The 72,089-nt window shown below is 40.6% G+C and overlaps 1 pseudogene; it reads right to left on the reverse strand.

The window, feature by feature from the left end:
• Positions 1–16,543: 16,543 nt before the first annotated feature.
• Positions 16,544–44,571, reverse strand: LOC110007783 ((E,E)-geranyllinalool synthase-like; annotated as a pseudogene).
• Between the last annotated feature and the right edge of the window lie 27,518 nt (positions 44,572–72,089).

A 72,089-nucleotide genomic window follows, 5' to 3' on the forward strand; every position in this document is an offset into this window, starting at 1 on the left:
AAACACAAGCTCAAAGAGGGAAATGCTTGACTTTTAATCTCAACTTAGCCAACCTTATACTGTCTCTTTCTACTCTAGGTTACAAATGAAGTAAAAATACTTGCATAGAGTCATCTAAAAATTTGGGTGGATATTCAAAAGTAACCTAATTGACTAAAAATACAATAAAAATGAATAAAACTTAATTTATTTTTTATGAAAAAATAACCATTTTGCCCCTCCATAGAAATGTACAAATGACAATCCCCTCAAAGGGGCCTCTGGCCTTTGCCATGGGTCGGGCCTATTTCCGATGTATTCCGACGAAATTTTGAGCGATCTATCACTGTAGAAGTGTAGGTCATCGCAAGGTGATCATTTTCATATAAGATTTGAGTCTTGAATCGAACTTTTGACTTTGGTTCTTCGAATTATGTACTTGTCCTCTTTTCATATTAAAAATCAAAGGGGAGTGTTTGAGGGAATTTTTCACACCTTGTATCCTCGATACGGAATAAAGAAAAGTCAGGATAATAAAGCCCTAATCCAAAAGTGAAATTTTCAATAGTCTCATAATAGCCCAAGAAGGATCAAGAATGTTGATACAGGTCTCATAAGAACATCTGCCAAGTTTTTCCATAATCCAACGAGTTTAAGGCAGTGCAGACACAGAAACAGTTTTGAGAAAATCAACCTCTATCGCCCAGAAACAGACCTTATAACTATAGACCTATCATCGGACCTTCAAATGATTGTGGGACCACGACCATTGGATCTGGAACATCTGAAAACCCCTAAGGATCAAGTTTTGGCTTGACCAGAAGTTCCTAGACCAAGTTATGACCAAATTACTCGAAATGGGTAGATCACACGCTATTACCATGCATCCTCAGTGAACCAGTTTCCATTAATCGAAAGTTCATGGGTTTTGGGCTCAAATTTATCTCTCTCATCCCAAGCCAGATCAAGCTCAAAATTTACGGGCATGTTCGTCTCGTTGACCCTAGCATTTTGATATGTGGCACAACTCATGTCGTGGCCCAAGCTGAGAGAAAAATACGAGAGAAGATCATGATTCAAAGCAAGGTCGCAGGTTTTCCAGCAGGAGCACACCTCGTTCAAGCAACCACATCATGACGCTCACACGTCGGATCGACCCGAAATCTGACCCATGAGTGCAAGGTTCGAGGATTCATCAAAGCTGAACCTCGCATGTGATGGACGGTCAGATTTGACATACGACGAGTACGGAGTAGTTGCACTTATCGGCCACCGAAAACCAAATTCTGGCCAAAAGATCAAAAATGGAAAATCTTCATTCGGGCACCAAGAAATCATCGAAAAAATCAGGAAATCATCGAAAAAACCAAGAAATGCACGTAGTCTTTAAACAAAGATCACACGTGGCTCGAAAGTGGTATCAAAACGACCATATTCCCGAGTCGATCAAGAAAAGAATCATCTTTCGACCGAACGGAGATCGGAAAGGCCCCAAACCAACCTTGGAAGATCACAAGAGCTCTTGGGCACAACAAGGACTCAATTGGAATTTTGTAGATTGTTGGTGCAGGGGTAAAATCATCATTTTGCTCCATTTTCTTAATTTCTTTTAATTAATTTAATACCTAAATTTTGACAATTAGGTCAACTTTTGATTGTACACCCACCTTTGGGCCCCACTTCTATATAAACAAGCACGCACCACATGTAAAGGACCCAAGTTTTCATCAATAAAATTTTACTGTTGCTTAAGTTTGATGGTCACGTCTTAGAGAGAGAGGAGAGAGAAGAATTTTGATGATAACCTCAGGTGTAAGGTAAATTTTCTCTCTTCCTTCTCTCTCTTCCTTCTCTCTTTCTTCTCTCTCTTCTTTCTCTCTCTCTTTCTTTCTCTTCTTCCTCTCTCTTTTTTCTCTCTCTTCTTTCTCTCTCTGCTCTCTATTCTCTCTTATTTCTCTCTCATTATTCTCTCATCGTCTTCTCTCTTCTTTTTCTCTCTTCTTTCTCTCTATGCTTTCTTCTCTCTTCTTTCTCTCTCTTTTTTCTCTCTCTTCTTTCTCCTTTCCTTTTGTTTCTTTCTTCGTTCATTTTTTCTCTCTCTTATTCCTTGTTCATCTCTCTTTTTCCTTTTCTCTTCTTCTCCTTTCCTTTCCTTCTCTTCTCTTTCTGTTTCTCTTTCTCTCTGTTTCTTTCTCATCTCGTGTTCTTCTCTTCCTTAGCTGTCGAGCATGACGATCTCTTCTTTCCCTGTCCATCGTGCACGACAGTGCAAATGATGAGCGTGATCTTCGTCTGGTCCTCATACAGTTGTGTTCGATAGTACCTACTGTCGTGCGTGGCGATCTCTTCTCTCTCTGTCCATCGCGCATGATAGTGCAAATGCCGGGAGTGATCTTCTTTTCCCCGGTTTATCACGCGTGGCAGTGCATATTGCTGAGCATGACAATCTCTTCTCTCCCTATCTGTTGCGCACGGTAGTGTAAATTCCGAACATGACAATAAATTCCGAACATGACAATCGTTTTCTCCTCTGTTTGTTGCGCATGACAGAGAAAATGGCGTGCATGATTCTCCCCTCTTTCTCTCTGACTGTTGTGCACAACAGCAAACACTGCCGAGTGTGATTCTTTTCATCTCCCACTTTCTGCCATGCATGATAGCACACACTGTTGGTCATGATTTCTTCTGTCCCTTTTCTCCTTTTGCTTGTATGACAAAAGGGCTGATTGAGCCTTGTGCTGCTGTGCTAGCCTGATGTCACACAGTTTAGCCATTGTGTCGGACTAGTTACTGTGCCTGTTTAGCTGCTGTTGCAGGTTAGTCACCACGCTAGGACAATCGTCGCTCCAGTCTTGTTGTCAAGTAGTTTAGCCATTGTGCCAGACTTGTATCGTGCCCATCTAGCTGCTACACAAGACCAGCCACTGTGCCGGATTAGTCACTGCATTCGTCCAGTCATTGAGTAGTTTAGCCGTTGTGTCAGTCTAGTCACCAAGCCCGTCTAGCTACCGCACTAGATCGATCGTCGTGCTAGTCTTGTCACTATGTACGCCTAGCCGTCGAGTCAAACGACTCCATTCTTCGAAGGTTCAGTAAGAGTCAAGCTAACCTTCACAACTTCTGTCATTCATTTTTCTTCTCCCTCTCCTCACAAAAATCTCTATTATGTGCCTTTGAGGAGTTGGGTGAAATCCAAACCATCCTCTGTCCTAGTTTTCTGTGAAGAACTAGTTAAAAGACATATTAGCCTTCAAAACCCTTCCTTCTTTTCTCCGTCATTTCCTCTATCTCACCCCTTTCTTTCTTTTCTTACTATAGGATCTTACTAAAAGTCCCTTGTCAAGGAGACGCCTTAAGGAGGTCGAATCGACATGGACCCTCCTATATTGGTCCTTTCATTTATATTTTAATACGCACGCACGTGTGTGTTCACCATGTGGCAAGGTGGGGTCCTTAGATCCACTTGTCTGTACTCTAATGTGTGTGTGTGTTTTGCAGGTAAGAAGAAAAAGATAGGTCAGGGGAGACGATTCCAACCCGACCACAGGCCAGAGGGCATTCTTCATGATCTAAGAGGGCACCCTCGCGAGTCAACCCGAGCGCATCACGGACCCACACGAGGTGAATTCCATCCTGCCAGTGTCTTCTTCACACGGTTCTCGAGAGAGCAATCTCAAGTCCCTGGTCCATCTCGAACTCAGAACCACACCACCAGGTCGACCCGACCTGGAGGCTAGATCGAGGCACCTAACCAGCTTGGTGACTCCACTGGGGACACGCTACCCCATTGTTGGATGGTTCTTGTTTGGCCTTACTTTTCTTCTGTTTTCTTACTTATTAACACACACATGTCTTTTTGGTTGTTTAACCTATTCATCCGAGTTGGGGATTTTATGATCCCCGCACTCGTGAATGTTTCTCGAGAACAAGTTCCTCGAACCTCGTTTTTGACCTTCCTTCTCAGCAAAGACCTGATGTCACGCTCTCAGATTCTTACCTGGATTGGTGTGAGGAGGAACTCAAAATTCCCTCACTCCCCATCTTCTAGCATTGGTGGACCCTCCACCAAAGCACCTTGCTTGGGTGGCAAGTTTGCCACCCCACATTGCATGCACCCTGCTACCGGCAAGTCACTTGCTGGTCCCACTGCTCAAGGCAGCCGAAAGACAGTACCTTCCCTTCTTGGGCATGGCAACCCAGCTATCAATGCTCCTGTGGGTCGTCGAAGGGCCACCCCCCATGTTCTATCACATTGGACCCCTGAGACAAGAGGCTCAACACACGAAAAAGGGGGTCCTAAGGCCACCACCTCCCACACGCACACTAAGGCTCATTGTCTAGCCTCTCTAGCCATGCTTCGGGGCAACACTCAGACTGCCTCGAACCACTGTCCAAGTTTGAATATTCTCGAACTAGGCCCTATATATTTGATGCATACATATCGCACTACTCGGGGCAGTCCTCTGATTGGGCTTAGCCGAGTACAGGAGAAACGACCCCCTCTTCGTCCCTCTTAGCACATGCTTACTCACTCTGTGAGGAGTGCCCACAAGGCTAATCCTTCACAAAGACACGCTTGTGGTACTCAGCCTCTAAGGCTAAACACATTGCTCGTGCCCAGATTGACCCTCAGATTGCCCGGAACCCTTCTTTAAAAGGCGTACACAGGCCATCACCACAAGCTGCATCGAGCTCCCTACCAAGAGGTCATTGGCAGTTGTCTTCTCCCCCATTTATCCCCTCTCCACCAGTCGAACCACTCAGGACTTGGTACTCGAAGACCTTTCTAAAGAGTACCCTCCTACAGTACCCTCTTCCAACCGGCCATACCTTTGGAGCTCATAAGAGAGCATGGGGCAAGGCTCCCTTGGGAGATGAGGTCTTCCATCCCCTGTCTCTCCCCAAGCCAAGATGGAAGCCAGAGCTAGCCCCTATCTCCAGCCCACATCCCTTACCACACCTGATGGAGACAGCCATGTCATGCTCCATGATGGAAGACCATTCTTGGTTTCAGTTCTGGAAGGTGGTACACCAGAGCCTGAGAGCCAAACATGATTGGGGCATACAAATAACGCTAAGGGGAGCACCCAAGAAGCTCGGGGCAAGCAGGCTTGCTGACCTCCTAGTAGAAAACCCCTTCCACCCCTTACAGCATGGTCATCAGTGTCACAAGAGACGACTCAACTCTGCAGCCCCCATGGTCCCAAGGCCATCGCGAACCGGTCCTGATCAGATCAGCGTACAAGACTGGAGCTCAGTTGGGGCATGTCAAGCCCCTGCTGACCGACCTACCACAGCCAGTCCGGAAAGCACACAAAATGCTAACCACACAAAAGACCAATCTTCCTGAGGAGAGGGTCAACGTAATGGTCATCGATGAGCCTACTAACGATAAGAAGGATCAAATGAACTGATTTGAGCAAACGAAGCGTATAATGATGGACAAGATCGAGCTCATGGAAGGTACTCAGCCCCTAGGGAACTTATCCAGTTAGGGTGCTAATTCTCCTCATCCAGCTGAGCCAGTTCTACCACAGCCACCTCCTTCACATGACCATTCTTCCCCTCGTCAAGTCTCTCAAGCTGGAATTGACGCTATGGTCACCCACAATTTGTGAGGAAGGAAAATTTCGGGCATAGAAGGCCCGACCCTTTATTAGAATCCCTATCCTTCCTATATTGATCCTCTCTCGTTTCCCCCTAATAATCAAACGAGGAAACTCACTTTTTAATGGCACGAGCTTCCCTCATCAGCACATCGCCCATTTATATTTGGCATATCAAGAAACGACAGCTGATGAGAGGCTTCTTCTCCGTCAGTTTGTCGAGACTCTAGATGGACCAGCATTCAAGCGGCATGCTCGTCTCCCACTAAACTCGATCCAGACCTGGGAAGAAATGGAGCACTTGTTTTACAAGCACTTCTATGAGGTCGAAAGAGAAGTTCAGGCTATCGAGCTTCTCACAATGACCTAGGAACTAGATGAACTTATCTATCAGTTCATTTCAAGATGGAGAAATCTTGTTACACACCAAGCTAATCTCATGTCTGAGATCGACGCAGTCCAAACCTACGTACGCAACATGCGGCTAGAGATTTCGTTGAATGTTGAGGGTTCAAAACCAATATCCATATCAGACCTGATATCTAAATTAGTTAGTATTGAGAGCCTCTTCAAGCACCAAGGTGGACCCCAGGTGCAGTCATCAAATAGGGGAAACAACCATAGCTCGAGCAATGCTAGATTTAATGCACGGGGTAATCAAGCAGAAGGGGGTGGTCAGTGCTGCCGTCACTGTATGAGACCCCAAGGAAGCCTCCCCTCAAACTTTGGACTTCTTCAAACGGGTGAACCCAACAAATGCTCAAGCCACACCTCAAATAGGGCAACAGCAACCCTAAGCTTACAATAGGGTTCCTCCACCTCCGAACCTCTATGGGAAGGATCGTTGGGCAGAGAAGAAAACAAAGGTTTATAGCTTCAATAAGGGGTGGGTCTCAGCCCTGCTCCGGATGTTGCTAGAACAATAGATGATTGTTCTACCTAAGTCAAAGAAGCCTGAAGAAGCTGGTCTCATCACCAACATTAACTACTGTGCTTACCACATGATATTGAGACACCCTGTCGAAGATTGCTTCACCCTCAAGGATCATATGGAGCCGTTGATCCGAAAGGGGCAAATACAACTTGAAAGTCCCAAGAAGGCTTTCAGGATAGCTGAAGCAGCTCATGTGGTGACAGTACAATAAGAAGACGAACAAGAATATCATCTGGAGAACCTGCACCGGGTCTTCTCTAGTCACTGTACTGCATGATGCTCCATGGCGGGGTCATCACACCAAAGCCATCCGTACAGCCCAGATACCTCCGTCGAGGGGCTAAAAAACTGTGGTGCTCTATCACCAGATACGAGGCCACGGTCTAGATGAGTGCTTCGCCTTTTAAGCCATAATGACAAGAGGGGCACTCCACCGCCTCTATCCCTGACAACCATGTCAGACTGCCATCACTAAAGGGCGTTCAAACACAGACCTCCTCTAAGATTACGCAACCTGAGCCTTCTGATCTAAACGAACCTTCAACTTCCCAACCATGGCAAGTCTATCGAGGACAGAACAAAGACCTTTCCATGAGAAGGGAAGCGGTTCACTAAGCGAGACTAGCTCCCAAGCCGCGTGAGCCCAATCAGCATATCCCTGTGAATGAAAAAGGTAAAAGGGGACAAGCACCAAGGGTCATTTATCAAAAGAAGGAAATCCCTCAGCCCCAGACCATGCCAGAGTTCCTTGAGCCCCTTCCTCCATTACCAATTCTGTGGGATTTCTTCCCCAAGTCAGGTGCTTTCACTGATCAAGACTCACAGTTCAGTCAACTACACATTCCTGAGCCTTCCTCTCCTCAGGCTCCCAAAATTTCCAATAAGGGTGATGACATTAAAAGCACCCCCGAACGGTCCAAGCAGTGTGAAGACCTAAAAGATCCCTTGCACATGTCCAATTTCGGTGATGACGTTAAAGGCTACCCGGATCAATCCAATCTGAGTGATGACCTTAAAATCTCTTCCCCTCCTCCTGTCTCCGACTCTTTTAGCCCCTCTTCCTGTTCTACTAACACGTCTTCTGCAGGTACAACATGTGAATGCCCAGATTTTGATGCTCTTGATGAAGAGTTGAAAAGCTGCAACACTAGCAGATGCCATCGCAGGTAGTTGAAAACGATGGTGGCCCAAGGAGCCGATTTCTTGTCAGTTGCTGATGCTCGAGCATCCAAAGCCAATGCAAAGCCTCCTCCCACCATCGAGAAGCTTCCCAAGCAACACAAGGATCCCAAGCCCAAGAGACCCCAATGGTCTCCTGAGTCTGAATTCAAGCAACGATTGAAAGAGTCGAGAGGACAGACCTCCCATCCTCATGAAGCTTGGCACACTGTGCAGATCGTTGGAGCAACAACCAATGCTGACTCAATCAGTTTAAGGTAAGGCAGGAAGTTGCAGCCTGTCCAGAAACCTCAGTAGCCTAGACTCCTGAATTATCCTGGTTCGCCACTCCTTCCATTCCCTAAAACCCAAACTAGTCTGCCACCACTCCTCAGATACCCAGGACCACCACTAGTTCTGTACACCAACTCACTTTCAAACCCTCAATATCCATCTAGCCAATCCATACTGGGCTCGACTCCATCATCTGGCCTGTCGGCACCAAGTCTGGTGGCAAAACCTTCACCATCCCAAACCTCACAACCTCTTCAAACCAATATGGTTGCACAACAAGGTCAACCGGTACCCCAAAACAATTCTTCACTACCTAAACCAACCTCTCAGCCTTCCATACCACTCAGACCTGTGGCGGGTCCAGAAGATTAAAAAGCTGACGATGACAAAGACAACTATGAAGTAGTGACCATCTATATGATCATTGAAACACAGAGCTTCCCTCTTATACTTTTTGAGCCCTACTCTTCCCAGTTGACCCGGATGTCTCATAATTCACCCTATACGCTCCTTCTCCTTGAAGTGGAGCCTTCTTTGGTCAAACAAGAAGCTGATGCGGCTATCATGTTTCAGATCAAGTCCTCATTTGAGGAGGAGATGTCAGGAGCATGGGTACCTGTATTCAAAGTTAAGGAAGAGCCCTCAGGATCACCAACTGATGAGGAGATAGAAATCCAAGAAGCCCTTGAAGAATGAGACGAAGGTGGGCAAGCCACGGCTGATGATCTCGAGGAGATAAACTTGGGAGATGAAGCTGATCGAAGGCCGACTTTCATTTCAGCCAACATGTCGTTAGAAGAGAAAGAAAGTTATACGGCTTTCCTATGTACAAATTGAGATGTCTTTGCCTGGCATTACCATGAGAAGCCCGACCTTGATCCTCAAATTGCGGTACATCGTCTTGGCATCGATCCATCTTTCAAGCCCATAAAACAGAAGTCAAGAAGATTTTGATCTGACCTCGAAATGCAAATCGATGACAAAGTAAATAACTCAGGGAGGCAGGCTTTATCCAGGAAGTCAAACACCTGAAATGGCTCGCAAATGTCGTTCCACTCAAAACGAAGAATGGCCAAATCAGGATCTGCATTGACTTTTGCAACTTGAATGCTTCTTGTCCGAAAGATGACTTCCCATTGCCATTCACAGAAATGCTTATTGACTCTACAACTCATTGTCAAATTTTCTCTTTCAAGGATAGATACTCAGGGTATAAGGACAAGGAGGCCACCGCATTCCTGACTCCTAAAGGGGTCTTTTGTTACACAATGATGCCATTTGGATTGAAGAATGCCGACGCCACGTATCAATGGGTAATGACCACCATTTTTAAAGATATGCTGCACAAGGAAGTGGAATGTTACATCGATGACTTGGTGGTAAAATCTACAAGCAAGGAAGTTCACATGCGTGACCTTGAACGAGTGTTCGAGCGGCTTCGCCAGTGCCAACTCAAGATGAACCCCTTGAAGTGTGCCTTCGATGTACGTTCAGGAAAATTCTTGGGGTTTGTTGTCAGATATCAAGGGTTGGAAATCGAACCAGTCAAGATCAAGGAAATCAGAGAAATGCCACCGCCAATGACGCTGCGAGAACTCCGGTCTCTACAGGGCCAGCTTGCCTATTTCACGAGATACATCTCCAATCTCTCGGGTCATTGTAAGCTGTTTACGCACCTATTGAAGAAAGATTTTCCTTTCATATGGGATGGAGGATGTCAGGCAGTCCTAGAGGATATCAAGGAATATTTGTTAAGCCCTCTGGTACTCTCTACACCAGTATTGAGAAGGCCTCTCATTTTGTATATGATTGCTCTCGATGAGTCACTTGGTGCACTCTTAGCACAAAACGATGAGGGAGGAAAAGAAACTGCTCTATTCTATCTCAATCATAACATGCAAGGAGCTGAGAAAAATTACCTGCTAATCGAGAAGATGTGCCTGGCTTTAATCTTCGTGGTTCAGAAGCTTCACCACTATTTGCTTGGTCATGATGTCCAGCTCATCTCAAGAGCTGATGACATCAAGTTCCTTATGACATGCTCCTGCCTGTCAGGGCGCCTAGCAAAATGGTCATTGTTACTGATGGAATTCAACATCATGTACGTACCACAAAAAGCCGTCAAAGGCTAAGCCTTGGCTGATTTCCTAGCCGCACACCACTTACAGGCAAAATCCCCCTTGTCAAATGATCTCCTTGATGAAGAGGTGTTTTGTGTTGATCAACCTTATGGTTGGAAGATGTATTTTGATGGGGCCTTTCAATCAGAATGAGGTAGCGTTAGTGTGGTGTTCTTGACTCCTCAAGATGGTGTTATCCCCTTATCTTTCTCTCTTACAGAGACAGACTCGCACAATGAGACCGAGTATCAAGCACTCATAATTGGGCTTGAGATTGCCCTAGATATGAACTTGGAGCGGCTAGCCATTTTCGGTGATTCCGAGCTCGTAATATGACAACTTAAAGGAATATACGATGTGAGAAAGGACAACTTCAGACCCTATCATGACACCGCTAAAACTTTGATGGCAAATCTCGATGACCTTTCCTTATAACATATCCCTCTAAGGCTGAACTCCCTAGCTGATGACCTTGCCAAGCTCGGAGCGACCATCCAAGTCTCACCAAAGGAACCCATGCCCATATGGGTAGCAGAATGGAGACATGTCCTGCTGCGACGAAATAATTCTCTTCCCAAAATGTCCTCCTTATCCATTTGGGGCACTCCTTGCTGCTAAGGATGCTCTCGAAGCCGGAAAAGCAGTGGATCAGGTTGAGAAGACCTTTGATCCTATATGCACCAAGATTGAGCAGGTTGAGGATTGGAGGAACCCATGATCAACTTCATTAAACATGGTCAGCTACTCGATGATCATATGGAACGCAACAACATATGAACAATGTCCACTAAATACACTCTTCATGAAAGCGACGTTCTCTTCCAACGTTCCTTCAATGGAATCCTTCAATGCACTAAAAGAAGTGCATGCTGGAATCTGTGGACTCCACTAGTCAGGACCTAAACTCTACGAGCGGATACGTAGGCTGGGGTACTACTGGCCATCAATGGTTGCAGACTCGATGGCATATGCCAAGAGATGTCAAGTGTTTCAAATGCACTCGAATCTCATTCACCAACCACCGGAGCCTCTGAATCCTACAGTGATGTCATGGCCCCTCTCACATTGGGGCATAGACATTATGGGACCCATTGACCCTCCATCAACATTAGGCCACACCTTCATCTTGGCTGCCACGTATTACTTCTCCAAATGGGCTGAGGCCATCCCCCTCAGGCGTGTCCCCAGGAGAGCAGTGGCCAACTTTATACGTCATCACATTATTACTGATTCGGTGTGCCCAACCGTATCACTTCAGATAATGGTCCTCATTTCAGAAGCTAACACATTGATCGCTTGGTTAACCAGTTTTGTTTCGAGTGGAAGTACTCCACTATGTACCACCCTCGGGAAAATGGTTTGGCCAAAGCTTTCAGTAGTACTCTTTGTAGTGTTCTGAGGAATTCAGAGTCTAGCACAAAGAAAAATTTGCACGAAAGGCTTCCAGAGGCCTTGTGGGCTTATCGCACCACCACCCGAAGTGCTACTGACTCTACTCCCTATTCATTGGTTTATGAGACTGAAGCGATACTACCCCTTTAGATTCAACTCCCCTCATTGTGCAACGCCGTATATCATAATATGACCAAAGATGAACAGGTTAAGCTTCGCTTTCAAGAGCTAAACACCCTTGATGGGAAGAGATTCGAGGCCCAGCAGAACCTTGAACTCCACCCGGGGAGGATGAAGAGGGGTTTTGACAAATCAGCCAAAGTTCGAACAATTGTTATGCATGGGTGACGCAAGGGGAAGTTTGAGCCAAAGTGGGTAGGCCATTTTGTAATTAAGAAGGCCTCGTTGAATGGAGGTTATATACTGACTAGTTATGATGGGAAGGAAGCAATGCCTTCTATCGACGGATGCTACCTAAAGAAGTATTACCCGTGACTTATGGTCTCGGAGGCAAGACCCTAAAATATGTCCTTAGGTCCTAGCGTGTGACCATAAAACACACCATCTCTATGGTCCAGAAGGCACGACCTTAAAAATGCCTCCTTGAAAAAGGGGTGTGGCAAAAACCCAAAAGGATGCCACAAGTAAAAATGCCTAAAAGAAACGACGGGGCATGATTGCACCATCTGCTCGCTATCATGAGTAAAAAAATGTCAAAATGAGGACATGGTGAAATCCTGAAAGGGCATCATGGGTAAAAAAGTTAGCATAAGCAAGAATGTGGAAGAGAAAAAGGGAAACAGTTGACGTGAATAAGCAGAAGTTTCCATTCGATTAAAAAGAAGTTACAAGTTACAACTTTGTAATCTCGAAAATCTTAAAAAGTAAAGCAAAAGGGGGGGTCAACATTGCTCTTACATCTGAGGAAAAGAGAACAATTGATCATCAGTGCTGCACTTGCATCTGAGGAAAAGAGAATAGTTGATCATTAGCATTGCTCTTGCATCTTAGGAAATGTGAACAATTGATCATCATATGAGGAAAAGAGAACAGTTGATCATCAGCATTACTCTTACATCAGAGGAAAAACACCAAAAAATGCGTTGCTCTTCCACAGAACAACATGGGGTTTACAATTGTGCTTGAGGACTTGGCTTCCAACAGATTTCGTGAGACAAATTGGCTTTCCTTTAACTGACCCAGCACCCATAAGAATGCCAGCCTTTGGCAGATTTCCCTTGAGATCTCGACATTTTGTAAGATCTTCAAGCCGTCGCACATGCTTCGTACAACACCCACCGCCATGCATGTAGCCCTCTAGCACATGCACCGCTGGGCACGTAACCCTCTGTGCGTACTCACCACCCTGTGCAAGTACTACCATGCACATTCTTGCTGTTGTGCGTGATCACTGCCGAGCGTATACTTCTCGCCATGCGTACTCATTGTCGTGCGCACCCACTGTCGTGCACATACTTCCCACCGTGCATACTCACTACCATGCACGTACTTTCTGTCGTGCACGTGCCTCCTACCGTGTGTATACCATTGAGTGCGCACGTACTACCCTTGAATTCCATGCTAACGCCTCCCTGATGGGTGACCCTTCGCTTTCCGTGCACTACACCTGCATGTGTGGTGACTCGCTGCATGGGCATGCATGACCTTTCGGTTGGGCCCCGACTCCTTGGCTACTCGGTGACCCTCCGGCTCCCCTGTGAGCCACCTTATTGGGAAACCACTGACTGTCTCCAAAAGAACCTCTGCAATGCACTTACCGTGACTCTCTGAATTCCCAAAACCCGACGCAAAACCTTCCCGCGGGGCTTCAACTCCCTCAGAGTTTCCCTACAACACTTCTCGGCATGTTCACTTCACCAGAAAAATGTCGGGACCTCCCTGTTTCTTCCTCTGCAACCGCTGTCGACAGACCCTAGCTCGAAAAATCCCATCGCACCTTCTTCTCCTCTTCCTGGTGAAGGTCCTTGCTCACGATCGAGCCCCTTTCTCCCTCTTTCCGTGTGTTCCTCTCATCGAAAAGCTCACTTCCGGAGTTCACCCTCTCATTAATCAAGCCCCTTCACCGTTGTCACTATGGTAAAATGGTAAAAAAGGGGAGTTTCAACTCCTTTTATAGCCAAGGGTTCCCAAAGATGCCCCTCACAAAGAAGAAAGGACGCCCAACTCCAAAAGGTCAAACGGTAATGGGCTCGACCGGGTTAGGCTTAGCCTTGAGCCTGAACCCGACATATTGCCTCTCATTGTCGAGCGCGCTTCTCACTGTCGTGCGCTTTTTCACCGCCAAGTGCGCCTCTAACTACTTTGCGCTTTTTCACGACCGAGCGCGCCTCTAACTACCATGCGCTTTCTCACTGTAGAGCGTGCCTCTCACTGTCGTGCACTTCTACACTACCGAGTGCGCCTCTCACTGTCGTGCATTCCATGTATCACATGCTTCTATCAACTTCAACAAGCTACTGTTATAACATGCCTCTCACCGCACGACCGCCACCATGCACACTCACAACACACATCGTCATGCGCTCACCACTAAGCATGTTCGCTACCGTGAGTGCTCCACTGCAGTATGCGCCTTGACGATCTCTTGATGATGAGGCCGAACGTGATACCTCTGTACTGCCATGTGCAACCTTTTGCAGCTGCACCCACGCCTTTTGCATGCACTTGCATGCACTCCTTCCCTAACCGGCCCGTCCGTGTGCGCACCAGTAAGTTCGGCCCCCATTACCTTTCCATCACCAATAAGGAACCACCCTTAGTTCCTAATTCCCTAATGTATCCATTTCCATCTACCATCCCTCATTGGGCCACCATCACCATTTGAAACGACTGCTTATAAATGGTCTCGGGCATTTCATCCCCAGTGAGTCAGACCACCATCCACAGGCCCATTCCACATGGAGCCTCATCCACTTGACGTCTCCCAATGAGTTTACCCCTCATTGGCGACCCACATACACGACAACTCAAACACGGTCCAGTTGTATCACCTTAAACTATAGTGCATGTCTTGGATGCATGATGCTAAATTGCTTAGTGCAATGGTCTAGCTATATGACCTTAAACTATAGTACACGTCATGGGCGCATGATGCTAAACTGCTTTGCGCAACTGTTCAGCTGTATGACCTTAAACTATAGTGCACGTCCGGGCCACAAGACGCTAAATTGCTATGCGCAATGGTCCAGCTGTATGACCTTAAACTATAGTACACGTCCTGACCAAATGACGTTAAACTGCTTTACGCAGCAGTCCAACTGTAAGACCTTAAACTATAGTGCATGTCCTGACCGCATGATGCTAAACTGCTTTGCGCAATGGTCTAACTATATGACCTTAAATTATAGTGCATGTCCTAGCCACATGATGCTAAACTGCTTTGTGCAATGGTCCAGTTGTATGACCTTAAACTATAGTGCATGTCCTGGCCACATGATGCTAAACTACTTTGCGCAACGGTCTAATTGCATGACCCTAAATTGTAGCACACGTCCTAGCCGCATGATGATAAACTGCTTTGCATAATGGTCCAGTTGCATGACCTTAAACTGTAGCGCATGTCCTGGCCGCATGACGTTTAAACTGCTTTGCTCTGGAACTGATGGCATGACCTTAAATATGCCTCAACACACGTGTGCCTCCCTACATCGCGCACACCCCTTTTTCATGCCAGCCTCTCCGTGCACTCATCCCCAGTGAGTCTTACCCATGCTCATTAAACGACGATCCATTCCATCATTCATACTCTACGTCAATTAGTGAGTCACCCATTATTCCATACAAACACCATCCACATCCATAGACAGTATCGTTCCATCCTCACCAAATGAGTCAATTCACCACCATACTCATTTCCATGGCCTCCACAGACTGTCATTCACCATCATCATGGTCTAGTTGCATGACCTTAAATTATAGCGTACGTCCTGACCACATGTTGTTAAACTGCTTTGCCGATGTCTCGAAGGAATTACCTTAAACATGCTCTCACAAAAAAAAAAAAAAAAAAGGACATGGTGTAAACCTGAAAAGGGATCGCCATGAGTTAAAATGCCGAACGAGCTTGATCATGAAACCATGAGTAAAAGTGTTCCGTAAATAAAAACCAGGCATAGTGGAAATCCGAAATATGCACCATGAGAAAAAATAGGCAAAGAGGCAAACATGGCCATCAGCCCACGGGTAAAAAATCTTACTGAAAAGGAAGTTGGTGAAAACCATCTTTATGGCACCGCTCCCCCAGTCTAAGTGAAAACCCACAAAGGGTACTCGGACCAATAAAGCAAGTTGATGCAGCATTCATCTTCACAAGCAGCTTTGGCCAGCATTTCAAGAAAAAAATCCTCGGTAGCAGAAAACGTTGTTATCAAGAACCAAAAATAAGGTCAGACATGAGGTAAGAAATTGTCAAACCAGGTCAATACCTGCCCATAGCAACCAGGGTAGAGGCCGCCTTGACAAAAATCCTCTCTGACAGGACCAGACATTGGGGCAGGCTAACAAAAGGCCCTCGATTGGACCTGGATGGATGGAACCTCAGAGGTACCTTGCTTGTCAAAGCAAACCTGACGTAGCAGCCAACAACGCCACCAAGACGTTCAACAGGGTGTAGACGTTAAAATCATCCCTCAACATCCACAACAGGAAAGAAACTATCAAATCAGGTCAACACCTACCGACAACAACCAGGGTAGATCCCTTTCAGGGCCGCCTCACTAAAACCCCTCCTTGACCAGACCAGACGTTCGAGACAGGCCAACAAAAAGCCCCCTACTGGACTCAACAGGATGGGACCTCAGAGGTGCTCTACTTGTCAAAGAAAACCTAATATGGCTACCAACAATGCCGTCAAAAATTTGAATAGGGTGTAGACTTTAAAATCATCCCTCACAGGTAAGAAACTGTCACGCCAAACACCCTGCAAATCTGATATGGCTGCCAACAACGTCGTCAAGACGTCCAACGGGGTGTAGACTTTAAAATCATCCATCACCGGTTCTACTACTACCAAAATGTCCAACAGGGTGTAGAAATTAAAATCACCCCTCACAAGTAAGAAACTGTTGTATCAAGCATCCTGTCAAACCTGGTGTGGCTGCCAACAACGCCGCCAAAACGTCCAACAGGGTGTAGACTTTAAAATCATCCCTCAATGTCCCTTCTCCCCCGAAGTCTCCATGAATGGATCTACGAAAAATGTATCCAGACATCTGAGCAGCCTTGTTATAGCGGTATGCGAATATTCCTTCGACGTTCGCATGGTTCTGTGTCCAGGAGAAAAAAATAATAATAAAGTCAAAGGGTAATTTTTGAATATTTTCCTCGCACTTCTTTTGAAGCACAACATTCAGTGGGGCAAACTGTTTGAGGAAAATTTTCATCACCTTGTATCCTCAATGTGGAATAAAGAGAAGCCAGGACAATAAAGCCCTAATCTAGAAGTGAAATTTCAAACAGTCTCAGAATGGCCCAAGAAAGATCAAGAATTTTGATAAAGATCTCTTAAGAATACCTGCCAAGTTTTGTCGCAATCTGACTTATTTAAGGTAGTACAGATAAGAAACAATTTTGGGAAAATCAATCTCTATCGCCTTGAAATTGACCTTATAACTACAGCCCTATCAACGGAGTGCCAAATGACCATGGGACCACTGCCATTGGATTCAGAACATCTAAAAATCCTTAGGGACCAAGTTTCGGCTTGATCAGACAATCCTAAACCAAGCTATGGTAAAATTACCTGAAATGGGTAGCTCACACGCTATTACCGTGCACCCTCAGTGAACTAGTTTTCATTAATAAAAACTGTGTTCATGAGTTTTGGGCTCAACTATAAAAGACCATATCTCTCTCATCCTAAGCCTACTCAAGCTCAAATTTTACGAGCGTATTCATCTCGTCGACCCGAGCATTTGATATGTGGGCACGACCCATGTCATGCCCAAGCTGAGAGAAAAACAGGAGAGAAGTTCGTGATTCAAAGTAAGGTTGCAGGTTTTTCAACAGGACCACACCTCGATCGATCAGCCACATCAAGATTTTCGAACGTCGGATCGACCAGAAATCAGACTCACTACGAGCGTAAGGTTCGAGGCTTCATCAGAGTCGAACCTCGAACGTAATGGGCAATCATATTTGACATACGACGAGTATGAAGTTGCAGCACTTTCTTGCCACTGGAAACCAAATTTCGACCAAAAGATCAAAAATGGAAAATCTTCGTTCGGGCATCAAATCAAGCCACGTTTGTCACCAAACGCTCACGACGACTTGCTAGTTGATATTCATCACATAAATCATCGAAAAACACCAAGAAATTCACGTAGTCTTTAAACAAAGATCGCACGTTTCTCTTGATTTCACACTTCGTGATCATGGCCCAAAGACCCGATCCGTGGCTCGAAAGTGGTATCGAAACCACCGTATTCCAGAGTCGATCAAGAAAAGAATCATCTTTCGGCTGAACGGAGATTGGAAAGACCCCAAACCAACCTGGGAAGATCGTAAGAGTTCTTGGGCACATTAGGGACTCAATTGGAATTTCATGAATTGTTGGTGCAGCTGCAAAATTGTCTTTTTGCTCCAATTTGTTAGATTTTCTTTAATTAATTTAATACTTAATTTTTGACAATCAGGTCGAATTTTGATTGTGCACCTGCCTTTGGGTCCCACTTATATATAAACAAGCACGCACCACATGTAAAGGACCTAATTTTTCATCAATAAAATTTTATTGTTGCTTGAGATTGAGGGTCACATCTTAGAGAGAGAGAGAGAGGAGAGAGAAGACTTTTGGTGTTACCCCCAGGTGTAAGGTAAATTTTCTCTCTTCCTTATGTCTTCCTTCTCTCTTCTTTCTCTCTCTTCTTTCTCTCTTATCTTTCTCTCTTCTTTCTCTCTCTTCTTTCTCTCTTATCTTTCTCTCTTCTTTCTCTCTCTTCTGTCTCTCTTTTCTTTATCTCTTCTTTCTCTCTCTTCTTTCTCTCTTTTCTTTCTCTCTACTCACTCCTCTCTTTTCTTTCTCTCTCTTCTTCCTCTCTTTTTTCTCTCTCTTCTTTCTCTCTTTGCTCTCTCTTCTCTCTTCTTTCTCTCTCTTCTCTCTTCTTTCTCTCTCTTCTCTCTTCTCTCTTCTTTCCTTTTCTCTCTTTCTTCTTTCCATTTCTCTCTCTTCTTCCTTTTTCATCTCTCGTTCCTTTTCTCTCCTCCTTTCCTTTCCTTCTCTTCTCTTTCTCTTTCTCTCTGTTTCTTTCTCATCCCGTGTTCTTCTCTTCCTTAGTCTGTTGCGCGTAACAGTGCATACTACCGAGCGTGATGATCTCTTCTTTCCCTGTCCATCACGTATGGCAGTGCAAATGGCAGGCCTGATCTTCCTTTTTTACTCAAACAGTTGCTAGCAACAGTACATACTACCGAGCGTGGCGATCTCTTCTCTCTCTCTCCATCACGCACGACAGTGTAAATGCCAGGCGTGATCTTCTTTTCCCCAGTTAGTCGCGTGTGGCAGTGCATAATGTAGAGCGTGACAATCTCTTCTCTCCCTGTCTGTTGTGCACGGTAGTGCAAATGCCAAGCGTGACATTCTTTTTCTCCTCTATCTGTTGCGCAGGGCAAAGCAAACGTCGTGCATGATTCTCCCCTCTTTCTCTCTGATTGTTGCGCACGGCAGAGAACACTGCCGAGTGTGATTCGTTTCCTTTCCCACTTTCTGCCATACACGGTAACACACACTATTGGCATGATTTCCTCTCTCCCTTTTCTCCTTTTACTTGTTCGACCAAAGGGCTGATTGAGCCTTGCACTACTGTGCTAGCCCTGACGTCAACCAGTTTAGCCGTTGTGCCAGACTAGTTACCATGCTCATCTCGCTGTCGTGTTAGGTTAATCATCGTGCTAAGATAGTCTTCGCACCAATCTTGTTATTGAGTAGTTTAGCCGTTGTACCGGACTTGTTACCGTGCCCATCGAACTGCCGCACAGGACCCGCTACTATGCTAGATTAGTCACCGCGTTCGTCCGGTCGTTGAGTAGCTTAGTTGTTGTATCAATCTAGTCACCATGCCCGACTAGCTACCGCACTAGACCGATCGTCATGCTAGTCTTGTCACTACGTAGGCCTAGTCGTTGGGTCAAATGACTCCATTCTTTTACGGTTGAGTGAGAGTCAAGCTGACCTTCACAACTTCTATCATTCGTCTTTCTTCTCCCTCTCCTCATGAAAGTCTCTATTCTCTGCCTCTGAGGAGTTGGGTGAATTCCAAACCAATTTTCGTCCTACTTTTCTTTAAAGAACTAGTTGAACGACATATTAGCCTTGAAACCCTTCCTCCTTTTCTCTGTCATTCCCTCTATCTCACCCCTTTCTTTCTTTTCTTACTATCGGATCTAACTAAAAGTCCCTTGTCAAGGAGACGCCTTAAGGCCGTCGAATTGATGTGGACCCTCATATACTGTTGCTTTCCTTTCCTTTTGAGTACACATGCACGTGTGTGTTCCCCCTGTGACAAGGTGGGGTCCTCAGACCCACTTGTCTGTACTCTAATGTGTGTGTGTGTTTTACAGGTAAGAAGAAAAAGACTAGTTAGGGGACATAATTCCAAACAGGCAACAGGCCAGGGGTACAAACAATTGCGAGTACAATTGATTTCTACTAGAATATTTCTTCTAGAAATTTTGTCAGCAAGTCCAGTAGATTGCAAGTACAATTTATTTCAAAGGAAAAATCTTTTAAACATGAAATTTGGCGACATGAGAGAGAAATCAGATGTGAACACAATGGTCCAATTATTGCCTCAAATGGATCATGTATAAGAGAGATATTATCCATCCAAATTAACATATTTCTGTTGAAAATTACATCATCAAGACCAGTGGATTGTGGATGCAACTGCTTCAAATGTACAAGTCAATCAATGCTGCACCATTTAAAGATGATAGAGCATTGAGTCTTGTATCCAATGGTCATGGTCCCATGAGAAAATTCCTCATATTGAGATAGATATCTTGATTTTGATGATCAGGTGTCATTCTGGTTGTAACGCACGGGGGATAGATCTTTTAAGGCTCCAACTGGCAAAATATGTGTATGATGAGTTTAGCCACCTCTGATTTAATGAAACTTTAGGGAAAGGGTTGTAATGCGACAAACATGGGTACCTAAAGAGTCTCAGCTTAATCCCAAAAACATCAAGGTTCAAGGTATTAGTTAAGGCATGTCTTAATTGATGGTGGATATGGATATCGGTTAAGCCATGCCCAAGTTATATCACTCCTAATCTTTAAGGCATATGAGGCCTTAACAAGCATATCTTTAGCGGACATGGGTGATGTCGGTGAGGTCCTGGTTTCCCTCCAGGTGGTGAGGTGGAAACTGTCTCTCGAACAACCGTGGAGGTCCAACGCGTGGTGCACGTGCGAGCCCTCCTGCTAGTGGATAGGAGGCCGATGGTGAGGGAGATTTTTGCGACTAGAGCACGAACTCTCTTATGCTGCTTTGGGAGTTTGGGGACACGCCTGGGCCGATGACCCTCTTAGAGCAATTACGAAGCCCTCAGCTGCTTGTTAGCATAGTTTGGACCCTCTTCAAGCTCACAACCTCTCTCCTCTCACTCTCTCTATGCTATTGGGGGGTGGTTAAATGCCTCAATCTTACCCTTGGGGTCGGGTTGACCAAGTAGCATGTATCTCAGGTTTTAAGGAGAACTCGGGACTTGAGACCGCTCACTTCGGAACCTTGTTAAGAAATAAGGGCAGGTACACCAACCGGTGAGAGAGGAATTTGGTGTGAGGCAGGGCACACCTCACCTGGGTCTGTGACTCACTCGGGCTGACTCTCATGGGCGCCCTCTTAGATAGTGACGGAAAGCCCCCCAATCCTTCAACTGGTTCGAAATCGCCTCCCATGACCTATACTCTCCTGTTTCTGTGATCACATACACATGGTTAATTTTCAAGATAAGTGGCCTAAGAGACCCCACTCTTTGGTCGAATGTACACATATGTGCACATTTAAAAGAAGAAAGGGAAGAATAAGTGGACAGAGATTGGGGTGATGAAAGGAGAAGAAAGGAGTAGAAGAGAGTAAAGAGAAGAGAAGTAAGGCAAATTTGACCAAATGGCTAGACCGACACAGTAGCCAGCTCAGTACAGTGACTGATTTTAGATAGTAGTAAGACGAGCACATAACTCAGACCAGCACGGTGGCAATATTACTCGACAATAGAACCAACACCAACCAACCTGACATAATAGTTAATCTAATATGACAGCAAGATGGGCATGGTAACTCAAACCAGCATGGTGATAATACTGCTCGACGACGAGACTACCATGATAGTGCCATACGTAGTTCGTCCCTTGGTCAAATGAGGGAGAAAGAAGAAAGAAGAGAGAGATAAGATAGGAGAGAAAATAAGAGATAAGAAATGAAAGTGGAGATAAGAGAGAAGATAGAAAAAGAAGAAGTAAACACAAGAGAGAAAAGAAGAAGGGAAGAGAGGAGAAGAATAGAGAAGAAAGAAGAATGAAATGAGAAGAGAAGAGAGAAGAGAAAAGGAGAAGAGAAGGGAGAAGAAGAAGAGAAGAGAGAAAAAGAATAAAGGAAGAAGAGAAGAGAGAGAAGAGAGAAGAAAGAAGAGAGAGAAAAGAGGAGAGAGAAGAGAGAAGAAAGAAGAGAGAGAAAATATGAGAGAGAGAGAAGAGAGAAAGAAGAAGAGAGAAAAGAGGAGAGAGAAGAGAGAAGAAAGAAGAGAGAAGAAAGAAGAGAGAGAAGGAAAAAGAAGGAAGGGAGAGAAGAGAGAAGAAAGAAGAGAGAAGAGAGAAGAAAGAAGAGAGAAGAGTAAGAAATATGGACGACGACGGGTTCCACCATCCATGACAGAGGAGAGAGGAAAGGGAAAGAAGCATGGACGATGATGAGGTTCTATCGTCCATGATAGAGGACAAAGAAAGGGTAAAGGAACATGGACGGTAATAGGGTTTTGTCATCCAAGATAGAGGAGAGAGAAAGGGAAAAGAAGCATGGATAGAGATGGGGTTCTATCGTCCATGACAGAGGAGAGAGAAAGGGAAAGAAGCATGGATGATGATAGGGTTCTGCCATCCATGACAGAGGAGAGAGAAAGAGGGTAGGAGTGAAGGAACATGAACGGTAATAGGTTCCACCATCCATGGGAGGAGAGAGAGTAAGAGAGAACTTAGACGATGATAGGTTCTGTCGTTCATGACAAGAGGGAGAAAGAAAGAAGGAACATGGACGACGATAGGCTCCACCGTCCATGAGGAGAGAGAGAGAAGAGAGAACATAGACGGTGATAGGCTCTGCCGTCCATGACGAGACAAAGAGAGAAGAAAAAGAAAACATGGATGACAATGGATTCCACCGTCCATGACAAGAGGGAGGAAGTCCGGAGATAGTGAAGAAAAGACATGCACGACAATAGGCATCGTCGTGCGTGTCAAAAGGAACTTAGACACGATTTAGCCCACCACTCAAGAAAGGGCCTGATTCAATGTCCTTGTTAGAGAATAGGGAAAGAAATGTTATGCGTGGTGATGAACATCGTCATGCACAACAAGAGAGAGGAGAAACTCAGAGAGGCCTGACCATCCACTCGAGTTAAAGCTCGACTCACAATGCATGTTTCAAGAGATAAGAAAAGGAGGATGTCATGCTTGGCGTTGGGCATCTATGCAAATGACTGTGGAGGAGAGAGAAAGGAACTAATAGAGAGAAAAGAAAAGGCAGAGAGGGATCAAGAAAGAGAGCAGTGAAAGAAAGTAAAGTACAGAGAGCAAGAAAGATAGGATTAGGAAAGAGAGAGAACGAATTACGAAAGAAAAGAGATGAGAGAGCAAAGAGAGCAAAGAGAAAGAGGAAAGCAAGGGAAGAGAGACATGTAAAGCGATACTTACTACTGTGCATGCTTGAGGTAGAGAAGAGAGAGACAGAGAGAAGAAGAAGATGAGACGTGCACGATAATGCTTACTGTTGTGCATGATGAGAGAGAAGAGAGAGAAAGGGAGAAGAAGAAGAAAAGTGAGAGAGAAAGAAGAAGAAGAAGAAAAGTGAGAGAGAAAGAAGAAGAAGAAGAGAGAGAAAAAAAGAAGAAGAAGAGAGAGAAAGGAAAAAGAGGAGAGAGATTAAAAGAAAGCAAGAAGAGAAGAGAGAGAAATAAATAAGAGGAGAGAGAAAAAAAGAAGAAGAAGAGAGAGAAAGAAGAGGAGAGAAGAGAGGAGGATAGAGAAAGAAAGAAGTGTAGAGAGAAGAGAGGAGAGAAAGTTACCTTCATCAAGGGGTAGCAGACTTTTCTTCTTTCTCCTCTCTCTCTCTCCTGTATGTGGCCCTCAATCTCAAAGCTTAACTCTCAATTTTTATTAATCGAATTGCAGATCCTTTACAACGAGGTACAACATGACATCTATAGACTTGGGCCTAAAACAAGGGTAGATGCCCAAAATCTGACCTAATTGATGACAATTATAATTTACTAAACTAAAATAAAATTTATAAATAAGTGTAAAATGACAGCTTTGCCCCTGCTCAACAATACACAAAATTTCAAAACAGTCCCTGTTGTAGCCCTTGAACATGTGCGATTTTCCTAGGTCGATTCGGGGTTGCTCCGGTGCTCGTTTGATAAAAAGATGATAACTTTCTCATTAGGCTCGGCATCGCAATCAATTTGGTATCAACTTCGAACCACGGATCGTGTTTTTAAGCCACGATTATGTGGCTCAAAATTTGTACGAATCTTGAAAACTTCTGATCGATGATGCTCACTTCTTGATGTATTTCCTGTGTTTCTTTGATGAATTTTACTAAGCATGTCGTCATGATCACGTTGCCATAAATGCAGCTCGATTTTGTGCCCGAACGAAGATTTTACAATTTTGAGTTTTTGACCAGAATTTGGATTCTAACAGCTGGAATTCTATAGCAAATTTAACACCTTTGTATGCCATATCTAACTATTCCCCATGTGCAGGGTTCGGACCAGACATAGCCCTGGATCTTATGCACATAATTCCAAAGGTTTTACGTCGATCGAGTACACAAGCGTCACGATATGGCTGCTTGAGTGGGTCGTGGTACTGCTAATTTTCCTGCAACCTTGATCACGAATCATGGTCTTCTCTCTAGATTTTCTCCTAACTTGGACAACGTCACTAGATGTACCACATATCAAAATGCTCGTCTTGACGAGATGAACACTTTCACAAAATTTGAGCATGATGTGACTCGTAATGAGTGAGATATGAGTCTTCAAAGTTACTACTTGTGACTGTGAAAACCAATCTCCTTTAATGGAGATTGGTGCAAGGAGGGGGCACGGGAATAGTGTTCGGCCCATCCTTTTTTAGTCTTTTACCCGTAACTTTGTCTTGAAACATCTGTTTAAGACAAAATTTTACCCTAAAGGGTTTTCGACCGTACAGGATCCAATGGCAATGGTCCCACATTTTTTTGAAATTGTTTCTTTGTATGCACTACCTTAGGCATGTCGGATTACAAGGAAACTGGGCAAGTGGCCTTTTGAAGTCCTTAGGAACATTGTCACTCATTCTGGGGAAATATTAGGACTATCAAAAATTCCAATGGGGATCAAGGTGCTGAAAAATGTGTTCAAACAGCTTGGCCCACCGAATGTTGTGATTCACGAGAAGAGAGAAGGACAACATTCGAAGCATTTTGTTTGGCTTTATTACTTTTTTCTTCCTAGCCACAAGACCACATGAATGTCTAGGAGATATCCACGTAATGCTGTAACTAGGTGGTTACGTGCCTCGATCTTGTCCTCCTAGTCGGGATGACCTAGTGACACGTGTCTCAGGTTTCAGTGGAACTCAGGACTTGAGATTGCTCTCTCTGGAACCTTGTTAGGAAACAAGGGCTGATATACCAACTAATGAGAGAGGAATTTTAATGTGAGGTGGGACACACCTCATCTAGGTCCGTGACTCACTCAGGCTGACTCGTGCGTGCGCCCTCTTATATCATGACAGAAAGCCCCTCATCCTACAACCGGTTCATAATCACCTCCCTCTGCTTGTACTCTCATGTTTTTGAAATCACACACACATGGTTAATTTACAAGACAAGTGGGCTAAGTTATCCCTCCTTGTCTTTGGGCGAATGCACATAGGCATGAACATTCGAAAGAAGAAAAAGGTAAGAGGATAGATGAAAGGAGAAGAAAGAGATATAAGAGAGGAATGGGGAAGATAGGAATTTGACTAAGTGGCTAGACTAACACAGTAGCTAGACCAGCAAGTAATTGATCTAGCATGGCAGCAAGATGGGCACGGTAACTAGACTGGCACAATGACAATACTACTAGACGAAAGAACGATCATGGACCAGCCTGGCATGATGGTTAGCCTATCGTGGCAGTAAGATGGATACGGTAACTAAGAATGGCACAGCGGTAATACTGTTAGACGACGAGACTATCATGGCAGTGTTTGACTTAGCCCTTCTTGGTTAAACAAGAGGGAAAGAAGAAAGAAGAGAGAGAAGAAAGAGAGAGGGAAGAGAAAAATTAGAAAGGAATAGAGGAGATAAGAAGGGAGAAGAAAAAGAGGAGGAAGAAGAAAGAGAGAGGAGAAAAGGGGGGAGGAAGAGAGAGAATAAAGAAGTAAGAAGAGAGAGAAGAAAGAGAGAACAGAAAAGAGAAACATGGACTGTGATGAGATTCTGCCGTCCATGATAGGAGGGGGAGAAAGGGAAAAGAACATGGATGGCGATGAGCTTCTACCGTCCATGATAGAAGAGAGAGGAAGTAGAAGAATATGGACGACGATGAACTTCCACTGTCCATGACAAAAGAGAGAGAATAGAAGAAAACATGGACGGCAATGAGCTTTTATCATCCATGATAGAGGAGAGAGAAAATAAAAGAAAACATGGATGGCGATGAGCTTCTACCGTCCACGACAGTGGAGAGAGAAGATAGAAGAAAACATGGACGACAATGAGCTTCCGTCGTCCACGACAAAGGAGAGAGAAGATAAAAGATAACATGGACGGTGATGAGCTTCCACCATCCATGACAGAGTGGAAAAAAGATAGAAGAAAACATGAACAGCGATGAACTTCTGCCATCGATGACATAGGAGAGAGAATAGAAGAAAACATGGGTGGCAATGAGCTTCCACTGTCTATGACATAGAAGTAAAAAGAGAGAGAAAACATGGATGGTGATGAGCTTCCGTCGTCCATGATAGAGGAATAAGAAGAGAGATAAAACATGAACAGTAATGAGCTTCCACCATTCATGACATAAGAGTTAAGAAAATAGAGAAAACATAGACGACAATGAGCTTTCGCCGTCCATGACAGAGGAGTGAGAAGAGAGAAAAAACATGTATAGTGATGAGCTTCTGTCGTCCATGATAGAGGAGTGAGAAGAGAGATAAAATATGGATGAAGATGAGCTTCCACCATCCATGACATAGGAGTTAAGAAGAGAGAGAAAATATAGACAACGAAGAGCTTCTGCCGTCCATGACAGAGGAGTGAAAAGAAAGAGAAAACACAAACAGTGAAGAGCTTTCGCCATCCATGATAGAGGAGTTAAGAAGAGAGAGAAAACATGGATGGTGATAAGCTTCCACCATCCATGATAGAAGAGTGAGGAGAGAAAGAAAACATGGATGTCGATGAGCTTCTGCCGTCCATTATAGATGTGGAAGACAAGGGAACTTTGACAGATGCCCGGCTCGCCACTTGGGTTAAGACCCGCCTCACTGTTTATGCCCCAGGAGTAGGAAGACATCACACCCGGTGACAGACTCCGCCATGCATGAACAGAGAAGACAAAGAAATAACATGGAGAAACGAGAAAGAGAGGAAAAAAAAAAGGAAAGATAAAAGAGAGATAAGGAAAGTGAATAAAGACGATCAGGGAATAGAGAGATAGATGAGAGGAGAGAGAAAGAGCGATGAGAAGAGGGAGAAAGAGAGAGATGAGAGAAAGAGAGATGAGAGGAGGAGAGAGAAAGAAAGAGAGAGATGAGTGGAGGAGAGAGAAAGTCACCTTTATCAAAGGGTACCAAAACTTCTCTTCTCTCTCCTCTCTCTCTCTCTCTAAGACATGCCCACAATTTAAATGCAAAAACTCCCAAATTTTATACATGAAATTGAAAAATCAGGGTTCTTTGACATTTAAGTTTAGCATGTACTTATAGAATTGGGCCCAAACATGAGTGTACGCCCAAAATCTAACATAATTGATGATAATTACAATTTAATTGAATTAAAATAAAATATAAAAATTGGTGTAAAAGGACTGTTTTTCCCCTGCCCAACAATACATGAAATTTCAAAAGTCCCTTCTATAGCTCTAAAACTTGCGTGATCTTTCATAGATGAATCAAAGTTGCGTCGACATCCATTTGGTTGAAAGATGATTGCTTTCTTGTCGGGATAGGCATGACGATCAATTTGATACCAACTTCGACCCATGAATCACGTTTTTTTAGACCACGATCATGCGACTCAAAATTTGTATAGATCTTGAAAATTTCTGATCAATAGTGTGCTTATTTCTTGATGTTTTTCTTTGATTTCTTCCCTGAATTACACTGAGCATGATGTTACCATCACATTGCAACAAACGTAGCTCTATTTCGTATCCGGACGAAGATTTCATCGTCTTGGGTTTTTTATCAAAATCTGAAAATTTGGCGACAAGAATCTATATCAACTTCGCCGCCTTCGCGTGTCGAATTCAACCATTCATCGTACGTGGGGTTCAAAACAAACATAGCCTCAGACCTTACGTACATAATGCAATTGGTTTCTTATCGATTGGGTATGCGAGCGCCATGATATGGCCGCTCGAGCAAGGTGTGTTGCTGTTGAATTTTCTGCAACTATTTTCATGAGTCGCCAACTTCTCTCAAGTTTTTCTCCCTACTCGAGTATCATCACAGGTCGTACCATATATCAAAATGCTCGTCTTGACATGACGAACACGCTCACCAAATTTAAGCACGATCCAACTCAAGACGAGTGAGATATAGCTCCTAGAAGTCACTTCCCAAGACTATTGAAACATTAACTTTTAATGATGATTTGGTGCAGGGAGGGCACACAGGAATAGTGTGCAGCCTACCCCTTTTCAGTCCTTTACCCATAACTTTGTCCTAGAGCACTTGATTAAGCCGAAACTTGACCCATAGGAGTTTTCGACCGTTCTGGATCCAATGGTAGTGTTTCACTGCATTCTGACACACCAAAAATAGAGTTCTAGTTAGGGGGTTCGTTTCAGGTGCTAAAGGCTGATTTGTCTGAAATTATTTCTTTGTCTGCGCTGCCTTAGACATGTCAGATTATGAAAAATCTTAACAGGTGGCCTTTTAGAGTACTCAGGAAGATTCTGACTCGTTCTGGGGCAATTTTGAGACTGTCGAGAATTTCACTGTATGTCGAGGTTTTATTGACCAGACTCTCTTTTATTCTGCATCGAGGACCCAAGGTATTGAAAAATGTGTTCAAACCGCTTGCCCCACCAAATGTTGTGCTTCGAGAGAAGCAAGAAGGACAACATTCAAAAAATTTCCTTCAGCTTTATTACTTTTTTCTTCCTTGCCACAGGACCATGTGAACGTCGAGGAGATCCACTCATTGTTGTAACTTGGATGCTCAGATGTTTCAATGCAATGCACAGGTCCATTCTTTAAGACTTAGGGGAGAAGAGACGTTTTTTAAGGGATCCTATCGAAGTATTCGCCCTCCGTGGACTGTTTGTGATTTTGATAGCTGAGGATTTTGTACGGACCTCGTTGGTCAGAATTAGGCCCGTACGGCAGTCGAGTGCCGCATTGAAGGTCATTTTTCCCATTTAATCTGGGTTTGTTTGTTTTGTTGTTTGTTTTGGATGGTCTGCTGAAGGGCCTTACGTTGGCTTCCGTCTGCGTTGTGTACCATAATGTTCTTGACGGGCAGGGTACCTCAGTTTATCGAGGTGACCAGCTTTGAGAATAACTTTTCCCACTGCTAGCAGTTTCAACAAGCAGGATTCCTCTCTTCTTTGTCTGAGGCGTCCTTGAGTGCTCAATCCTGTTGCTGCATAACAGGTCCAAGGTCTGGCTGACTTGACTTTCTTGGGGCGTCTTAAGTAGCTTGGAGTTTGTTAGAGACCTCGTGGGAACAATGCTTTTCTTCATGAGATTTGTCTTTCCTTCTTAGTGTATCTTCCTTCCTTCAAGTCTTTTTTGCAAATGGACACAAGATGTCATAATCTTTCCATGAAGCTCGTATTTTTAGTATTGTGACACCAGGGATTCTTTCTCTTTGGATGTGGGTTAAAGCCGCCTATAGACATGAATGCTACATCAACCTATTTATTGGTCCAAGCGCCCTTTGTGGGTTTTCACTTGGACTTGGGAAGCAGCGCTATAGAGACGGCTTTTACAAACTTCTTTTTTATTTGGGGTTCTTTTACTCATGACCTTTCGACCATGTCCACCCTTTTCTTCCATTGTTACTCATGGTGCCCTTTGGGGTTTTCACCATGCTCGAGTTTTTATTTCACATAACTCTTTTACTCATAGTTTCGTGACCATGCCCGTCCATCATTTTTACTCATGGCGTTCCCTTGTTCAGGTTTACACCACGCCCATTATTCTTTGTTTTATCAAGGAGTGTTTAGGGTCATGCCTTCGAGACCTCTGCAAAGCCTTTTAACGTCATGCTGTCAAAACATGCACTACAATTTAAAATCATATAGCTGGACCGTGGTGGTGATGAATGGTAGTCTGTTGAGGCGATGGAGTGTGTATGGTGGTGGTTTTGACTCACTTTGGGGAGATGACACGAGGCTACCTGCGAAAGATGGATGATTTATGAATGATAGGTGAAAAGTAGTGACCCACTAGCTGACGGCAAGTATGGATGGCAGGATGGCTCATCGTTTTTTTAGCATGGGTGAAACTCACTTGGGAATGAAGAGTAGTAATGAAGGGATTCACTGGGGAATTATGAAGGTGGTGTGCACGCACGGACAAGTTGATGAGGGAAGACATGCATGAAGACTCATGTAAAGGGCGTGTGCACATGTGTGGGGCCAATTTTAAGGTCATGCCTCTGAGACCTGAGTATTTAAATGCATTTTTCAACACCTTGGTCCCTGATGCGGAATAAAGAGGAAGCAGGTCAATAAAGCCTACAAAATAGTGAAAATTTTGATAGTCTCATAATTGCCTCAAAATTGATCAAGATCTTCATCAACACTCCAAAAGGCCACCTGATAAGTTTCTTCGCAATCAGACATTTCTAAGGTAGTGAACATAAAAGAAACAATTTGGAAAAAAAGTGGCCTCTCGCACCCTGAAATGGACCTCGTAACTAGAGCTATATTTTTAGTGCATTCAACAACTGTGGTACCGTGCCATTAGATCCAACACAGTAAAAAACCTCTACAGGTCAAGTTTCGGCTTAATCAGGTGCTCAAGGACAAAGTTATGGATAAATATCGAAAAGTGGTAAGTCTCACATACTAATTCTCGTGTGGCCACCCAGCACCAAATTTAACTCAATTCGAGTCGGATCGCATTCAAATTTGATGAGCATGTTTGTCTTATCGAGACGAGCATTTTGATATGTTGTAGGCCCCATGACGATGCTCGAGAAGGGAGAAAAACTAAAAAGAAGACGTTGATCCATGAAGAAAATTGCAGAAAATTTGGCAGCAGCACGCCTCAATCGAGCGGCCAAATCATGGCACACGCGTTCTTGATCGACATGAAACAAATTGCATTATGTGCATAAGGGCCGTGGATATCTTTAGTTCGAACCTCTTGTATGATGAACTGTTGGGATTCACACACGAAGGCATCGAAGCTACTGTAAATTTTGGTCGTCGAAAAATTCCAACAAAAAGCTCAAGACGACAAAATCTTCATTCAACCATGAAATCAAGCTGCATTTTCTGCGACGTGATCGTGACAGCATGCTCAGTGTGATTCAACAAAGAAACAAAAGAAAAATGTCAAGGAACGAGAGCACTATCGATCTGAAGTTTTTAAGATTCATTCAAAATTCAAGTCTCATGATCATAGCTCAAAAACATGATTCATGGCTCAAAAACATGATTCATGGCTCAAAGTTGGTATCAAATCGATCTCCATGTCGAGCCCTACAAGAAAACAATCATCTTTTGATCACACGGGCATTAGAACAACCTTGGATCAGTCACAAAAGATCACACAAGTTCTCAAGCAACAGTAGGGACTGTTTGGGAATTCTACACATTATTAGGCAGGGGTAAAACAGTCCTTTTGCACCCATTTTTAAAATTCCTTTTAATTCAATTAAATTATAATTATCTTCAATTCTAGGTAGTTTTTAAAAGTCCACCCATGTTTGGGCCCAATTCTATATAAACATGCTAAACCAAATTATAAAAGAGCCTTTGGTTCATTTCTTAAATCAATAAATAAAGCTTCAATTTTTGCTTAAGTTCGTGGGTGCATCTTGGATAGAGAGACAGAGAGAGGAGAGAGAAGAAAAGGTCTGATACTCCTTGGTAAGGTAACTTTCTCTCTCCTTCCCTCTTTCTCTCTCTTAATTCTCTTTCTCTCTTATCCTCTCTTTCTCTCTTCTTTCTCTTTCTCTCTCCTCCCCTTTTTCTCTCTTCTTTCTCTTTCTTTCTCCTTCCCTCTTTCTGTCTCCTCCCCTCTTTCTCTCTTGTTTCTCTTTCTCTCTCCTCCTCTCTTTTTCTCTCTCTTCTTCCCATCTTTATTTCTCTTTCTCTCTCTTCTTCCCATCTCTATCATTCTTTTTCTCTCTTCTTCTCATCTTTACCTCTCTTTCTCTCTCTTCGTCTCATCTCTATCTCTCTTTCTCTCTCCTCTTTCTTTTTCTCTCTCCTCTTTCTCTTTTTTCTTCTCTCTCCTCTTTCTTTTTTTCTCTCCTCTTTCTCTTTCTTCTTCTCTCTCCTCTTTCTCTTTCTTTTTCTCTCTCCTCTCCTCATCTCTATCTCTCTTTCTCTCTCTTCTTCTCATCTCTCTCCCTCTCTCTCCTTTCTTGTCTCTATCTCTCTTTCTTTCTCCTCTCTTCCAAATGTAGCCGATGATGCTTAGCACCGCTTGTATCTTTCTCTCTCCTATCTTCCTAACGCAGCCAACGATGCTCAGCGTCGCTTGTTGTGACAACCCAAACTTTTTCAACAAGTTAGAAGGCATGGCAGGATAGGGAGGTTGAGGTTGGGGCCAGCGTCAGTTGGAAGTGCTAGTGTTGGGCCAACGCCTGTTGAAAGAGCCAGTGCCAGGTGGATTTATGTGGAGAGGCCACTACCGGTTGGAAGAGCCAATGCAGGGTGAAGAGCTAGCGTCTGGTGAAGAGGCTAGTGCCGGTTGGAAGCCAACATCGGGTGAGTTGGAGAAGAGTGCCATGTCGGTTGAAGAGCCAACGTCTAGTGAAGAGGCTAGCACTAGGAGGATTTGTGTGGAGAGGCCAGCGCCGGTTGGAAGAGCCAGCACCTGTTGAAGAGGCTAGCACCGGTTGGAAGTGCTAAGGCTGGGTGAGTTGGAGAAGAGAGCGTTGGGTGAAGAGCCAGTGCATGGTGAAGAGGCTACCATCGAGTGGATTTGTGTGCAATGCCGGCTATCTCTTTGACATGCATGAATTGTGTATGCCACTTGTTATATGTATGCTGATTGAGTGTCACTTGTCCAGATTTTACAATCTTTTGGTGACACTTGGCCAGCCACTTCAACCCAAGAGTACTTAAGCCCCCTTCCTCACTTGTGCCACTCATTCTTACTTCATCTCTCTCTCTCTCTAAGGCACAAGGTGGGCAACCATTGTTGGGCGGGTGAGAGCTGTGAGGAGAGGAGTGGAGAATACACCATTGTTGTATAAGTAAGTGGATCGATCACCATTGCATGATAGTCGTAAGGATGCATGAAATTTATGCGTATAAAATGAGAATGAAAGTATATGTGATGTAAGAAAATTGGTTTCTTATTCTATTATAATTAAGGATGTCAAGAATAAATGCATGATTCTTAAATTATATAAGAAATGCATGCTATGCATGATTATGTGTGTGTTCACATTATGAGAGAATGGTTTTTATCAAATGCCTCACGATGAAATGAAGATCATGGAATGTATGCTTGAGACAAGTTGTATGCAATGTGAAATTCCAAAGGTGTGAATGTTCTTGTATGAAGCTTTTGAATAGTCAAATGGAGTTCGATTGACCTCAAACCACCCCCATTGGAAAGATATACGAGTCTAGTAAAATATTTGTTTTCACTCATTGCTGAAATTATTTACAAAAATGAAGTTATGTTTCAAAATGAGAAGGTATATCATGAATGACTGTTTTCCTGGATTTTTCATTTATACCACTGTGGTCACGGATTTTAGCTAGCCAAACGAAGTTCATTTTCAGCCAAACCATAGCCATTTGAAAGATCTTTGAATGGGCTAAATTGGCATGCAGAAACTATTTTGAAAAGCTTCCTAGATTGAAAGTTATACCTTGCTTTATGAAGGTAAGTCACTGTGGGCAGTATTGATGAAAATCAGAACAATCACCTTGTTTGCCACAAATTTTTAAACCACTAAATGGAATCCAAATGCTTTCAAACTTGGTTTGTTAGAAAGATATATGTCTTGGCCTAAACTTTATTTTTATCCATCACAAGTTACTTTACAGTTTGAATGTTAAAATGATTTGAAGCAAGGTACGTTGCTGTCCACTATACACAGCAGGGGGCAGTTAGTTAACTCTCATTTCCTTGAACCTTTAAGAGGTCAAACGGAACCCAGTTGTCCTTAAACCACTCCCAAGTGAGGGATAGGTGTGTTTGGTACAAAATTAATTTTGGAACCATCTTCAAACACTAAATGGTCCAAAAGTTAGGACCCCAATTGCGAGCGTACATGCGCATGCATGATAATGAAGTTATGCTTTGCTATGACATGGAAGTATGATTATGATGAATGCCCTGTTGCAATATGAATTGCATGATTTTCGTAATGCTTATACTATATGTGAATGGATATCCACTATGTGAATGATGGTATCATGATGCTTATGTTAGATGTGAATGGATACCTATTGTGTGAATGATGGTATCATAATGCTTATGTTATATGTGAAGGGATACCAACTGTGTGAATGATGGTATCATGATGCTTATGTTATGTGAATTGGTACCTACTGTGCGAATGATGGTAGCCGTAGCTGTGATGCTATTATGTTATGTGAAAGGGCACCTACTGTGTGAATGATGGTGCCAGCAGCTGCGATTTTTCCTTGACTCCCCATGATAGGACGAGACTCAAGATGTGAGTAGTTGGGAGGGTCGCTCCCCTAAATCTATGTGGGCACTATGCATTGGGTCACCCAATGGTAGTGTAACGCCCTCTCGCCAAAAGGGTGCAAGGAGAGGGTAGTGTCTTGCAAGGCCTCTGCCTATCAAAAACACCAAAGCACGATGGGGATGTGTGCGTGTGTGAGGTCCTTACGAAGTGGGTCTTTCACTTGTCATGGTCCACCCTCCTGAGTGATGGTAGAAGTCCCAAGCTCAGGATTGGCTTAGCCTGACCAATGTGGCTTCTACTTCAAGAATAGATAGATCTGTTTGCCTGACTTATTTACGTTTTGTGCATGAGCTTTTAACTGAAGTTGTGATCTGCTGTCTTTATTACTCTACTTTAAGAAAGGTGATTGTGACTTATGCATTATATATATTGAACTGCCTTTCTCACATTTCTGTTAGAGTGTTGAGAAGCATGTTGTGGGACTTTATTTGATACATGTGTATATGTACGTATATGTGTATTGCGTATTTGTTATTACTATCATGCTAGTTGGAATGCAATGGTGTAGATCCTCTTACTGGGCTGTTAGCTTATTCCATCTTATTTTCATAACTGTAGAGTGAAGAGTGTTGAAACCTGAGCTTAAGGTGGGTTATCATTGGAGATTTGAAGCTTGAAGTTGAGAGGTTAAAAAGCTGTCCTTTGAAGACTTTCATTGTATGTTTTGGATGTCCCAGTAATGTGTGGTGTACCTCATTTTGTGTATTTTCGGTTAGTAGTGCCTTGAAGGAATTGTAAAGACTTTTTAATATTGGATGAATTGGATGTCTATACTTTTTGAATTGTCATTTGTTTTGATGGATGGTTTTATTCTTGTTTTCTTTCATGGTTTACTCTTGATTCCGTGTTTTCATGCGTTAAGCCACTCCCAACTGAGTCACATTTGTGATCGGAACCCGCGCTTTGTCACTCGTCTGCAGGGGTCAAGGGCGGGGTTGTGACACTTGTGTCCTTCTCTGTCCTCTTTCACTAAATGTAATTGACGACGCTCAGTGCCGCCTGTGTCCTTCTCTCTCCTCTTTTCTTAAACACAGCTGACGATGCCCAGCACTACTTGTGTCCAATCTCTCATCTTCTCCTAACACAGTTGACGTGCCCAGCATGCCTTGTGTCCTCTGTTTCCACTTCTCCTAACACAGCCAACGATGCCCAGCGCTGCTTGTGTCCTCTCTTTCCTCTTCACCTAACACAGCTGATGACAACCAGCACCGCCTGTGTCATCTCTTTCTTCTTCTCCTAACACAACCGATGATACCCAGCACCGCTATTTGAACGTATTTTTCAGCACCTTGGTCCCCGATGCGGAATAAAGAGGAAGCAGGTCAATAAAGGCTACAAAATAGTGGAAATTTTGACAGTCTCAAAATGGCCCCAAAATCAATCAAGTTCTTCATCAACACTACAAAAGGCCACCTGTCGAGTTTCATCGTGATCAGACATGTCTAAGGTAGTGAACACAAAAAAATAATTTCGGTAAAATCGGCATTTAGCACCCTGAAATGGACCCCGTAACTAGAACTATATTTTTGGTACGTCAAACAGTTGTGGGATCACCATCATTGAATCCGGCACGATCGAAAACTCCTATTAGTCAAGTTTCAACTTAATCGGGCACTCTAGGACAAAGTTAGGGGTAAAATACCAAAAGGGGTAGGCCACACACTTTTCCCATGTGGAAACCCTGCACCAAAACACTATTAAAGGTGGTTATTTTTACAGTCATAGGAAGTAACTTTCGAGGCCTATATCTCACTCGCTCCATGTTAGATTGCTCTCAAATTTTGTGAGCATGTTCGTCTCATCAAGACAAGCGTTTTGATATGTGGTACGACCCGTGACAATGCCCGAGTAGGGAGATAAACTAGGGAGAAATTGCTGATTCGTGAAGAAAATTAAAATAAATTCAGCAACATCCAAATCATGGCGCTCGCATACCCGATCGGCAGGAAACCCATTGCATTATGTGTGTGAGGTTTGTGGCTTTCTCTGGTCCAAATCCCGTGTACGATGAATGGTTGGATTCCACACAGAGACGCTGCAGCTGCTGTAAATTTCGACTGTCGAATTTTAAGATTCCGGCCAAAAACTCAAGACGACGAAAGCTTCATTCGGACACGAAATCGAGCTATATTTGTTGCAACGTGATCGTGACAGCATGCTTAGTGTGATTCAGAGAAAAAATTGAAGAAAAAGATTAAGAAACGAGCACACAATCGATCCAAAGTTTTCACGATTCAAGCAAATTTCAAGTTTAATGATCATGGCTTAAAAGCATGATTCATGGTTTGAAGTTGGTATCAAATCGAATGCAATGTTGAGCCCCACAAGAAAACAATCATTTTTCAATCAAACGAGCATTAGAACAACCTCATATCAGTCATGAAAGGTCACGTAAGTTCTCGGGCAGCAGTAGGGACTGTTTTGGAATTCCACACATTGTGAGGCAGGGGCAAAACATTCCTTTTACACCCATTTTTAGAATTTCTTTTAATTCCATTAATTGTAATTATATTCAATTCTAGGTAGTTTTTGGGCATCCACCCATGTTTGGGCCAAATTCTATATAAGTATGTAAAGCCAAATCATAAAATCCATTGGGGTTAATTCTTAAAGATTGAATAAAGATTCCATTTTTGCTTAAGCTCGTGGGTGCATCTTGGAGTGAGAGAGGAGACAGAAGAAAAGCACCGGTACCCTTCAGTAAAGTAACTTTCTCTCTCCTCCCCTCTTTCTCTCTTCTTCTCATCTCTATCTCTCTTTCTCTTCTTCTCATCTCTCTCTCTTTCTCTCTCTTCTTGTCTTTATCTTTGTTTCTCATCTCTATCTCTCTTTCTCTCTCTTCTTCTCATCTCTATCTCTCTTTCTCTCTCTTTTTCTCGTCTTTTTCTCTCTTTTCTTCTCATCTTTATCTCTCTTTCTCTATTCTTCTCATCACTCTCTCTTTCTCTCTTTTTCTCTCTTTATCTCTTTTTCTCTCTTATTCTCATCTCTACCTCTCTTTCTCTCTCTTATTCTCGTATTTATCTCTCTTTCTCTCTCTTCTTCTCATCTATATCTCTCTTTTCTCTCTTTTTTGTCTCTATCTCTCTCTCTCTCATCTCTATCTCTCTTTCTCTCTCTTCTTCTTTTCTCTCTCTTCTTCTCATCTCTATCTCTCTTTCTCTCTATTCTTCTCATCATTATCTCTCTTTCTCTCTCTTCTTCTCGTCTCTATCTCTCGTTCTCTCTCTTCTTCTCATCCCTACCTCCTTCTTGTTCTTCTTCTAGAAACACAGCCGGCAATGCCTAGCGTCGATTGTGTCTTTCTCTCTCCACTCTTCTTAAAACACAACCAACAATTCTTAGCATCAATTGCGTCTTTCTCTTTCCTCTCTTCTCAACAAACACAGTCGGTGATGCCTAACATCGACTGTGTCCTTCTTGCCCCCTCTCTCTCTAACACAACCGATGATACGTAGCATCGACTGTGTCCTCTCTCTCTCCTTCTTGCCCCCTCCCTCTCTAACACAACCGACGATACCTAACACCGACTGTGTCTTCTCTCTCTTCTTTTTCTAACACGGCCAGCGATGCCTAGCACCGACAATGTCTTCTTTCTCTTCTTCTTCCAACACAGCCGGCGACTCCACTAGGGACTTACTACCCCCTAGTCGGATCGTACTTATTTGGTTAGTTTCTCCTTTTTATTTTCTGTACTCACACATTACTTATGGTTTGCGGGTTCTGTAACCCATTCATCCGAATCGGGGATTTTCTCATCCCCACATTCGCGAGTGTCCTTAGGGAACAAGTTCCTCCAACTTCGTTCCCAACCATCCTTTTGAGCAAAGACCCATTGTCTAGCTCCCAGGTCTTAATCTGGATTGGTGTGAGTAGGACTTGAAGGTCCCTCACTTCCCATCTTCTCGCTCTGGTGGAACCTCAGCCAAGGAACCCTGCATTGACAGCACGTCTATTGCCACACACAGCATGCACCCAGCCACCAGCAAGTCACTTGTCGGTCATATTGCCACAGTACGTCGGAAGGTAGCCCAGTCCCTCTCTGCAGAAGGCAATCAATTTTCCATTGCTTTTGTGGGTCACCGCAAGGCCGTGAAGGTCCTTTATTGGATTATGGTGTTAAATGGTCCTTTAGAGGGTTAAGGAATGAAAGTTCCATCACGGGCCTATTCAAATCATGATGGTCTATCAATAAGGGTGCATGGACTATCATAATCATGTTAGGACTGTGATGGTCCTTTTACAACTATATATGTCATGGGATTGGTCTATCACTAGCATGGAACAAGCTTGGACCATCACGGCCTATTAGATCCATGATGATTCTTCACGGCCCTATGAGTCCATGAAGGGTATGGGTATGGATGTAGATTTTAAAAAATTTGGGTATTTTTAAAAATTTTGAGTAAAGGGGATACTTTTGATCATTACCCATGATTATATGATATCTTTGAAAAAAAGAATCCAAGAGCTTTCTTTAATTGTACATTCAAACGCGTCTCTCTCTCTCTCTCCCAATAAAAATCAAATACTATTTTGTATGAACTGAATTATATAATTATACATTAATGCAATTCTATTATTTATATATTTTATTTTATTTGAAATTAAAATGAATACTTTCAAGCATATGGAGATCCTACAGACCTCATCTCGAAGATCCTTGAGAAAAAGGAAACGAGCATAGGTGTTATGGTTGGACAAAGCCTTCTCTAACAGTGATTTGGAGAAGGACATTGCATTTTCAAGTTCGTTTTCTCCCACGAACATAAAATGGGATGCCTTATAAACACTGAGCATTGGGATTAAATATTCTTCGTAGTTCTCTTCCACGTGCGATCTGATTTGAGGGCTGGACAAGTACCAACAAAACTTACCAGCAAATTGCTACAATCTCCATCAATTAACCCATGAGTTTTATGGATTATACCACCATTTGTCTACTCAAAAATTGAGAGATATGAATGCCGTTATGGCAGATGTCGAAAATACATCGGAAGAAGATATCTTCTAATTGGTTTACATATTCATTCGAGACTAGAATCCATCACATGCGCTACTAACTCTAACTGAAGTATTTGAGGGAGTTAACTTGGATATTCAATAATGAAATAGTCTATATATTTGCAAATTATTTACAGTTCACATAGTACCAATCAAAAATTAATAAAGAACAAACAATACATTTTCATTTAGATAACTCATATGAGGAAATAATATATAAAAGCATTGGGTAATGAAAGTTCAACACAAAATGAAAAAGTTAAGATAATAAGGAACATTGTTTCATGCGGGCTGGATCGCAGTTCTATATATGCTGTCCATAAAGTATAAAGCATCTATCTTAAAGATGGATGCAAGTTGGTGTTCCATCTAAAAACAATGAAAACTAACGGTTATAAGTCTTTTCTTACTAGAATTATTATTTTTTGTTTTTAAAATTTATTTATTTGTTTATATTCAATGTTAGAGGCTACTTGTTTTTAAAAATTAATTCTTAAATTCCATCTCCTAAATAAATTTATTAAAAAGCCCGCATTTCTACATATGCAAGCTTCGGTCCAGAAAATAAAAGAGGGGGAAGAGAGAGATTAAAAAGTTAAGAAAATAAAAGAGGAGAGAGAGACTTCGTGTTGAGGATTGATGTCTTGTATTCTGAGTAAATAGATCTGCCAAGGTGGAGTCAAAAAGACTACTCCAGAGGGCCGTTAAGGGTTAAGGAAAAAACAAAGATCTCTTTGTAATTAGATAAAAACAGAGTGACACGAGGAAGAGAGAGTACTGCTAGCAAAGAAGCTCTAATCTCTCATGGACGTAGGCACGTGCCGAGCCACGTATATCTTTGTGTTGTGGATAGTTGTCTCTTTCTTTTGTATTTGTTTCTTCTTTTTTGTTTTCGTAGATTGCTTTTTGTTTCTACACTTCGTACACTAAACTGAGTTATAATGTGATGATGGGCCTTGCTGTCTTCAGATGGGACAAATCTAATAAATCCATAACTCAAAAGTGGAAGCTTTACCTTGTCGTACTCAATTGGGACCATGACGAATGAGCCAAGAAAAAAGTATTTAATTATGTAAAAATGGTATCCTAATATGGTGTGGTCTTTTTATATGCCATCATTACATCCAAGGTCAGTCAACATGTTTTTTTTGTTTACGGAATTATCCCTCTGTCTGAGAATGTCATTGTCGGACTTTTTTTAAAAAAAACTTAAGTTGTGGTCCAAGTATAAAATTCTCATAACGTTTTTTGTTTTTTTTCAAAACTTAAGCTGGGGTTCGAGGTTGAAATTCTCGTAACAAAACTTAAATTTTGAAAGAAAAAAGTGGTCTGGGAATGCCATCCCCAGACCGTTTTTTTTTTTTCAAAATTTAAGTTTTGGCCCGAGAATTTCAACCTCAGACCAAAAATTAAGTTTTGAAAAAAAAAAAAAAACGGTCCGAAGATGACATCATCGGACCGCAACTTTAAGTTTTTTTTTTAAAAAAAAAAAGCATTGACTGAGGGGTAATTTTGTCAAAAAAAAATCATGTTCATCGACGTTGATTGTAATTTTCGGATATAAAAAGTGCAACTCGTATTTTTCTAACTTATTTAAGGTTCGTACTTAAATAACTGAAAAAAATAGTGAGGGCAACCCAAAAAAATGGCTCACGTGGGGACACACGGTATCCATGGTCCGTAGAAATCTAAATGCAAGTGAATCCTTGTACATTTCTTCTGCCACCAAGAGTTGCGCATTGTTTCTTCATCATCTTCCATCCAAACCCTGCATTTTTCAACAACATATCAAAAATTTCGTACTATATAGAAGAAGAAAAAAAAAAGAAAAATGATAAATTAGTAAGAAAAGCCTACGAAAATCTATGAGCGCCTTGACGAATTTCTTATTCTATTCTATATTAATTTTTAGGAAAATTTACATTTGTACTATATTTAGATATGATAATTATGCAGAGGTCCTAAATTTATTAAAATTTACAAGGAGGTCGACTAGTTCAATGTTCTAAACATCAACTCACTGCTTTTTTTCGTATGTTTTATATTTTTCAGTTTTGCCCCTCAGTCTTATAGTTCGATGTTCTAAATATTGAACGATTTTTATTTTTAAAAACAAAAACTTTTCTGAAGTACAGGGACCAGAATCCTCGAACCGCTTGGCTTACATAAACATTATGGAAGCTACGTGGTCTAAGGGCTAAATCCTTGGAATACTTTGATGTGAGGTCCTAAACCTTGAAGGTTCACACAAGCCAAGCTGTCTAAAGTTCCTAACCTCAAACTGTTACCTAGACTGTGAATTTTACAATTCAAACCATCCAAAGTTCCAGATCTCGGACCTGGCTTGTGCAATCTTCATTGAAGCCAAGCCGTCCGAGTATCAAGACCTTGTTCTATGTTGTGTTGTGAACTGCTTACATATATGTATCTTTTAACCCTTTTTGTATCTCTTCTAAAAAGTACTCTTCCAACCCTAAATTCTCCAACACGTCGACCATCCATAGCTTAATGAACCCCTCGTCCACATGATATGTTGCAGGAACTGTATCAGCATCGTTCGTTATGTTTACAAAGCTACATTCAACATAAAAAACAAAAAGAACACGAAAAAGAGAAAAAGATACAGCGTTAGTCCCCCGTAATGTTTTAGTGTTTTTCTTCTACCTCCATTTCCAACTTTCTGAAACATGGATATGAGATAGTTGAGGAAATCAGAATCCTTTGTAGCTATGAATGCGCATGCTGTTAAAGAAGGAGATCCAAATAGGGACCCATCAGGGCCCTTGAATCGTAAGACCTCTCCGAAATCGATCTCGTACGTTGCTGGCATGGCTTCCAAATGATATAACAGAGCAACTTCATAAACTTGTGTCGAATTTTCCGTACAAAAAGATCAAAATATGTTGAAACAAATCGAAAGCATACCCGTCAAACTTCAATCAAGAAAATCAAATAAGCAATCTAGAAAGAGAATATTTACCTTTTATGAATTCTCTCTCTTTCTCTAAAAAGAGATTTTACCGGCGTTGGGAAACCTTTGGGAAAGATTTCCAGTCCTTTGCTTTGAGCTAGTTCAATCGTACCAAGAAAAACGACAGTAAACCATTGAGTTGAAAATTGTGGAGAATGTTCAAGCAGGAGCTTCTCTATGTTTTCAAGAATGAAGTCGAACCCTAGTACAACAATGTTATTGGTACAAGGGTTTTAGTGCAAACAATCATATGATTCATGTTTTTTTATTTATATTTTTTTTTTGGATAATCCAGTGCCCCTACCCATTTTTTCAAATAATTGAGGAGTTAGTTTTTTTAAAATGTTAATGTGGTAGTGTCAGGAAATAAAAATCACAATGTAGGGACTAAGATGCGGGGATACTACCTATACGACCCCGACGCATTTCCATTTCCTTTCTTTTTTGATACTACACTCGCAGCATTGACTAGGGTGAGAACGGGTCGGATCGGGGCTGGATCCTACCAGATCCATATTTGGATCAGGATATTATACATTGGATCTAGGTTGGATCCGGGTTCAAAACAGATCCGGATCCAAATAATATATATCGAATTCATATCCGAATCCAAATAGTAAATCGGATCAGCATTGAGATCCAAATAGTGTGTCGGATACTACTCTATATATAATGTTCGTTGGTGAGGGAAGATCGTGGATTTCATTTTGTATACTGTGTTTAAGACACCCATCTAACCTACTTCATGCAAACCAAATGGAGTAAATCTCAAATGTCACTCAAAATGGATCACATTATTGTGCGTTTAAAAATAGAGTAGTTAGAAAACGGGAGTAGTGCAGCTGTGCACGAGCCAAAACATTAATGGGGGAGTAGGGCGGGCCGGGCAGCCTAGTCGAGCCTGATTGGCTTGGCTCTAGAAAAGTAGGGTCTAGGCCACAAACTGTGACCCGAGGGGCGGGCTAAGGCCAATGCCAGCCAGCCTGGACCTCTTTCCTTTCTTATTTTTTTCTTTTATTTTGTCTTCATTTATTTTTGTCTTAAGCCACCGGCCATATTGGGGAGAAGGGCTGGAGTAGGGTCACGGATGGCCCGGCCCATTGCCATTACAGGGGAGAATGATTTCATACAACAAAAACCATGTGCTAGGATGGAAGGTAAAACAAATCACAAAGCAGTTGAGAAAAATATCCATACAGAAACAGAAGGTTACATGATTAGGGTAGTAGGATGCCACAACATGAACCCAATTCTTGTTATGGATGGAGAACATCTTCCCCACTGAGCTACCAAAAAAAAATCTTATTAATAAGGGGAAAAAGTTGTTTGCGTATCTCTCTCCATGCACTCGTGACCTACGTCCCAAGTCTTAAGGGCAACAATGCATGCAAGTGTAGCAGGGAGGCACTCAGCGGTGGGAGAGGGAGAGTTGCCGTCATCGTCCCCTCCCCAAAATCCCTCAACTTTTTGATTCTGAATAATCCATTCTAAACACTTTGGAAACATGGGCTCCCCTCCACATTTATCACTTGGAATCATGGCCACCCATGCAATATCATAAGCAGATGGATTGTGGATGGGGACCTTCATCTCACGCATCATTTGCTTCATCTCTTTAACTAAAACTTCAATATGTTTCTCCATCTCCTTCTCTAAAAATCGTAACACCTACTAAAATAAGATTTCTAATACCTCTCTCTCTATTTGAGTACTGTTACTTCTCTCTAAAATGTTCTAATACCTCTCTCTCTTCGCGTAAGCAGTTGCATGGGAGAAGAGGTTATTTATAGGCCCCAAAGGAGGCGCCGGAATACTGTAGGAAGTAGGTTCTGTTGTCACACCACGGAGGCTCCGTTTTCGTCAGTTGGAAGTCAAAAAGGCCGGAAACGTTTCCAAGTATGAAAAGGGTTGCGATAAAAGTATGTTACCATCGTGGAAACGAAAGGAGGCTCCGTTTCGTCAGTTGGAAGTCAAAAGATGCGAAACGTTTTCATGTATGAAAAGAGTTAGGGACCAAGGTATGTTACCATCGTGGAAACGATCCCCTGATAAGGACCCCAGTGGCTCATAAATATTTTCTTTTCTTCTTTTGGACTCGGTTTTTATGTGGCGACCTATTAATACTTTATTTTTAAGGTGGAGTTTTTTATTTAATTTTTAAAAATATGTAATGCTAACATAGATGTCATGGATATGAAAAAATAAATAAATTTTAAAATTTAAAAATAATAATTCTAATAAAAAAACATTTGAACCGTTACTTTTCATATTTTTGGATGGAACGCCTATCGACATCCATCTTTAAAATGGATGCTTTCCACTTTTTGGACTGTAGTCATGCAAACCATTTTCTTTTTTTTTTTGGGAATTCTTTTTGTAATTTTTTTTAAATTTTTTATATTCAATAAAATAGAAATTTGTTATTAATAATTCAGTTCTCGTAAACTTATGGCCAATTACGTCATCATAATGAAGCAAATTAGAAAACCATCGACTTTGACTCTCATGATGAACATTACGGATTAGATGACCACGAAGCATTTCCATGGTAAGTTAATCGTCAACGTCCATTATTCAAAATGGACGACAAATGCCCCCTCGTACAACTTACTTTACCCCATAGGAAATTTGTACACTACTGAGCTTCCCAGGTGTAAAAGTTCCATTATTTCTTGGAGGTACGCAATATTATTGTCTATAGGGTTGGCGATGGACCGGGGTTGGGCTGGGTCAACAAGGCCCTATCTTGGTTCTGTTCCTCAGTGGCTAGTGTTGGCTAGTGTTGGCCCAATCAAGGCCTGGGGCTGAATAAATTTAAAAAAAAAAAAACAAAACAAAAAAAATTAAAATAAGGGTCAAGATGTGCCGACCTTGTTTTGGCCTTGACGCTGGCCCGACACGCCCAGGCCCTTAGGTTTCTATATACTACACTACTATATACTCCATTTACTCCCATGCCAATACTATATGGGAAAGGTTTCTATACTTTATCTATAGCATAGAAGATCTATGTTTCTTCTACCATCCAGCTGTCCAATTTTGATCAAGTGAGCTCCTCACTGTTTGATCCTAGATCCGACACCATAGAGTATTTTATTTTTAATTTTTTTATTGCAAATTGTATAAATATGAAATTTGGTACGTACCATCTTCTCATTGGGGCGCACCTATAAATAATTATTAAAAATATTTTTCAATAAAATATAATTACCAAAATACCCTTGAATCTTTTAGGGGTATTTTGATCATTTTATTTTTTTGGAGATATTTGTTTTATATTTGTTATAAGTGCGAGTTTAATAGAGGATTGGATGCCCAAAATTTGGTGTCAAAATATTTTTATATAAAAAATTAAAAATAAAAAAGTGTAGAGACATGATATTGTGATTGGGGCAATCTTAGCCCTCCATTCAGAATGATAGTTGGATAAAGGGAAGCATATAAGTTTTATGTTGTAAGAGAAGCATAAAAAGCTTGCCCATACTATATACTGCAGTATTATATACTCATTTTACTCAAGTAAAAGGTTTCTATAATTTCCCTACTATATAGAAGATATATACTTCCCCTTCCATCCAACCGTCCAATTAAGATCACATAAGCCATTGACCATTTGATCTGAAATTTGACGTCTCAAAGTATTTTATTTTTATTTTTTTACAAATTATATGAATATGAAATTTGGTATATGCTATCATCTCAATGCGATGCAGCTAAAAAATATTTAAAAAAATTTGATAAAATATAATGAACAAAATACCCCTGAAATTTTGAGGGGCACTTTAGTGACTTTATTTTAGGGAAAATATCTTCATATCCCTTATTTTTATATTTCATTTCTTGATAAACCCATTGTTTCAAAAGATATCTTCTAACCCCTTAGCCACTTTAAACTTTTTTTTTAACCTAAACAAATGTGAGAAAGACATGATATTTCTAAAGGGTGCAGTTTGCATATAGATGCATCGGTAGCTGTAGAGGTAAGGTGGGCCTTCAAGTTTTGTCATCGTATATAATTTGACGCAAAATGTTCGTAGGATTATCTCAAAATCTATTTTTATATCTAATTATAAAATTTTAAATTTCAAAAATGGTTAAAATCGAGTAGATCTATAAACATATAAAAATCTTGAAAATGGACACTATAGATAATATGTCGTAAAATACACTATTTCTGATAGTTAAATCTTTTTCTTTTTCATGGTCATACATCTCGATGTCGAGATGATTTATCAAAGGGTTTTTCAACCTTAAAACTACCTTTTTCGATGGATTTTTGAGGTGCATCTGTAGTTCTACATTATAAGGTTGTATCTTTATATAAATTTTTTCCATTTGTAAACCCAATTATTTCTCTCTTTTTACTTAGATACTACAAACTTCTTTTTTTCTCTCTCTTTCTGTCTCTCTCCCACTCTCTCTCCTCCCGATAACCTCTCACCTCCATGAAGCCCTTCTCTCTCTCTCTCTCTCTCTAGAAGTTTGAGAGAATTGTATTTAGAAAAGACATGTCTTTTTAGATTTGTTTGGCCTAAAACAACATGTTTAAATTAGCTCAGGCAGGGGGTGGGGGGTGGGGGGAGAGTTAGAAGAAATAACAATTTTCATACCTCAAGACATCTTTTAAAACCTTTGATCTATTATGATATGAAGCCTAAAAATAAAGGGTATGGAGATATTTTCCTTTATTTTATTGAGATTTTTTTATATTTTTACAGGTGTGCGTTTAAGAGATGAGTGGATACCCAAAATCTAGTAACAAAATGTTTATAGAAAAGTTAAAAGTAAAATATTATAGATGCACGAAATTGTGATTTGGGCCATCTCAGCCTTCCATTCACAATTGATGGTATGATAGAAAAATATATAAAAATTTTATGCAATAGAAAAAGCATAGAAAGCTTGCCTTTTACTCCCTCCTCTAAAAACCATAATTTAGGAGTAACTACTCATTTATGAAAATAATCATGATGTGATTAGTTGATGAATCCATTTTTGGGATACCATAGAGAAAAAAAAAAAGGGAAAATTACAAAAATCAATTCCCAAAACCATACTTTCTATGCAACTTACCCTCAACTTAATTTTTTCTTTCACTTTTTTCCCCAAAACAAACTTTCTATACAAATAACCCAATAGAAAAAGTTCATCCTTTTTAAATGAAAATTCTCTTGTCGTACATAAAAAACGTTTTGGCCAAATTGAGGTTGACTTTTTGACCCCAATAGCACATTGTTGGAGCGTATCATCATATTGCCGGAGCTCACAAGTGTCAGATTGCCCTAAGACAACTACCGGACCGCCCTTTACATAGTGTCAGAGCCCTGGAATCCAGTAACATCTACTGCAGGATCACCATTTGCAATTGTCGAACCGCTCTTTGCAACTGCCGGACTGCACTTTATACAATGTCTGAGCCCTACTGCCAGACCGTATTTATACAGTGTCAGAGCCCTATTGGCGAACATTACTTCACACAGTGTCAGAGCCCTATTACCGAACCGTGCTTATATAATACTGGAGCTCCTATTTTGGTGGGATAGAAGAGAAAAAGGTGTGGGTAAGGTAAAAATAAAAAAAAAGTCGTCTAAGCATTGTTTTATTTTTTATTTGGTTAGGGTTGCTTACACGTGTTGTTGTCCTAGGGGATCCACACTAAGTCGGCTGGCCGTCTTCAAACAAGGCCGCCATTTATACGTTGGCTTTAGTGTGACAAACCAAAACGTGCCACATAGTTGCTAATGCTATTACGTTATCGGTGCCACAAGAAAAATCGTAATATCTTACACAAGAATGGTACAATGACTTATGACTTGAAGTTACCATCGTTCCTGTTGAAAAATAACTTCATTTGGCCTTATCTCCCTCTAATAGTTGGTATAATCTAGCAAATCTAGTATCCAACGTCTAGGATCATCTCCATTATGTGGGATTGCTCATGTGATAATGTTAGGCTAAAATACTCATTGATATTCAAATTGAATGGTAAATTTTTAATTTTTAAAAATAATTAAAATCAAGTATATTTATAGGCTAATGTTCGCAAAATCGAACTAGAACAGTTAACCAGTTTGGGTTAGGAGTGGTTTGAATCGGAACTGAACTAATCGGGGCGGTTAACCGTTTTAACCGGTCAAATATTTTTTTTTTAAAAAAAGAAAACAAGGTAAAAAACATCCAAAAAAATTAAAAAAAATTTGAAAAAAAATAGAAAAGCTTAGATTAAGTGTATACTATTACATTACATACATTTATCTTACAAAAAAACTTGAAACAAATTTTTATATAAATTAATATTTGAATACTATAAAGATATACATGACAATTTAGAATTTGACATTAATTCAATTAATGAAGTTACAAAGTCCAACTAACAATGCTAGCAGTATGAGAGCAGCGAGGGGGTCCATGATATTGTTGTGTTTCACTATCAAGATTTATGGGACGAAAAATCCTAAAAATCCTAAAAATCCAAATTTTATTTTTCATTCAATAAAACCTAAAATCCACAAAATCGACCTCCAAATTTTTGTTTTTGTTCTAAAATTCGTTCATTTATTTTATGCAATCAATAATTTCACACAAATATTGTTTATATATATTCTCATATTCATTGTAAAAAACATATTTTTATAAATATATATATTATATAACATTAAAAACAATCCTCACAAAAAAATATCAATTCTATTTTTCATTCAATAAATCCTAAATTCCCCAAAATTGACCTCCAAATTTTGTTTTTGTTCTAAAATTCGTTCATTTATTTTATGCAATCAATAATCTCACACAAATATTGCGTGTATATATATTCTCATATTCATCACAAAAAACATATTTTTATAAATATATATATTATATAACATTAAAAACAAAAGAACCCTAAATTCCTAAAATCAAGCTCCAAAAAATCCTTAATTCCTAAAATCGAGCTCCAAAAAACCCTAAATTCCTAAAATCGAGCTCCAAAAAACCCTAGATTCCTAAAATCGAGCTCCAAATTATTTTTTTTGTTGTTTAAAAATCGTTCTTTTATTTATTGCAATAAATAATACTAGTCAAATATTGTCTGAAAAATCCTAAAAAAGCTGCAAAAATAAGAAAAAATTAAATAAATTTGGGTTCGGGCTTACCTTGTCTACTTTACTATCAAAATCGAGCCCCAAATCTCTCCATTTCAATGAAATCAAGAGTCTTGAAGTATATGTATCTCTATGATGATTAAAATCTCCAACCCTTTATTGAAAAAAACTGAAAAACTAGGCTAAAATCAAATGAATGGCGGATTTTTCATAAAAAAACTGAAGAACACCAAAAAATGCACCAAACATTCGCCAAAATTGATCTAATCTTGGAGTTTTTTATTTAATATTGATGGATTCATAGAAGATTTGAAGGTAAGGTACAATAATTGAGCAAAAAAAAACAAAAAAAAGGCAGGAAAAAGCATAAAAAGCTGCAAAAATGGCGGATCACAGGTTCTGCCCAAATAACGGACACTGTTACAAATAACGACTATTATTTTCTGTGGCGCAGTTATTTTGTTATATCGCCCGATATAACGTCAAACTAGGCCGGGTTTTACAAAACTGGCTGGTTTTGTTAAAAAGTGGCCGGTTCTAAGCCAAACCGGCCAGTTTTTTTGACGATTTTTTTCAGGACAAAGTGTTTTTTTTACTAGTACACTAAAACCAAACCTAACCGGAATCATCATCCCACTGGTAGCGAGCTAACCGGCCAGTTCTAGTTCCGACCAGCCTATTTTTCGATCACTGCTATAGACATATGAAAATCTTAAAAATGGACGGTCTAGATAATGTGTTACAAAATGCACTATTTTTTAGACTCAAAATCTTTTTCTTTTTTTCGTATTTATACATCTCGATGTCGAGATGATCAATTATAGGGGTTTTCAACACTAAAACATCCTTTTTAGATGAATTTTTGAGGTGCATCTTTAATTCTACATTTTACGGTTGCAACCTTATATAAACTTTTTCCATGATCAAAATATTGTTGTGCTCTGATGCGTGGAAGCTCTAAACCCAACGAGTTGATTTTTGGTAATTTCCCAAACCCTTACCTCTCATTGCCGAAATTTTCACCCTTTCTCATTCTAAGAGAATATCCCCTCTCACATACCCTCTAACATAGCCGAGTCATTCAATACATGGATTTTATCTGATCGGGTGGAGCCGATCATTTCAATGTGAGAAGAATTAAGGGTACAGTTGATGAGCAGGTTTAAAGAGAAGAGGGAGTTAGCTAATAGTTGGAGCGGTGTGCTAGTTCTGAAAGCCCAAGAATTGCTCGACTTGCGAAAGATGAGGGCACGATTTTCATACACAATTATATCTGCCATGGATACACAGTTTGAGATCCACTATGCAGGGAAGAAGTACGTTGTCGATTTAACTCCTTAGACATGCATTTGTAGGAAATGGCAAATCTGTGGCATATACTTGAAAGTACAAAACTATACAAAACACTCAATACACTCAAGATTAGGAGCCAACGCCTTCTCTTGGGCGGATACTACTTCTTTTGGGTATTATGCCTTCTAGTCTCCTCAATCATAAGCTGTGTGTACGGGGCCAATGTAAGGACCAAGATTTCTTGGACTAAGAGTGCATGACAGTAAAACTGCTCATGGCAGCAAGAGTGCGTGGCAGTGAGAGAGCGCACGACAGTGAGAGCGAGCGGCAGTGATAGTGCGCGCAGCAGTGAGAGCGTGCGGAAGTGAGAATGAGATGGCAGTGAAAGTGCGTACGGTAGTGAAAGTGCGTGCAGCAATGAGAATGCACGCGGTAGAGAAAGTGCGCACTGTAGCAAGAGCACGTAGCAGTGAGGGTGAGTTGTACCACCGCTGTGTGTGTCAGAGACGTGCTTGTCAGTACCGTACGTGTTAGTGCTGTGCACGCCAGAACCGTGCATGATCAGCCACAGTGTTAACCACCTACCCACTGGGAATACTTAAGCTTTCTCTTCCCCTCACTGTCTCTCTCTCTCTCTCAGTGCCCAACACTTAGAGCCCATTGTGACTCCATTGACGAACCATTGTAAGAAGCTTGAAGTGGACCGTGAGAGGGAGCTTTGGAGGCAACATTGCACATCAGGTAAGTGGATCGACCACCATTGCACCAAGTTCGTAGAGGCATGAAATTAAATACTTACAAATATTATTTTACTGAACTGATGCCTCTGTTGTATGAGAGGTTTTAATGTTGAGAATGAGCCTATTGCCCACAAAAATCTGTAGAAAAGTGTCTATGTATGCCTAAAGTAAAATGGAAAAGATTGCAAGATGATGTCTACTATGAATTGAAAGTGGTTCGGTATCCTTTTGAAGCATGCCCAGTAACACTGTGAAATTTTTTGAAACATTCATGATTTTATAATAAGATTTTTAACAGCCAAATGATATCCAAATAACTTCAAATTACTGCCATTAGAAAGATATGTGAGTCTACTAAAATTTTCATGTTTAAATAATATTCAAAGTCCTCGTAAATGAGAAGTTTTGCCTCGAAATGTGTAGGTATGTCACTGTTAGCATAGCTCATTGAAATTTCTAACTATTGCCACTATTGTCATGGGTTTTGATTAACCAAATGAGACCCATCTACCTTTAAACTATAACCATTTGAAAGATCTATGTGTGTGTTTAAAGTTGCATATTGAATTTATTTCGAGATTCTTTCTAGATTGAAAGTTACGTATAAATTTGTGAGGATAGGTCACTGTTGACTGAGTCCACTCGACTTTCAGAATTGTTACCTTGTTGTTACGAACTTTTGAATGACCAAATGGAGTCCAAATACGTTCAAACTGCTCCTGTTAGAAGGATATGTAGTTTTACTTGAACTCTGGTCTTGAAACCATTTTAAAATACTTTATGGATTGAGAGTTATAAGTATACTAGGTAGGACATGCCACTGCCTCAACTGTACAGCAAGTTTCAGATGGTATGCCTCCACTCTACTGAGCTTTTGAATAGTCAAAAGGGGTCCAAACATTTTCAAGCCACCTCCATTTGAAAGATATGCATGTCTATTGTAAAATTTGCTTTAGAACTACCTTCGAATTCTGAACAGATCGGAAGTTACATCCCTGTTTATGATAGGACGTCATTGCCTTAAGTTGTAAGAAATGTGAAACTGTGACACTAATATTGTGACACTGTAATACTGATATTGTGATACTGTGAATATTGATACTATGAAACTATAATACTGATATTGTGATCCTATAATATTGATATTGTTATACTGTGAATGCTGATACTGTGAAAATGTGAATACTGATATTGTGAGACTGTGACATTGATATTGTGATACTATGATACTGATACTGTGATATTACTATATTGTGATATATGCAAATACTGACCACTACGCAATGGGACACCCATTAGTAGTTGGTACTATCACACTGAGAAAAACTATGCTATTGTTATACTGTGACACTGACCGCTACGCAATGGAGCACCCATGATAATAGTGGTCAGGAGGTGAAACTGAGTAACATGATGGGTAGCTCCCCCCAAAGGTTATGGGCACTACGCATTGGATCACCCAATGGTAGTGTAACGCCCTCTCGCCAGAAGGGCACAAGGAGAGGGTCGTGTCTTGCAAGGCCACCACTTATCAAAAGCCCCAAAGCGCTTTGTGAGGGGAGTACAAAGTGGGTCACCCACTTGTCATTGTCTTCCCTCCTGAATGAGGGTAGAGGTTTCTAGCTACAGGATTGGCTTGACCTGAGCAATGGAACTTCTACTTCAGGAGTAGGCTCATTTAGTTTATATTGTGTAGAATTATGATCTGTCAACCTTACTGTTCTATTACACATGGAATGACTGATATTTAGGCACTGCATGTTTCTGATAATTGGACTGCATTTATTCTTATACTGCTAAAGTACTGAAAGGAACGGATAGTGAAGATTCTCTTTTTACATGTGTTAATGGGGTAGATCTAATTACTGGGCTGTTAGCTCATTCCCTTCCTTATTTTTCATCCTTGTATAGTGATAGCTTCTGACAGCCGGATGAGAGGGCAGCTGATCGGTGCGTTGGGATGCATAAAGCTTGGAGTAATGAAGGGATTTTCGAAGCTTCCTTTAGTAGGTGGTTAGTGGTGGTGCCACTTAGCTGTTCGTTGATGTTTACCTTGTATTTTGTGGGCCATTAGTGCCTTGAACTATTTGTAAATAAATTTTGAAGAAATGGTTGTGTATGGACATGACTTTGCTTTTGCTTAAAATATCTGTCTTGGTGAATATATTTTTAATTCTATTTCGTGGTTTGCTCTTAATTCCCCCTGTTTTATAAGCGTTGAGCCACTCTCACTTGAGTGATGTTCGCTACCTCACGTCTTGATCCCGTACTCTGTCGCTTTCCGCATGTACGGTATGGGGACATGGAGCGTGTGACAGCCATGCCTTCTGCAGCATGACTACTTTCACTTACTACACCACTTCTGGGCTCGTCATGCTCCTCTTCATCATTTCCTTGACGTTGAACATTTGTCATCCTGGCTTCTATTTCATCTAAGTCCACAGGCATAAACTTAGAAAGAATTTCAATGCCTTGTAAACACGATTAAAAACTTCAAAATACCACTTTTGTCGCAAACCAAGTGCCGCTGCTAACAAGGTTGTACTAGTCTGAACTCCACTAACTTGCAAAAACAAGATACGTAAATATAATATTAAAACAATTTCATAGGACTAATAGGTAAGTATAAAATTAAAACAATTTTCAAGTCAATACCAACATTTCAACTAGCATCATGAGCTCATATCGAGTCAACCAATGATGGATTTTGTCTGAATTAATATTTCTCAAATCTCGTTGTCCACCTTGTCTACTAGACCTCTTACCAAAATAGATGGGATTTATTGATATGCCATGTTTGCTTCAAACTACCGACACACACGTTCCGGCATATATGGCTCGGCAATATCGTCAAATATCAAGGTCGTTATGCACATTGTTGTTTCGAATGCCTTCCGCCTATCATATGAAATGACATCATTAGGCTTGAAGTAGGGATTCCATATTACCTGTCATATGATATGAAATATCACATACGACAATTAGTCAACAAATAACTATAAATACTTAAAAATAATCAAAATCAATCCATAATAAATCTTATAATATCAAAGTTAACACTAACATCTTTAGGTTGGAGGTTATCCAATTCTTATCTAATTGGAGGCATTAGGTTATGTAGATTTCCATAATAGTTCTTTGGTGGCTTCCATCTTTTTGCTCTAGCCATATTTGGAGAGATGTTACGTGGTATGGCCCTCATATGCATAATATGCTCATAAGACCAACATTGTATTATATCAAGACATGATAAACTATATTTATTTTTAGAAAGTAGTCTAAACTATTATGTTTAAGTAAGATATGAAAATATGATTTACCTGCATAAGAGTAACTGAACCACAAAAATATCTTCGCTTGAAAGTACAATCCTTTCCAAGGGAACAATACAGATATGCGAGGGCTGCAACACCCCAACTATATATGTTGGCTTCCTCAATATGCTCAAATAATTGTTAATACTTCATTGGCACTGTTACCTGCAATGAATCTGAGAAAATGGTGACGCTGATGAGGAAGAGCAGGTAGGCACGTGTATACTTAAGAACTTGCACAGGGGTTGCATCGGGTGGCAATTGATGAAATTTGGCCTTCAACCATGAATGCTTGATGACTGCCAAGTTGCCTCTAGTGGGGACTTCACCCAAATTGTCTTCTATAAACTCTTGGAGGTCACTAATTGGATGACATGTAACAGGGTCGCCATCCATAACGAGTCTCAATGTCTCGTAAGCATCAAATAATGCAGCTGTCATGTCACCAATTTGAATATTGTAATGAAAAGAATTGGTCTCAGAACGCCACCTCTTTGCATTGGCTGTGACCAAGGATAATCTATTCGACCTGGCTAAATAATAAATAGAGCACCCAACCCAAACGCATTTACTAATTGAACTTGCTCATTGGTTATATACCAATAATTGATGTGTGTTTTCATCGATTCTTATTTCTTATTTTTTCTGAAATACAACAAATAGACAACATATGAATCACACTACATAGACATGTACTTTCCATATAATGTTTAAACATACTGCAATTTATTAAAAAATAACGAACCAATGGAAAGAGAAGATGAATATATGCATATCCTTATCCTTCTTGAATATAATAGGATGAATGATCTGTATGCAATTGTAGCAAACTAGGGCCCTCAAGATCTCTTAAATATCCCCCTTTTGGATGGATATGAGTCATAATCACTGGAACCCCATGTGATCACCATGTTAATCATAAGGTTACATATGCAAAACTTAACTGAATAACTGATAAACAATAACGACATGCTATTATAAACAGAAAAGATGGTCAGTTTTAGACCATAACCTAGTGTTATGGAGCTTTTCAACTTAACCTATAGGTTCTAATAGAAGTCTCATACTTGGCTTATCATCATTTTCCTCTTTTTACCATTAACCATTACAATAAAAAGCACTAATCAAGGAAAAGAACACGATAATACAAAGGAATGAATATCGAGATACCAAGAACTCATCACGCATTTGCATATAGAATCATTGAAACAATGCTAAGTCACATATTAAACCTCCAAATAGGTGATCACAAATTTACGTATCGAACTAGCTCTCAAATAAATCTAGTCACAAATTATTCTATAAAAAATATTGAAGCATAAAGTTATTTATGTCCTATATACTCCTAAAATCACAAGCATTTGCAAATTGTTCAATACATGAATAAATAATATACAAATTTTCATTTTCAAGCTACCCAATCTGTCATCAAGAAAAATCAACCCTTTCTTAAGATATCACTAAATCTATCACAAATATGTACTTAAAACTATCTAAGAGTATCAAAGTTAACATACAATCTAATATAATGTAAAATCTACCCAGCATTCAAAACAAAGCAATACATCAACAATTTATGCAAATGTGTTACCTCACATACATGATCAATTAGAGTTCTGTGAATTTCCTCACAGATACTAAAAAAAGGTAATCAACTCAATACAACCTTGTGTATAAATTTTGAGTTCTAAAAAAAGCCCAAATTTCTAATTCTTAAAACCCCAAATTTCTAAAATCTTATACAATCAAAATCGACCCACAAATTAACTAAAATTAAATAAAATTCATAATAAACAACTAGTGTGCTTGAGTATAAACCCTAAATCAAAATCTGATACAATCTAAATTTCTAAAATTGACCCACAAATCATTTTATATATACCTTCACTATAGATAAAAAATCTGTGAAATGCCTTCAAAATCCAAGAAATGCCGTCAAAATTCGTAAAAAATCCTGAGGTTCTAATATATTCCAAATCTATAGAGTTAGGTTATTTGTGAGAGAGTCTTTTTTGATACGCACAGAGCATACACAAAGCTTTTTTGAGACGCACAGAGCATACACAAAGCTTTTTTGAGACGCACAGAGCATACACAGAGCATGAGAGTAGAGAACATAAGTGTTTAAGCTATCGGGGCTATTTTCGGTGATTTAAAACCCAAAATCATGCCCATTTCAGATTTTCAAAAATAAAAAAATGGTACTTTCGTCTTTTTAAAAAAAAAAAACATTTTGAAGTGAAAAAAACAGACATGCGAGTAATAACCGAAAATATTTAGTATTTTGATAATAACATAAATTAAAACGGATATTTACCTAATTTTCTCTAAAATGTATGAACAAAATACATGTAGCCTATATTTTCATGTGAAAAAAATTTCCAGAGATTAATTTCATATGAACCAATCCATAGTATTGCAGCATTTTTTTACTCCAGGTCAAAGTCGGTCATAATCTGTTAATTTACAAGCAACCAGCGTTTTGTAAATGGACATTACTACCACCAACCTTTTGAAGCCCAAATTCTAGCATAAAATAATGGCCCAGTTAAAAAATGCTCTAGTAGATTAAAATAAATAAATAAACAATAAAAGTACAAAAAAATATGGAAAAGTTTTCCATGTGACTCAACTCACCTATATAGTATATGTGGCCTCTCGGGTTGCAGTCGTCACATCTTAGTAGATGGCTAAGATGGCTTGAGACACCATGTCATAAGCAGGCTTTTTGAGCATCAGATCTTGATTTGACAGTTTAAAGTATTTTACTTTTAATCTTTATTTTATGAATCATGCTATAATTATGATTGAAAATGATAAAAATAATAAAAAATATTTTCCATTTTAAAAAGTTATCAAAATACCCCTGAAACTTCTTGACAAATTTTGATTATTTATTTTATAAAAAAGTATATTTTATTTTTTTGCTAGGTGTGCCCCAATTAGGAGGTGTGACACTCAAATTTAAGCCAAAAACGTTTTGTAGACAAAAAGACGTATTGTGACATGAGCAATCCTAACCGATGATTCAAAAAATCCTAAACGTCAACGATGTTGGGATGATAAATTTGCTAGATTCTCCCAACCTAGACATTATTAGAAAGGGAAATAAGGCCAGAGTGATTTCCAAACCAAGTATGATGATGACCTGGAAGTCATAAATCCTTGTACCATTCTTTTGTCAGACATGCTTTTTTCATTTACGGCTTCGAGAACTTAACAGTGAATTACCCTGCCACATGACATGTCCTTGTCTCTCACACCCTAGTCAAAGTTCAAGCCCTACACCGAGATGGCTGCCTTTCGAAGTGGGCCACCCTTCTTAGGGTGGTTCGCCTAAGACAACAACCCATATCCCCAACCCAAAACGAGATAAAAAGGTTCATTTTAACCCTATGGAAGTTCATAGTGCCCAACTTTTTCATCTTTATCAGGTTTCCCCGGAGGGGGTAATATGGGGGCATTGAATCTTTTAACTTTTCTTCTTGGTCTCGCATGACATGCAAGTACGTTATGTTGTAGCACATCCTCTTCTACAGCACCTATTCAAAGCTCCTACCGGAGCAAGAGTGTACATTTATTCCCTAATAACAAAATTTGGGAATATGTTTTTGATCCTAGATTTGGGAACCCATCTAAAAATCACTATACGATTATAATCAAAATAAAAAATTTGAATTTTTAGTTCTCACCCTTCAAAAAAATGTACAATTTCTATTCAGTCTTGAGGTATTATGCTTTTTCTAGTCCACAAGGAATGTAATTTGGAAGTTATTTTTATTACGACAGCAAATGGTTTGAGGAAGTTATATCCCCAAAAAATACTCCTAGATTGAACTCTGGGATTAAAATAGGTAGTATGATATGTGGTGTGCCCCGGTAGTCCTTTGTACCCCTCACCCAAATTTCCTGTATGTCTCGCTCGTGAGACAGTAGGGATGGAAATTGGCCTAGGGCCCGGCTCTGTTAGGCCCTAAAAAGCCAAAGCCTAGGCTACAAAATGTGGCCTGAGAGCCTAGATAGGCCAGCCAGTGCCAAGGCCAAAACAAGGTCGGCCCAGCCCAACCTTTATTTCTTTATATTTTAGGTTTTGTTTTTTAAATTTTATTAAGCCAGCCTTGATTGGGCCAGGGCCAGGGTTAACCCAGCCCTGGCCCAGCCCATCGCCAACCCTAGAGACCGTAATATTATGTGCCTCCAACAAATAATGGAACTTTTACACTGGGAAGCTCCGTAGTGTTCAAGTTTCCTATGAAGTAAGTTGTCTGAGGGGCCATCTATCGTCCAATCTGAATATGGACGGTGGTGATTAACTTACCATGGCAATGGTTCGTCGTCATCTAATCCATAATGTTCATCGTGAGAGTCAATGTCTATGGTTTTCTAATACACCATACTTGCCATCTAAGCTTTCAATATGATACGTAATATTGGCCATAAGTTTACGAGAACTGAATAATTAATTAACAAATTTCTATTTTATAGGATATAGAAAATATTTTATAATCTATCTTTCCATAGGGGAAAATATTATTTTAGGATCTTAATTCAAATTTGTGGGGTTAATTTTTTTGAAATAATAATAATAATAATTTGACTTATATACCTCCTCAAAAAGAAATTTAATAAATTTACAAATTGTAATTTGTTTAGGATTACAAACAAGGAACACATTGTTCAGGATTATTAATTATGAATAACTAGAGATTTGTGTTAGGGTACGGTTTGTATAGAGCCGAGGATTTAAACAATCAAAGGAAAGTGCACATTCAAATAGTGTCGAGAGATGTGATCTCAATACTAGAAATGTTTGCGATAGTCTTTAAATGTATTTTCATCTCAAATTATAAAATCTAAATCTTCAAAAATAGTGTAGATCGAGCAAATCCATGAAAACTTGAAAATCTTGAAAATTGATGGTAAAAAAATGTATTACAAGATGCATTATTTCCAGAACGTGAAATCCATTTTTTTCTCATGTCCATGTATCTTGAAGACAAGATGATCAATTTGATGATATTTGGAAATCAAAACAAGTTTTCTAATGAATTTTTTGAGTTGCATCCTAATTTAATTGTTTAGAGCCTCACCCTTATATCAACTTTTTCCTTTATGTTACTCATGCAAGGCATTTAGGTGCTAAATGATAAAATGTCCTTAGTTGTTCATCACTACGAATCCTAAAGAGTGTATCCCTTATTTGTAATCCCAAACAAACAAGGATATCTTTGTCATTTTTTTAGGGTCTTTTGGGGTTCAAATTATTGAAATAGGCCAGATTATTCCTCCTTCCAAATCCTAAACAAGAGCAATTTGGTTATTATTAAAACTTCTTGTTAAAAAATACCAAAGTAAAATATCAAAGAAAATATAACCTTTAAATATTAATTGAGATCATTTGACTCTTTTAATGAAAAAATAATATTGTCAGGAGTTTTAACCCTTTAAATTATTTTTTTCTTAATAGAAATTTATTTTTATTTTAATTTTATTTTATAGAAATTCATAACTTTATTAATCAACGATTAAAAGAAATTACAAAATCTGAGAAGACATTCTCAATTAAAGAAGTTCCTTCTTTAGCAAGGAAGTCTACTAAAACATTGGCCTCACAGAAGACATGCACAAAGGAGAAAAGAAAAGGTCTAAACATATCCCAAAATTGTAACAAGATGGACCGAAGTTTCCAATAAGACCCTAAATTTCTTACCACATAATTTTAAATTATAGAAGAGAGCCAATAATTCTACACCATTTATAGTTTGGTCTCCCAGTGGACCTGCATAAGAAAAGACTATAGATCCATTCCAATCTCTCACCACTCCTTCAAAGCCAGCAAGACCTGGAAAAGCTTTTTAGAAGTGGTCCACAAATTGACTAATGCTCCCAAACATTAAAATAGGGGATTTGTATGGCCTCAGCCTCAAAATTCCCACCCTAGTTCCAAATCAATTGGTGCACTTCAATGGACTACCCATTTCAAGGAGTCTCCATGTGACAATATCTAGTGTTTCCAAAAATCAGCTCATTATTTTTCTAACGTTTGTCACAATGTGAATTAAGTAAGCAATATTCAAAAAATTTGCAGCCCTGCAAATCCCATAACATGGTGCTTGGTAAATGGTGAACAGGAATGCCACGTTGCCCTTTCTCTTTCAAATCATGGATTCACTTTCGCAAGGTTGTTTGTTTCCGATCCAATCTTCATGGAAATTCCTTGTGACTTTTCAACACATTTCAAGTCCTCCATCCATCCATCGGTGGGTCTCTCGCATGTCATTCGTCCGAGAAATTACATATTTTTTTTTTTGGTCCTATAACTTTCCCGAAAAAGGAAATCGAGATGAAAAGTTACACGGATGTTGGAAAAGGGGATTGGGTTGTGGGGGTAGCACCCTGTACCCTATTGATCAGATTTTTATTCCCACCATTAACACTATCCCACTAATACCTTCAAAAAGCTTTGAAAAAACGTATCTTTCTTACTGAATTATTCAAAAAAAAGAGTAATACGCACATCATGCGTATGTCATATAAGACACTGTCTTGGCACCCAACCGTTTGGACTTTGGACCTAGTTAAGAGAATGTCAAATAAGACATTGTCGTGGCACCCAATTGTTTGGAATTTGAATCTAGTTAAGGGAAGCAATGGTCAGAGGCACCCAACCTGGTTAGGCTGACCCTAAAAATTTAGGTCCGGACCACAAAATGAGCCACGATGGCATATCCAAAATAGGGTTGGGCCACTGTGGTCTGAGTGTAGGGGTGAGGCGGGCTTGGGGATGGGCGATGGCCAGCCTAGTTCGGCATGACTAGCCCCTCTTTTTTGTGTTTTATCTTTTTATTATTTGATTTTATTTGGTCTAGCCTGGCCTAGCCTTAACAGGACCCAGCCTGAGAGGGTTAAGGTTGGCCTAGCTTGTTGCCAACCCTAGACACAACAAGCATTTATGCTCGTCTCTCATAGGTGTACACATCTTGTGTATGTTTTAACTTACCCTACCAAAATTTAAGCCTACTTACCCAAAAAGAAAAAAAGAAAATATTTATGTCGCACTCTTGTCCCTATCAGGGTTAGTTTCCACAATGGTAACATACCTTTCTCCCAACTCCTTTTCATACTTGAAAACATTTTTGAGAGAATGAGGTTGTCGTGGTGGTAGCATCATTTGTGCTCCAGCTAAGGTCTAGGTTTTCATTTTCACCTAATATATTAAAAAGCCACTAACGATTTCAAAAACGAGAAGGGGCTCGTCATCCCCACTGAATTATCTAAAAAAATAAAAAAAAATTGGCACCTAGTTTCTTCCAATTGTTTATTTACATACTTAAAATAACAAAAGCATATGCAAATATTTTCTTACTAGAATTATTATTTTTAGATTTTAAAATTTATTAATTTTTTCATATTTATGATCTCTATGTTAACGATTACCTATCCTTAAAAATTAAGTAAAAAGACCCATCTAAAAAATAGAGTTATTAATAAGCCTGCATTTCATTTCTATACATGCGGACATGGCCGCATAGAAAGCGGGTCCAAAAGAAAAAACAGAAAACGTTTATTTACCACTCGGGTCCCTATGGGCTGGTCTCCGCGATAGTAACATACTTTGCTGCAACCCTTTTCATACTTGAAAACGTTTTTCGTACCTTTTGACTTCCAATTGACGCAAACGGAGCCCCTCCCCGGTGTGAAAATAAAAATAAAACCTACTTCCTACATTATGCGGGCGCCTCCTTGGGGACCTATAAATATCCTCTTCTGCAATGAAACGTCAAGCGCACGCAAACGGAGCCTTCATGGTGTGAAAATGGAAGCTACTTCCTACGTTATTCCGGCGCCTCCTTGGGGGCCTATAAATAACCTCTTCTGCTTACAGGAAACCCAAACTTCGCACTATTCTCCCATAAGGAAAAGTTTATAAAGAGCCGGGGCTCTAAACAATCAAATTTTAGTCTACATCAAAAATTTTATTAGAATAATTTGTTTTGATACTCAAATATCTTCAAATTGACCATCTCAACATCAAAATGCATGAACATAAGAAAAAAATAGATTTTAAGTTCTGGAAATAATATATTTTCTAAAATAATTTTGGACCGCCAATTTTTAAAATTTTTAAGTTTTCATAAATCTGTTAATCTACACTATTTTTTAAACTTTAAATTTTATAAATAAATATAAAAATATATCTTAAGACTATCAAAAAGATTTCCAATATTAAAACCAATTCTTGTCACTATTTGAAGGTTGGCTTTAATTTGATTGTTTAAAGCCTAAGCTCTATACAACCCGCACCCTTCCCATAATTCACGTCAGACAGATATTAGAGTATTTGAGAGAGAGAAGTAACAGTACTCAAATAGAGAGAGACCGAAGAATTATAAGTTTGTTAGAGAGAGAGAGAGGTACTAGAAATCCTATTTTAGTGGGTGTTGCGATTTTTAGAGAAGGAGATGGGGAAATATATTGAAGTATTAGTTAGAGAGATGAAGCAAAAGATGCGTGAGATGGAGGTCCACAATCCATACTCCATCTGCTATTTGTTGTATGAAATCATGCTCTCCCTACTTACCCAAAAAAAATCATGCTCTCCGGTAGTGGCAACAGGCCGGGCTATCCATGGCCCTAGCTCATCACTTGTCCCCATTTGGCCCAGGCCCCGCCTAAGCCCCAAAAATAAATAAAGGACAAAATAAAAAAATAAAAAAGAAAAGAGGGCTGGGCCGGATGGCATTGGCCTTAGCTCGCCCCTCGGGCCAAAGTTTGTCGCCTAGGCCCCACTTTTTTAGTCCGGACCATCCTACCGTAATCTCCCATTGTTATTTTTTGAGTTAATTACATACACCCCTTAGATAAGTAGGAAAATACAATATGCTCCCCTTGTATGTGAATATTACATCTAATGTCGGTCAATGTGACTTTTTGTTTGGATGAAATTACCCTCGATCCGGTGATGTAATCCTCGGACTGTATTTTATATTTTTTTTTTTATTTAATAGGGGCGGTCCAAGATTAGAATATTCAGACCGATCATTTTCTACTTTTAGAAAAAAAATGGTCCGAGGTCCCCATCCTCAGATTGCTCGTTATTTTTGTAAAAAAATAGCGGTCCGAAGTTAGAATTCTTGAACTAATCGTTCCCTATTTTTTAAAAACAGTGATCCAAGGTCTCTATCTTCAGACCGCTCCTTATTTTTTACAAAAAATAGCAGCCTGAGGATGATTTTAAAAAAAAAATAGCTGTACGATAATGTTATCCTCGGACTGCTCCTTCCCTCCAAATTATATATTCTATGCAAAGTGTCTAATTCTGTTTTGCTATATAGCGGGATGCAGCTGAACTTTTAACATTGCTATATAGCCGGATGCAGCTGAACTTTGAACATTGCAAGTTCATGTTCCTCGAGCTAAACTCAGCATTATTAATAAGTACAAATAATCACGAGAGAGAGAGTGGGTATTGAAAGAGCAGATTTTAAAGATTTCGGTGTTTCAAACGAGAGAGAGAAACAGAGAAAGAGCGGTCTGAAATGGGGACCTCGGACCGCTACTTTTTAAAAAACAATTGAGTGGTCCGAAGATGATGACCTCATATCGTAATTTTTTTTTAAGAAAAAGAGAATGATCAGTCAAAAGATTCGAACTTCGGATTTCCCCTATTAATATTTGACCCACTCTATAAAAAGACTGCCAAATAACAAAAATACCTCAGCTTGTTCGAGATTATAAAGAAGGAAAACATTAGTCAAGGTCCTCAATGAGGATTACTTAAGGGTATTTGTGTTATTTCATACATGCAAAGCATTCGTGTGCAAAATGATAAAAATATAGCTAATTTTTTCTACTTAATAATCCAAAACAATATTTTCATTATTTGTTACATATTTACCATTCTTTTGGGGTAATCGTAGGGGTCACTTATAGTTATGATCCTTCAAAATCTTGACCAAGGGTAATATGGGAAATTTTATATTGAAGGTAATTTAGTGAAATGAAGATAAATAAATATTCTATTAAATGTTAATTGAGATCATTTGGACCAGTTAATGACTTTGTATATGTGCAAATTGGCACTACTACATTGTTCATATTTTTGGTCTTTATTCTTTTGATGTTTCTATTCTCATTTACCCTTTTTGAAATTCTAATTGGACCACCCAAAATAAAAAATATTTTATTTTTTGGGTGACTTGAATATTCAACACCTTCTAAAAAAACTAACTTCTAAACTATTTGAAAAAATACATATGAATCATATGATTCATTGAACTAAAACCCTTGCACCAATAATATCGTCGTATTAGGGTTGGACTTTATTCATGGAAACAAAGAGAAGCTCTTGCTTGAACATTCTCCAACTCGATGGTTTTCTGTCGTTCTTGTTGGATTATTAAGGAAGAGATGGAACCCTCTCCCAGGATTACTGGCAGCATCGTGAGACTTGGGATCGCAGAGATCAGGCCCTTTCCCAGAACAATGAGAACTCAAAATTGATTATGTGGCCTACCTCTCCAAGGTCATGAAACCTTTCTTAAAGAGGGATGGAATGAAGCAGATCTCCAACGTTTGGCTGAGTTCCTGAAATATCTGAAAAACGTGACCCTATAATTCTGGGAGGTGGGTGGTCATTTTCTGCCCGTTAGATAACGACACTCTCTCTCTAAAAAGCCTCCCTATTTTAACGATAAACATTAAATTATAAAAGAGAGAAAAATGGCACGTTTAAATGCCCCATGGCCACACACACACGTACAATCATCTCCTACTTGGTCATGAGGGCCAGATATAGTGAAATATCATAAAGCATTTACCACTTAATGAGTTTAACATTTATGAGCATATTTTTGTCATGAGGCTTTTCACGCTAATGCGGTTATACATTTCATAATATCCAAAGTCATGTCATGGGGTTTCTCACGCTAATGCGACTTTTCCTCACATGACCAAGACATCAAAGAAAAGGATCAAATTTGTGAGTTCCAGACTTAAATATTCCTAAGTCTCATCAAAGCTACATGCTTTGATAATATTTCTGCAATCAACTCCTTTATTACAGGGTTTGCAATCATATCTAAAGATGGCAAATAACATACAGTTATTTCATTCTTTCCAATAATATCATAAATATAATGATAATCATTTTCAATGTGCTTACCCTAATATACATTGCTATATACATTGACATATATGACCATATATACATTGACATATATGACCATATATATGCTTATTATTTGTTTATACAGTTATTAGTGTGTAAGCAAATTTAGGTTGAGAAATCCCATTGCTTTGGTTTCTTTCCTGCCAAAATGCACAATAAATTTCCCAAGATTTTACTTCTACTTATGTTTGACCATCACTTCGGGAATGATTAACATTGCTAAAACATAACTCAGTTCCCATCAAGTTCCATAGACATCTCCAAAAATGGCTAACAAATATTGCATCTCTGTCTGATGTGATTGACATTAGAATGCCATGCAATCGAATAATCTCTTTAAAATAGATTTTCGCACTGTTAGAAGTATCCATAGTTTTCCTGCTGGCAATAAAATATGTCATTTTGGAGAATCTATTTTACCACCAGGAATACTGACCCCATACCTCTTTGCGTTCTTGTCATACCCAAAACAAAATTGATATATTCCTATGCAAACAGTGGAGGAGGCCTACCCCTTCTTCTATTCTTACATTGTCGTCATCGTCTTGTCTAACCTCAAAGCGGACAGGGTCTCTAGCAAAGGTGACACTCAAAGGTCATCTTGGTTCACACAAAGCCTCGGTGAGCCAGATTGGCTCACCCCTCATCAAGCTTTCGCCGGTGAATTCGTTAGTGCCAAGCTCCCCTACTCATGGGTGGTTCTTCACTTCTGGAATGACACCTGAAGGCTGGGCCATGAAGCTAGAACAAAGGCTTCACCACCACACGTAAGTCACTAAGGGGTGGCCTTATCGCCTTGTGCAGAAGGCAAGACTATCATCGGCTGTGTAAGGTATCCACAAAAATGCTAAGGCGTAGTGCCGACTGCGTTCACAAGGGCATATTGTAGGCTGGTCACTTAAGGCATAACGCCGGCTGCTCTTATAAAGGCTATCGTTGTCGCACGACTGAAGAAGCTATTGCTGTGCATAGAAGGCAGGGCTATCGCCATCTCACGACTAAAGGGGCTATCGTTGTCTCACAACTAAAGGGGCTATCGCTGTCTCACGACTAAAAGGGCTATCGCCGTCTGTATCTAACATTGGCTGCACTCAAGTTGTTCACGAGCATCACAAGTGCAGCACACCACGTCCCTCAAAATTTGAGCATGCCGCTTGACACTCACGGTGTGGCCTATCACCATTCGTGCGGAGGGTGACCATTTGTCGTCCCATTGCCCTTCACCTCCTCAACCGTTACAGGTTTGCGATGCCCCGGGTTCTCACTAGTGTTTCCTCTCCTCACCAGGAACTCACCCCTACTCTTCGAGAATCCCTTCCCCGTCTTTTCCCTCTCTTCCACTAGTGACCAAAGCTAATGAAAAACTACTCGGAGTCCCTTGAAATCCCGTTGGGACATCTCGGTTTCCCTTCCTCGTACTTCTACAGTTCACCCCAACTAGCTAGAATTTCACTATGTTTCCGGTGAGCCCACTGCTGCTCCTCCTTCCTCTCTTCCGATAACTAGAAAATTATCAACAATCTATCAGCAACCACGGAACTACCAAAAAATCACGCTCCTGGAAGTAGTCAGTAACCCTTGGTTTGTCCCTTCTACCCCCACAAAAAGCATTGGAACTCTGACAGGATAGCACTGTGACTCTCACAATTCCGCCAGAGTCTCAGTGAATCTTTATGAAGCCCCGTTTACCTGCTCGAGAAAGCCTTGGCACCCTCTTAAAATGTCCACAAGCACTTCGCGAAGGCTCACGACCTACTGAAGTTCACCGGAAAGCTCTTGAATGCCTGTACACTGTGAGTTTTGGTCGAAAACTCTTGCCAAAAGTCTCTAGACGGAAGCTCTGGCTCGCTCTAAACTCTCTTCATTATTTTACCTAAGGTAAAACAGTAAAATGGGGTTTTACCCCCTTTTATAAATAGAGGTTACGCAAAGCACCCCCCACAAGTTCGAAATGACACTCCAGTTCTCGTCTCCAGACGACGATAAGTTTAGGTCGGGGAGGTTCAAGCCCGAGGCCCTAATACTAATCGCTGCCGCCTGTGCTTCACCAAGTGCTATCACCGTGTGCTTCACCAAGTGTTATCGTCACGTGCTTCAACAAATGCTATCATTGTGCGCTTCACCAAGTGCTATTGTCATGCGCTTCACCTAGTACTATTTCCAGAAGATATTACCGTGCACGTCACAAGAAGCTAACATCGTGCGCCTCACTAGAAGCTAACGCCATGTGCGCTCATCCAGGGACTGACACCACTTGTGTCATTCAAAACCTAGCGTCGTGCGCATGCTATGGCACTCCCATCTGGACCATCATTCTGCATCCCTAGGGAGGTCATTCCCTACACCACAGCCAACATCAAGTCTTCAGTCACGTCTCTGTTCTCTATGGAGTCACATCCCCTTACCTAAATAGTCTAGATGCACGACCCTAAACTGCATGGTCCAAACTATATGACCCTAAATTGTAGCGAAGGTTTAGTTGCACGACCTTAAACTGCATGGTCCTAGCCGCATGACTTTAAACTACATAGCCATGGTCCGAGCTACAAAACCTTAAAATTGTAACGCACGTCCCCTGTAGTAAAACGTTAAACGACGCGACAAATAATCCATACGCATGACTTTAAACTGTGAAATGGATGCACCTCTCCACCAGGTGTATTCTACCACTAGCCCCAGTGGGGTTACACATGTGCTCTGGACTGTCATTCGCAGTGGAGCTACATGCTGGCCACTGTCCTTCATCCTCAATAGGAGTCATCCATATTGCAGCCCATTATCCCTAGTGGAGTTAGGGTCATTCTTATTTCTTCAATCCCCAATGGGGTTACATCTGTGCTCCATTCTCAACAAAGTTACATGCATACCATTGCTCACTATCCCCGTGGAATCATATTTACCCCATTAGTGCCCAGTGGGCCCGCTCCTCATTGAACCAGTGTCTTTATCCCCTACGAAGCTCCACTTACATGGCGACTCACCTAAATGGTCTAGGTGCACGACCCTAAACTACACGGTACAAACTATATGATCCTAAACTGTAGCGAAGGTCTAGTTCTACCATCCTAAACTGCATGGTCCTAGCTGCATGACTTTAAATCGCAGAGCCATGGTCCACGCTATATGACCTTAAACTATAGTGCACGTCCTGACCATATGAAGTTAAAAGGCTTAACACCATGGTCCAAACTATATGACCTTAACCAAGCTATATGACTGTAAACTATAGTGCACGTCCTGGCTGCATGACATTAAGCTGCTTTGCATAGGTCCAGGAGGCATGACCTTAAAATTGCCCCCACACAGGCATACACGCCCTTTACGTGCATCTTCACTCACGCCTTCCCTAACCGACTTGTTCGTGCATGCACACCACCTTCATTACTTCCCCAGTGAGTCCATTCACTTCATTACCATCATCCATCATTTCCCACTACGCTTCACCCATGTCATACTCAGCGAATGAGTCACCACATTTCACTCACCATTCATACATCATCCATCTTTCATAAGTAGCCTTGTGCCATCTTCCCAAAGTGAGTCAAACAACCACCATACTCACTATATGGTCTCCACAGACTGTCATTCATCACCACCATGGTCCAATTGTATGACCTTAAACTGTAGTGCACGTCTTGACTGCATGACATTAAAAGGCTTCGCACAGGTTCCAAAGGCATGACCTTAAACACGACTTCACAAAAAAATAAAAAGAAGAAAAAAGAAGAACAAAAGAAGAAAGAGAAAATAACGAGCATGGTGTATACCTAGATAAGAGAACGACATGAGTAAAAATGACGGACGGGCATGGTCATGAAACCATGAGTAAAAGACTTTCGTGAAAACAAAAACTCGAGCATGGCCCAAAAGGGCATCGTGAGTAAAAATAGATAAAAAGGGTGGACATGGGTAAAAGAGCCTAAAAATAAAGGAGGTTGGTGAAAACCGTCTTTACAACGTCACTTTCCAGTCTAGGTGAAAACCCACAAAGATCGCTTGGACCAATAAAGCAGGTTAGTGCAGCATCACGGCCTCAGTCGGCACCCAATTGTCAAACTGACGTAATTTTGGCTAGCAAGGTCCACACAAAATCCTCAGCTATCAAGATCTAATAAAAAACACAAGATGGCTCACTCGGGAGTGAGAGCCCCACAAGATCTCCCAAACACCAAAATCAAAGAAGAGTCCTTAGGGGTGAGCATGATGATCGAAAGATCCCTCCAAAATCAAAGAGAGTCCGTGAGGGTGAGGACGATGACCGAAAGATCCCTCCAAAATCAAGTAAGAGTCCTTAAGGGTGAGGACGAAGACCGAAAGATCCCTCCAAAAACAAGAAGAGTCATTGAGGACGAAGGCCAAAAACTCCCTCCAAAAATAAGAGTTCTTGAGGGTGAGGACGATGACTGAAAGATCGCTCCAAAAACAAGAAAATCATTATGACAAACCAAAGACGCCGACGAAGGCAAGAAACTGGCAAAGCCAGGGTGAAATCTGTCAAAGACTTCAAGGTGATGCCTTGCCATGAGGTCGCCTCGCCAAAATCCCTCCCTAGTCGACAAGCCCAGACTTTCGGGATAGGCCAACAAAAATCCCCAGACTGGACCTGGTAGGATAGGGCCCGCAGAGTTACCCTAATTGTCAAAAGCAAACCTGGTGTAGCAGCAAACACCGCCGACCAAAGGCTCTTTAGCTGTCAATCCAAAAATAAAGAAACCCAGACCAAATGGGAATAGTGCTCTAAAGCGTGGCACTTGGCTGCCAGATAGGCTTGATTCTAACCAATGAGGTCCTAAAAAATCCTCAGTTGTCAGAATCACAAATAGTCCCTTGAGGGTGAGGACTTCGACAGATCCCTCAAAAGTCTCTTCTGCCCCTATAGTCTCCACAGATGGACTTGTACATTTTATTCAAACGTCTGAGCATTCTAGTTACAGCATTACGTGGATCTCCTCGACGTTCACGTGGTCCTTTGGCTAGGAAGAAAAAAGAAATAAAGCAAGAGGAAAATTTCTAAATGATGGTCCTACTCGCTTCTCTCAAAGCACAACAATCGGTGGGGCATGCTGTTTGAAGACATTTTTTAGCACCATTGGTCCACGATGCGAAATAAAAAAAGAGAGAAGTTGGTCAATAAAGCCTAACAAACAATGGAAATTTTGACAGTCTCAGAATAAGGTAAGAGCTTCATAAGGAATTCCAAAAGTCTCTTGCTAAGTTTCGTTGCATTTCGACAGGTCTAAGGCAATGAAAATTGATAAACCGTTTCAGCAAAATCAACCTTTAGCACCCTAAAATTGACCCCTATAACTAGAACCCTACTTTCGAAGCATCAAACCGTCGTAGGACCATCACCATTGGATCCAGTATAGCTATGTTTACCGTGAAAAATCAGAGAGATCTTGAAATGAAGGTCTGTCGTATCTGACACTTTAAACTGATGAAAATGAAATAGTAGAGAAGGTTGGAAAAATCGAATTCAGATCTGAGGCCAGATCTGCCTAGAAACGAGCAGATCTGCTCTCAGATCTGTGGCAGAGCTAGCATGATCCAAGATATCAAAAATATGATTTTTAAAGAAAACTAATCAAAACAAATCAAAGTAAAATAAAGCAGTAAGGAGATGAAGAAAGAGAGAGCGTCGAGAATGATACCAAACCGGGTTGGATGGCC

This window comes from Amborella trichopoda, chromosome 13 (genome assembly GCF_054954075.1).
Source record: "Amborella trichopoda isolate Santa Cruz 75 chromosome 13, AtrichopodaSantaCruz75HAP2 v2.0, whole genome shotgun sequence".
In the NCBI taxonomy this organism is placed as follows: Eukaryota; Viridiplantae; Streptophyta; class Magnoliopsida; order Amborellales; family Amborellaceae; genus Amborella; species Amborella trichopoda.